A 72,089-nucleotide genomic window follows, 5' to 3' on the forward strand; every position below is an offset into this window, starting at 1 on the left:
CAAGGCAAAATCTAAGAGGTTCGAATGAAGTTCTAGGCTCAAAAGAAGAGTGAATTGCATCAAGTTGGAGGGAAAACAATTATAAAAGATTCCTTTGTGACTTCTATCAAGTAATATGGCAAGAACCTGGGTTTTCTAGCATCTCCACGGAAGGTTTTCTTTAAAAGGTCCCAGACTGAATGTCAAAGGCTGCCTCATGTCTTTCATCAGTGTTTTCCTGAGTCTATTAAAAAACTGTTTTTGAGCCTCTATATAAGTTTACAGTAATTCAGAAGCTGACCCTGACTTATGAATATTAAAGAAATTTGCTAGGTTTGGGAAGGGGACAAAGAGTAGAGTTCTAATTTAGTCTGATTCTGGCAATATTGAAATCATTTTAGGGAATGACAAATTAGACATTTTTAGCAGTGGAGAAGCCATAATTGAATTATTAACTGGTTTTCAATTGTTTGGTCTGCTCCATTTGTTCATTAAACAATAAATGCTCTGTGGCAGCAGCACTCCACATTCAGAAAGAATGTTTCTAATGAAATAAGCCTGTTACAACTCATTTCTTTAGGGATTCATGCATGAAAAATGAATCAAGTTTCAAAATTTAAAAGGGAACAGATGAGGCCAAGAAATGAAGAATTAGGATCATGACTCTCTAAATTCAGGACTGCATTTTTCACAGATCATTCGTTCTTTATCCACTTGGGAAGACATGAAATATCTCATGCCTGCCTCCATCTGAGAAGACTTCAAACACTGCCACCTTGCAGGTGGGCTCTATATTTCATGCCATGGCTGCTTTCTCTGTTCTTATGCACCTTCACATCCTACTCCCCACACTGCTAGCCAAAAAGCAAATGTCTACAGAAGAATTCCCAGTTATGTTAATGTTAATACTAATCTTGAAGGGGAAAAAAAGAGAGAAAACAAAGAAATGAAACAGAAGTAAATGCTTCTGTGAATTTCTTTCTGACCGATTACGTGACTTCTTTTGATTTCCCTGAAGTGGTGAAGGAAATTCAAGGGCAACACAAGTTTTGTCCAAATTGACTCTTTTGCAAAGACAGAAAACTCAGCTAAATTTAAGACAAATTTTATTCTTTGCTGTTTTAGGAGTTGCACTGTACTACATAACAGCCTATCACTGCTCACTTTAACATTTGGTTTTGCTCCTCAGCTCCTGAGGAATAAATCAATCACTTGTCTCAGTTCACGGCACATGACTGTCATTGGTTCCAATTGATTACTGAATATTTTAATATTGGTTGATTACATTTTTAATCCCACTAAATCTGAAGAGTAGAGTTGTTTCTAAGTCCCTTATACGGCTAGATCAAATAAGGGACATCTGCCCATCCCAGAAGGGAATGTCAATCTTCTCCTATCACAGGGTCTAGAAAATGTCTTCAGAAGAAGACTCAAGACTGGAAGTTCCCACTCAAAATGATGGGACTTGGTGGATCCTGATGTAATTGATGTGGGTGGGATCAGGCGGGGGTGAGTCTAATGTGTAGCTACTCCCTTAGGCAGAGACCGGAGCAGCACTACTTTTCTCAACCAGATCTTCCCAGGCTCTCTTGGGGCAGTATGTAGAGCAAGCCCCTTGCCTGGACTCTCCTCTGGTCCCTCACCCTTTAGGGTTCCCAGGTGCTTGCTCACACCTGCTATCAAAATAGCCCTCAACAGCCCCATAAACTGGAACCTAAGCTCTGTGCGGTTGAAGAGGTCAAGACAAGTGGGACCGGAGGTACAGGAATGGGATGGAAATAAAGAGAAAATAAAAATGAGTGAGGGAGGAAGTGACACAGGCATGTTCTGAACACATTTGGGGGTTCTTGGACAAGAGATTACTAGTGTTGCCTAAACACTGAAAATAATATCTACAGAATGGACCCCCTCTTTAATACACAATTTAAGTTCACTTAATTTTTTAGTGACTTATAAACAACACAGAGACTGAAGGGCTTTGTGCCAACTCCCTTATTCTCACCAACAGCAACACCCTCCCATGATACAGAAGAAAATGCTGAAAGTCAGGGGAATTCAGGAACATGATCAAGGCCACACTGTTACTCCTGCATAGAACCAGAATCAGAACCCAAGCTTACTCTGAATCCATTATCAGTCCAGCCACCCAAACTGAGCACCAGAATCATCACAGCAGCATTTCATAACAGGAATTCCTAGTCCCACCCCACACCTGCTAAGTCAGAATAGCCAAGGTCACGGTCCAAGAATCAGGGTTTTTCCAGCCTCTCAAGTGATACTCGGATGGGCACACTGAGGAACTGCTATTTATGATTCATGATTACAGATCATTACTGGTTGCCTGTACATGGCTTATTTGCACGACCAGATCGGAAACCTCTTTGAAGGGTCCATGCCTTCGCCGCCGCTGAGACCCCTTGTAGTATCCAGCACAGGACAGCACAGCACGGCCCCACTGCTGGGCACAGTGTACATGCCTAGTACCCATTTATTAAATGGATTTTTGTTCTGTGTTGAATTACATTTCAGTAATGTTTTCCCTATGTAAAAAAAAAAAAAATTACTGAGACGTCTTCATCTTCACCAAATACATGGCTGCACGGATTCCAGTAAGAACATTTTTATTTTTCCTTAAAAGAAAATACACTGCCTGACCACAGTTCTAAGGCTCTCTCTTTTCACAGCTTCTTGGGGGCAAACTCATTCACAGAGGGGATAGATTACCAGGCTTCTCTGATGATTGATCTCTTTTGCTTATCCTTCTCTCCTGAATATAAATAGGGTCATTATGTTAAGCTGGAATAAAATTATTTTTATGCCCTGACTCAAGGAGAACTTGTTTCCATTAATTTTTTTTCTAAGCAATAAAAATTTGTTATAAGATGATGGTTTGCACAATATATTACAAGATACCTCAGTTAGTCCAAATGACGTGCGCACCAAGATTCTTCCCTTTTCCCCAGGCTATTTTTACCAAGAACAAAACAGTTGTTTTGTGTTATTTTCATATCTCCTTGTTGCTTTGTTCTTGCTTTGGGATTGGTGCCCATTGACAGAGTCCTGGCCACATGATCCTGGTCTATTCCTGAGTGATAAGTACCCTGTATCCCTTAGGTTGCCGCTCAGTGGCCTTACTAGAAGCCAGGGCCTCCTAGTTCCAGGTAGCTCCAAGACCCAACAGCCTCCATGTGTCACAGTAGTGTGTGGTAAGTGGTATGCAGAGCTGGGCCAGCACCTATAGGTGGTTACCAAGACAGAAAAGTTTGTGGGGCTATAAGAAGATTCTTCTGGGGTCCTCATGGCAGAATACAAAGTACACAGCTTGGACCTAGAGTCAAAAGATATGTGTGATCCTCCCATAATGGCTAGCAACATCAGGAAGGGCGTGCAGATAAAATCTGTTAGTAGAACAATCATCTCTCTCTCAGCCTTTTGTGAACACAGCCAAAGTCCAAAGAATAGTGCAAAACTCTGTTATCTTTTCCTATCAGGACATGTCTTGGTTCAGCTGTCCCTTCTATTCCTTTTGCTTCTCCTGGGCCTTACCTTTAGTGTCCCACTTCCTCCTCCCAGTGCACCCTGTGGGTCAAGCCCTTAGCCTAGGGCAGACAGACAGGTTCCTGGCTCCAGCGCAGGTAGGTGAATGTGGATCCTTATGTTCTTCAGACTAGATCATTTGGAAAACAACAAACCCTTCTGCTTATACTGATCACCTCTTATACTGTAACTTAACGAGTGATTTTGCTAAAAGACTCTCACACCATCATCCGTGGTCAGAAGAGATCAGGGTGGCTATCATCTTAAACCATGGCACAAAAACAATTTTTGGTCCTTAGTCTCACCAATAGAGGTTTAAATGTAGCCGGTTATTTCCACTATGCCACACCTACTACTTTTAACAATATCATTATAATAACAACTAACATTTATTGAGTTAGTCCTTTATATTTTTAAGTCCTTTATATGTATAACCTCCAAAAAGAGGAATAAAATGACTTATCTGACACTATTTTATGTTGTAAAAACCATAAATTTCTCGGACTAAAGGTTATCACTGAGGATGAAATATATCCACTGTTTAGACAGAAAAGGTAGAAAAGTATAATAAGAGCATACAGAAAGGAAAGAAATAAGTGATTTTTTCAAAGAACTGTTGCATCAGATCATCAGTTTCTGAAACAACTTTACAACAAATCGTGATAACAATGATTTTGGCCATACTCCATCAATAGGTCAAAAAGGATTTTCCAGTAATTGCAAATTTCTCATTTTAACAATGTTCTGCATGATAGCTATCAATTTTAAGAAAAAGAGTATCAATACAAATGGTTTTTGAGTGCAAAACTGGATAAGCAAAATGTGTTGTGTTTATTTCATTAACTATTTAGTGTTATAAAGTGAATGTTTAATATCCTAGTAAACCCAAATGTTTTTGATCAACCCAAAATGATAAAATCATAATACATTCTTCAATTGACTGGTAGAATATTTTTATATTAAATAAAAGATTTTCTAAGACTCATGCTTTTTAAGCTCATTTATTTCACACTGTATCTTATGTCATATGCTGTGTGTCTTACTTTCGTTGCTGGAACTAATGCAGGTTCCCAATATTCTAACTACATAATTTCCTAGTGTAATTTAGCAAAGGCCACAAACCTGCCAGATTTCTTCCAAATCAATCAGCAGGGTACCAAAGGGGTTTTTTCATGAGAAACAAAGTAAACGAAGCTTATATAATTACATATAACTGTCCATCTCCTTTCTTTATCCTGCACTCTTATGGAAGCTCCTCTAGAGTAGAGTGATTTGCACAGAGCAGGAGCTTACTAAACATTAGTTGAATTAATTAGGCTTTCCCTTTCAACCTCCAACCCCACATAACCAGGTCCAATGCCATAACTACTGCTCATGTTTTCACCAGCAAACACTAGACAGCAACTAGCTCTGGGGCCCACCCATTGCTGTCCCTGGGGAAATAGAGTTAAATTCTAATCACCTGAGCAGAATCTGTCTTATTGAAAAGAGTAATCACCTGGTTCCCTTCAACACCTAAAACTCAATGAATTTCTCAGGCTTTCCCAGGCATCTGTAAAGGTGCATGAGGTGTCATGAACTTCACTGACACAGTGAACTTGTTCTGGTAGCAAAGCTCCTTCGGTAAGAACCTGTATGTACATAGTCAAGTTCTCTTGCGTTCTGTTGATTTTCCTCCCTGCTAGCCGCCCACCCTTAACCCCATTAAAGATGAAGTGTCCTACCATAAAAGGGGGCTGAGACAAGTTCACCCCTTTTTAGTTCCTATTCCCATGCCCACTTGCCTTGGAGTTGATCCCATCTTGCTGCAGAAAGTGGGCCCCAGGGATGGGTTCCCTGACCAGATCATCTGTTGCCTGAAGAAGTGCAGTTTCTCAGTTCCTAACCCTGTACACTCCCAGGAAAGTAAGAAGCTCAAGGTGTTAGCAGTTGCTCTCAGAAAAATAATTTCTTTAGTTTTGTTCCGAGTCCAGTTGGTTGAGTCGCTTTACAATCATGTTGTTTATTCTCTTAAGATCATCTATGTCTTTTCCTTCAGCTGTTAGTCTTCTTGACACATCATCCATCTTTTTTCCAGTTTGAACTTCAAAACAGAAAACAGACTGTGTTACATTGGTTTCCACTGTGTTCCACTGAAATTCATCAGAGCCCCGCACTGGTGCTCAGCGGATGCTGAAAGACACTCTTGGCAAATCCCCTGTTCCCGTATCCATGCATGCCAGAAGCCCAGGAGAGAAACCGGTGAAGACTGAAGTTGCCTAGCCAGTGAATTGTTTTTACAACCTCTTGGTGCCAGCCTAGGCTACCTTTGGCAACTTCACACCAATTATGGCTAAGAAAGACCTTGCTGTGAGCAACCAAAGGAAACTGTCAGCATGTTTGATTGTCCTCCTAGACGCGATTGCTATGCTGCTTTATTTTGAGACCCATTCTCAGAAAAAGGTTTTCACTCCTTATTTGAGAAATTACATTCTTTGGGTTCCAGCCTATTTTGACCTAAGTCTGCTTGTTCTGAATTACCAGCCCAAAATGAATGTGTAATCATTCCCCCTCAGACCACCCATTAGAATGGAAAAACAATATTTTCCAAATACACAAGACCTTTGGCAATAAGATACAGAATGGAACACTTTGAGGTTGCTTATCAGAGTTAAATTTTCTAAGATGGCTAGAGGAAGGATTTAAGGTAATAAACTTAATGTATCTAACACAGAGCAATTGTCCAATAAAAAGACACTCTTCTTTATTCACCTGATCTTTCTGTTTCTCATTTAATATGACTTTGTCCTCAATAAAAAACACTCAAGGCAAATATAAAATAAATGTTATTCATACAAGTGGAACATAGTGATGTTGATAAAGTACATAGTCTCTGATGTCAAGTGGAGTGTCCTTGAGCCCCAATTTGCCACTTACTAGCAACATGACCTTGGACACATTAATAGGTCTCTCTAAACCTCAGTTTCAGCATTCATAAAACCAAAATAATAATGGAATTGGCCGAGTGTGGTGGCTCACACCTGTAATCCCAGCACTTTGGGAGGCCAAGGCGGGAGGATCACCTGAAGTCAGGAGTTCGAGACCAGCCTGGCCAACATGGTGAAACCCCATCTCTACTAAAAGTACAAAAATTAGCTGGGCATGGTGGCTCACACCTGTAGTCCCAGCTACTTGGGAGGCCGAGGCAGGAGAATCACTTGAACCTGGGAGGTGACATTGCAGTGAGCTGAGATCACACCACTGCACTCCGGCCTGGGCAACAGAGTAAGATTTCATCTTAAAATAATAATAATAATAATGGATTCTACACTACAGAGTTGTTACAAGGTTGTGAACAAAGAGGTATCAAGGGCTTAGCACAGTGTCTGGGACAGAGTAATGACTCAATATATAGCATTTGGTATTTTTCCCTCAATCTTGCTACTTATCTCACAGAAAAAAAGAATTTGGCGCGGGGGGAAGGTGTTTACATGTCTGTAGACATACCTAAAATTTCCTAACAGTTTAACTTGGTTATTACCCCCAGGCGGGTGTGGTAGAATGACATGCCCAGCATTAATTTATGTTGGAGTAATGGTTCAGAATACTAGCCCATGTGCTCTTTCTGGCATTGCTGGTTCAGTAGCCAAGCCTCCCCTAACTGATCATCAGTTGCAAGTTTGCAACTATTGTAAAAATAGTTCACATGTAGGGGCCGGGCGCGGTGGCTCAAGCCTGTAATCCCAGCACTTTGGGAGGGAGCCGAGACGGCGGATCACGAGGTCAGGAGATCGAGACCATCCTGGACTAACATGGTGAAACCCGTCTCTACTAAAAATACAAATAAGTAGCCGGGCGACGTGGCGGGGCGGCCTGTAGTCCCAGTACTGGGAGGCTGAGGCAGGAGAATGGCGTGAACCCGGGAGGGGGAGCTTGCAGTGAGCTGAATCTGGCACTGCACTCCAGCCTGGGCGGCAGAGCGGACTCCGTCTCAAAAAAAAAAAAGAAAAAAAAAAAATAGTTCACATGTTAGCTTCTAAATGCAAAAGGGCATCAGCCAGGTGCAAGAGAAGCAATTAAACATGACCCCTCCCTCCCAGTCCCTTTTTCTCCAGAGGCTAAAGACCTTCAAGCTGCAAGGAGGGAGGAATTTTTGGGGGAGGAAATGGGATTGGAAGTGGTGAAAGGGTCATCATGAACTCTGCCCACCTGTCTCCTCTCATCGTCATCACCACCTCTGCCTCCTCTAATCCTGAATGAGATTAAATTAAGCCCTTCCAAAAGCTATAAAGCACTCAGGGGTGAAAGAAATGACAGTGCAGTACACCCAGGCAAAAAGGTATCAAAGATGACACCTTCCCTTAGGCTCCATCTACTCGTAAGTCATCTGGAAGAGAATCAAAATAATTCCAGATGAGAGGGGAAACTTCTGGGCTCCGTGGAAAGAGGCAATGCTCAGCACCCCTCCCACATCCAAGGTCCACAGCACCACAGGTGGACAGCACCCCTCCCACATCCAAGGCAGAGAGGGTGGCGGCGCTGGAGGCTTGAAGGATCCTTGACTGAGAAGCTGAGGTGGGGAAGTCTGAGTCACCACTCAAGGTCACAACATGCATGACCCAGGCCAGGAGCAGACAAAGCAGGTTATATTAGGAGCAGATTGCCTGAACATGATCAAACTGGAAAGAAGCCACATTTATACATCTCCAACACTGTCTCTGGGGCCTTAAACAAGCCCTCAAGTGCTTCTCATTGATGTCTAGGATGATATGCAAGTGAGAAAACGTGGGAGCGAGTTCAGTTCAAAGCCTCAATGTGACTATGTGTTATAGATCTGAATTTAGTGGAGAAATCTAGGCATTGGATAAAGTAAAGCTAGAATCAACCAGAATAAGTTGCCTTCCATTGGGCAGCTAGAGGCTCCAAGTGAGAAATTAAAGTGCTACAGAATTATTCAACATACACATTCATGGACTTCTGGCACTGTGGGCTTCTGCGGTGGGTTTGTGCCCAAGGGACCCTGTCCTCAGCCAGCAGGGTTCACTCGAGGCATTCCTTCTTTCAATGTAAGCACTGACCACCAGGAAGCATTGACTGGAGGGTGCAAACTCTGCAGGAGCAAAGTCAACCAGCTATGAATAAATGCATACAAGTAATAAAAAAGAAACCTGTGGTGGTACTTACCTATTAGAAATATCACGAAAAAAACCAGTGCCAGGCTGACAATCAGCACAATCAGCAGCCCCACAAAAAACAGACTCCGGCTTCCATTTCCTGAGTTTGTGCCAAGGACTGGGATTTTGTCCTCTAGAGCTAATACAAAACAAACAAAAAACAAGGACAAAAACTGCTCAGCATACAACTTGTCAGCAGAACTGAACAGTACCCCACTGTTAGACCATGAGTAATGGATACACCCAGTTTCTCTCTGACAAGCCTAGAAAGTGACTTCTGTTTTAGGAATGTCTTTGGGCAGAGAGAAATCTGTGAATTATTTACCTTCTTCTCTTGGTATTCAAGGAATAAGCAGGGTTAAGCTATCTCCTTAGACCTGTTTGGAAAGTTCTTTGAAGACTGTCTTAACACTGAAATAGCAGAACATGAATTTTTGTGTGTGGGGGGAGGGAATATAGATGTTAAAGGCTAAGAGTGATAGAAGTTCTATTACCCTTCCCCAAAGTAACCCAGGAGTAAAACAGAACTGGGTGTGGGACACCTATGCCGGGTGGAAGACTCAGTTGAATGCTCTGGGATATCTCCCTGGAAACTTCTTTTATTATAGGAATAATCAGTTAAGCCTACATCCATTTAAACAAAAACGGCCCTGACCTATTTTAGTTTCTTTTTTTTTTAATTTTATTTATTTATTTATTTTTATTTTACTTTAAGTTCTAGGGTACATGTGCAAAACGTGCAGGTTTGTTACGTATGTATACATGTGCCATGTTGGTCTGCTGCCCCCATTACCTTGTCGTTTACATTAGGTATATCTCCTAATGCTATCCCTCCCCTCTCCTTCCCCACAATAGGACCCGGTATGTGATGTTCCCCTTCCTGTGTCCAAGTGATCTCATTGTTCTCTTAAAACTGTCTTCTGGATGGATATGCTCTGGAAGCAAGGTTCTTTTAAATGCTTTGCAGTTGAACTAAGAATGCAGTTACATTTTATCAACAGCTTGGTTCACTCAAACCAAGAATTGTCTGCATTTAATCACCATTTTTGCAAGGTCTACTTGCCTAATAACACCCAGATTAAATTGAATAAGCAACACAGAAACCTGGGGTAGTGGAGATCATTGGATTACTTTTTGCATACTCTCCTACGCTGAATTGGTTCCACTCACTGTGCCACGTGATTATGGACAGATGGGTGGCTAATGTCCCATGCCTTATAAGTACATCCTATGCCATACCTTTCAGTCACTTTTGCTTCCTAATCAAAGCAACAGTGTAGGCTGATACCCAACTTCTACTTCTATTGAGACCGAATGCAATAAAAACAGTTGAAAATTTGAACTTATTAAAATGAAGAAAAAAGGAGGAACTTAGAAAGGATTTAGACAGGAAATGATAGATATAACATTGGGACAATAAGTTTAGAGTGTATATGAAACAAATGGCAAGTGAGCAATTAACACTGGTGTTTGAATGTCAGCGTTTAAGCTAGAAAAGATGGCGCTCAGAGTGATCTGACAGAGCTCATTTATAATATTTAGGAGGCAAGATACACATTTAATATTTAGCAGATGTTATTTTGCTTCCCCTACCCCCTTTTTCCAACCCTTAATTGCGCAATTTGTAACTTGTAAGTAGAAAATGCTCTGGTTTGCGCATTCTCTTGGCAAATCTGCTATAAAACAACACTCTGGTGGGAAGCAGTCCCCATCGGTAACCGAGCCATGGTCACTGGGAAAGGGATGAGCGAGCCTCCAGGAGTCCAGCTTTGCAGGCTCCACCCCTTTCCAGAGATCTGAGGCCCCAGGATCTCAGAATATTTGAAGTCAAGGGTTCAAATCTCGTGTTGGAGCCAAGAAAGCCCATAATCCTGTCAAGTGTTCAGAAAACAAAAGCAAAAATTCCCTGACAACAAATAACATTTCCAGTGCCAACCTCTTCCTAATGCCCACTCCACCCCCACCACATCCACACATCCAGTCAGCAGTGGCTATTTTTAGGTAGCCTAGAAGCTAGGAAGGACCGCTCTTGCCTTCCCCAGCACACATACGGAACAGATGCTGCGATCCGGCTGGACAGAGGTTTAATTTGTTTAAGTCATTTATGGAATCCACCACATAAAGCTTTCCATCTTCCTGAATGCCACAGGTACCAGTGTCCTGGGAAGAATGAGTCATTGTCCCTGGAAGAAAACACTGATGTTAAAAACAAGAGGTTGGGCTTGTGAACTCAACTTCACAAGAAGCACAGCCATCAGGAAGCCAGACGGGCCTATGAAGAACCACCCACAAATACTATTTTCAGCTAAGGGTCTAGAGAACTTGGCTTATCCAGAAACAAAAATTTCCTTCTGTGGACCACTTTGTAATCGTTCTTTTTGCTTTGCTTGCCAGGAAGCTCACAGTCAAATGTGTGGCCCAATTTTAAGAATTGTACATCTGTGTACACCCTGCTTCTCTGCAAATGCTCTTTTCTCCTCCTCAGATTTCTCAGTTCTGCCTATACTTTCCCTGGATCTGTTTTTTGTTTTGTAACTGATTTTTAAATTTTTCTCTTTTATTACATTGTTCATATTCTGGTGAGATGCCTCAAATCCTTTACGCAAGAAGACTAGGTACATAAAATTAAGCTAGTCAGCAGTGGCCATAAAACATTCTGAAAGAAGAGAATATTACCATGAACCATTCTAATTGCAGGAGGCTTTAATAGAAAATTGCAATTTTTATAGCTTCCCTCCATATGGCATATAAGTCCTTCCCTTCACACATTTCCTTTCGCCATAAGATGCTGACTGTGAGTCCCCAGGACAACAATCTTAGCAAACTTAGATGCTATAGAGAGAAACCCTGCTAGACTTCAGGACCTCCAAGATCTCTTCCACCTGGGTTTCCCTTAGATTGAGGTCACTTATGTAATAAATAGCTTGAGGTTTATTAAATATTAAAAGTAATATTCTCTAATGACAGCACAACTGCAAGCAACACTGAAAAGCCTGGTGAGTTTAAAAGGTTTACATGGAGATGTATCTCTAGCACAACAGACAACTTGTGGCCATTTAATTGTGTGAAAAGAAGGCTCTAGGAAGACAAATTTCAATTACTATAAAAGCTTTTCCTTTCATGGTTATCGAGTCTAATCATGCTAGAGGACTTTTCGATCTAGAAATGGTGTTAGATGTGCTTTAGCCCCCATCCTTTCTGCAAATGAGGAAATGGAAGCTCGGCGAGGTAAATGCCCAGGATCACACATTTGCCTGGTAGCAGAGCTGGAATCAGGCCTTTTGTTCAGCGTTCACTGAGTCTTGCTTTGTGCTACTTTTCTTGTCTATATCCCTTCCTAATCCTGCCTCAAGACCCAGCTCAAACATCACTTCCCCTAAGAAGACAGAACAAACCTGTCTTTCCTTTGCCTTTGTTGGATTCTTTACATTCTTCTATCAGAACATCTATAGTATTTTATTGCACTTATTTGCTTACATCTTTGATATCCCCCGATAGACTGAAAACTCCTTAGAGTAGGGACCAATCCTATTCTTCAAATTCCCAGTGCCAGGTTTAGAAGTTGGTGACCTGTAATCCCAGCACTTTGGGAGGCCGAGATGGGCGGATCACGAGGTCAGGAGATCAAGACCATCCTGGCTAACACGGTGAAACCCCGTCTCTACTAAAAAATACGAAAACTAGCCGGGCGAGGTGGCGGGCACCTGTAGTCCCAGCTACTCGGGAGGCTGAGGCAGGAGAATGGCGTAAACCCGGAAGGCGGAGCTTGCAGTGAGCTGAGATCCGGCCACTGCACTCCAGCCTGGGCCACAGAGCGAGACTCCGTCTCAAAAAAAAAAAAAAAGAAGTTGGTGACTTACGTTAAGATGGAACACCTGAAATGTTTATTTAGGATTTAAATCTCACCATTTTCAAAAGAATTGGAAGCAGTTAATAATAAGTACATGAACAGAAATAAGATTGAGGATAAAAATCCTCATGTAATGTCTATCTGGACTCTATAAAGTCAATGCGATAAATATGGTGCCTGTGCATATTTGACAACACACTGTGTACTTCCTGTTATTGCAAAAATTTCCTTTAAAACTCAACTACAGAATGAAGAGAAATATAGAGTTGGGAGAAACCAAATTCAGAAAAAAAAAAGTATACACCTAAAGAAGATATGGGGGAAAAAGTATCAGACATTTACTGAGCAACTTAAACTATAGTCTAAAATATTAAACAAACAAGAAAAACAAAAACAAAACAAAACAAACAAACAAAAAAAAACAGCAGTTTCCCAGTAATACCTAAAACTACTGGTACTTGTGAAAAATATGCTACCAGAACCCTAGCTAAGAAAGTGAGCTCAAAAAGTCGTGAACTAAAATATTTTTTAGAATTAAAGCTAAAAAAGTATGTTTCACTTATCCTGAAATTTTAATTAATAAGAACAAACAATTCCCTGAGTTTTCAGATAAGATACTACCATAGCACTTTATTGATATTACTGAATTCCAAATATACTTCATAGAGCATTCCTATGACTTGATATGACAATTTTAAAAAATTAAAAAGCAGCAGCAAATAGAGTGAAAGAGCTTTAGAATCTTATCCTTTTGCAGATAAATCCAAGGCCCCAAAATATTCACTCACGCATAGTCACAGATTTTAAAACAATTCTTTTAGATGTGTTTTATATTTTATCATTTATTTATACTAATATTTGACGAAACAGTAATATTTGACCAGGAAAAAAAGTTTTATGTGCCACATCACAGGGCCATTGTTCCACACACAGCTTCTATTTTAGGTGTGGTAACTGAAGCGTGGTTCATTTTTGGATCTCTGACTTAATAGCCTTGAGCCTTAGCTTCCCCTTCAGGAATGTATCTGCTGTTGCTTAAGTTTCATACTGAGGCTTAATTAATGTTTACAAAATAGAGACCTAGCTAAAAAATCACAGCCACAAAAACTGACTTTAAGAGTACAGCTAATAAAATCTCCAAATTACTGGCCTTGCTATCTACTCAAAAGGTGACTCCAAAAAAACTAAGACAGCAACCTAGTGAGCCATGATGTGCTCTGAAAGAAAATGTCTTCTTTAGAGTGAAGTCACAATGTAAATATATGCTATTCCAATATTTTTTTTAATGAACCGCAACATGCAAGTGGAAAAATAAAGAAGTAGCACAGAAAACTGAGCTGGGTGCTGTTCCAGGGCTCCAAGAGCCTGCAAATGACTTGCAAATGACTCATGAGTCTGCTAGTAAATGGATACAAGGTCACATGGCCCTAAAACCAGGCCCCACAGCTGTTTGACACCCAGTAGTTGCTATCTTTGGCATCTCCAAATGAGGGCATCTAGGAACAACCAGCAAGCCTGGAGAAGCCAGTGTTACTAGCTATTCTTCATCACACTAACTTGACCCTCCTTTTCAACAGCAGTGTGTAAATTTCTTATTCACCAAGATTGGCTAAAGCAGAATCCCCTTAACAGAACCCTTTCTTATACTTTGACTGGAAACATGTAAGTAATTTCATTTTCCTCTGGTTTAGATCACTGCTAACAGTTGATTTTTTTGTCATTTAAGAATTATTTTGCTATTTACAAATAAATATTCCGACAAATAAAGATAATTGTCTATGAAAAATTGCCTTGTGCTTTATTTTTTAACCACAGGTGCTTGGTATCAAACCATAGAAATAACTCACACCAGTATTGCTTGCCACAAAATCAGAATAGTTATAATAGGGCATAATTCAAAGCTAATAAGCAGTTTTATTGAATAAGTCATGGTAATTTGTTCTTTAATTTCATTTACGAGTCAATGCCTCTTCATGTTCAGGAAGTAATTTTTAAAATCAAGTCTAAATCATTTCTATCAAATTTGAAAAACACAGCACATGCAACAAAACTTCCCAGACTCAATAATACTAATTCAGTCTCAGTAGAGTAATAGCATGCAAGTTACTTACAAAATGTGAGCTTTGACTGCTAGGTTACCAGAAAACAAAACAAACAAACAAAACTAATTGTTCAGAAGCAACTACAACAAAACGTTTCTACAAATTCTGTAGTTCTCTCTTTGCCTTTCTTCAGCATACAGGTGCTCCTATGAGGCCCATAAGCCCCAGCATGAAACTGTTGGTCTATATTTAGTCTTAATTTAGCCAAGCAGTGTAAGATTCCAAATCCTGACTTTTCCATAATGTCTAAGATTTTAGTAAACATATTACTAAAACTATGCTTTAAAAAGAAAACAACAAAAAAACACCATGCTCTGATTTAGTTGGTAACTGATGAGGTTTTTATTGAACTGAAGTTACCGTCCTTATTTGGCTGAAGCAACTGTGTAAGCTGACACCACCTTTCCAGCACTCCCGCTATGGTATGTTTCCATATATAAATATCCTGTAGCAGGCAGAAGCTGCCATTATGATGACTGACTTGCAAACACTCCAGACAAACCAGAGAACTGCAATAAACAGGGACAGAATATGATTATGACATCAATAACAAGGATGATGGCAGGTCAGAGGCCTAGTGCTTCCAGTAGCTACAAAAAGCGATTGTGAGTGGGCAATTTCATGGCTACAGACCCACCGCAGGTGAAGGAAGTACTCCATCTCATCAGCTGCCTTTCCTTTACAAAGGCTTTATTCTGTGAGTGTTTGCACATCCTCCTTTCTCAGGAATATCAAACTTCCATTTATGTGGTTCCCTCACATACATGCCAAGGAGCTTCTGCCCTCTGCTGTACATAAAAGATGCTACAGTGATGAGGAGACCAACTATCCCAGCGGGATACTAACAGTGAGGTTGTACACAGCTGTGCAATCCTTTATCATCCTCACTTTCATTGCCATGGCTTGACGGACATTATTCATCTTTGAAACACTTTTCGTGTCAGTGAGAAAACGTGTTCCACAAAATTTTCTTTGAGTTGGAGTCTTGCTCTGTCACCTAGGCGGAGTGCAGGGGCATGATCCCAGCTTACTGCGACCTCTGCCTCTGGATTCTCCTGCCTCAGCCTCCCGAGTAGCTGGGATTACAGGCATGTGTCACCATGCCCGGCTAATTTTTTTTATTTTTAGTAGAGATGGGGTTTCACCATGTTGGTCAGGCTAGTCTTGAACTCCTGACTTCAAGTGATCCACCCACCTCAGCCTCCCAAAGTTCTGGGATTACAAGCATGAGCCACCACGCCCAGCCCAAAATTTTCTTTACACCTATATCCCATACGGACCTCACTCTGCTTTGGGGGGAAGAGGAATGTCATTTTTTCCCCCCTTCACGCTACCTAGTCTAAGAGGGAATGTCATTTTCTCAAGCCTCATCTGTACCCAAAGACCAATTCTTGGAGGAAGACAATATAACTAGTAACTTTTCTCAGAAACGTATGTTAAAAATCTATGTCATATTTCTCTGAATAATCAAAATGTTCATGTTAGCTCTTATCATGCTGATTTTAAGAAATCTCCTAACTACCTGATCTGCCTTAAGCCAGCTATCCTTCGAAGATATAATAGAAGTAACTGCCTCATTTTGGGGCATTTACTACTTTTCCTCTCTCCTGTAATCTTCTAACTTTGTGGAATATTAACCTCCTCTGAAGGGGGAAGAAAATGGAGACTAAGGAATTTAACTGTTGAGGGATACACTGATTGCAAGTGGCAGAGATGAGATGTAAACCCAAACCTCCCATTCAAGTTTGAATTCAACTATACACCAGTGAGGGGGATAAGGCTGCCTCTAGACCAGTTAGACTTCTGGAGAGCCACTTAAGAACAAAGCAAGACAACCGACTTCATTTTAACTATAATGTACCTGCAAGGCCACCTTTAAGAAGAGTTTTGGGGCCAAGCGCGGTGGCTCACGCCTGTAATCCCAGAACTTTGGGAGGCTGAGGCAGGCAGATTACCTGAGGTCGGGAGTTAGAGACCAGCCTGACCAACATGGAGAAACCCCGTCTCTACTAAAAATACAAAATTAGCTGGGTTTGGTGGCACTTGCCTGTAATCCCAGCTACTCAGGAGGCTAAGGCAGGAGATTATACCATTGGACTCCAGCCTGGGCAACAAGAATGAAACTTCATCTCAAAAAAAAAGTTTTGGGTCACAAAAAGAAATATTCTCATGTGAAGTGTCTAATCTAGGGACATTCTCAAGCATTTGCTTTTTCTTTCATATATTACATCTCAGGTATCTAAATTCACTCCCAGGAAATTTAGTACCCATCAAAGAGGAGTCACAGACAATGAATACTTCAAAATGCTTGAGCCTCAAAATAATGAAAGTAGGCAAAATTAATCAAGAATCAAGCAATGGGCCGGGCGCGGTGGCTCAAGCCTGTAATCCCAGCACTTTGGGAGGCCGAGACGGGCGGATCATGAGGTCAGGAGATCGAGACCATCCTGGCTAACACGGTGAAACCCCGTCTCTACTAAAAGTACAAAAAACTAGCCAGGCGTGGTGGCGGGCGCCTGTAGTCCCAGCTACTCAGGAGGCTGAGGCAGGAGAATGGCGGGAACCCGGGAGGCGGAGCTTGCAGTGAGCTGAGATCCGGCCACTTGCACTCCAGCCTGGGCGACAGAGCAAGACTCCGTCTCTAAAAAAAAAAAAAAAAAAAAAGAATCAAGCAATGAACAACTAGTCTATCACACAGCATTTTTCTACATTCAAAAAAACACAAGCATTCTTACACACTCAACACCCAGCCACCCTTGTCTAGCAGTTACCACAAGTTTCATAAAGTCACCTGCATATAAATTCAACACGCAGATTAACACTCTATACCTTCTTCCTCCCAAAAGCCCAGTAAAAAAGCAGGAGTACAAATTACAAAACCAGAAAAATTAAAATAGGAAGAAACAATATGGAAGAGCTCAACAAATGTATTGAACATGGTAAGAAGAGTGGTAATCTGCCTTAGCAGGGCTATCACAGATGAGTGGCAGTGGGACTGACTCTGCAGAATTCAGGGAGGCCTAGGATTTAGAGGCAAGAGTGAAGTGTGGAGCTACACAGAGACAAGTAATTTAATGCTAGCCAAAAATAAAATGCAGTACAAATTGGAAAATTGCCTTAGAGAAATATCCCAGACAGAAAAAAAAAAAAAAAAAAAATACAGCCTAAGATTCAATTTGGGAGCTCCACTATGTCATGGTGTTCCAGAACAAAGAAAATGAGGAGGAAGGGGAGAGATCAAGAACTTAATATTTTCCAGGTTGCCAAGCCCATCAAAGAACAGTATCATGCAATTTTAGAACGCTAGAAACAAAGAGATTCTGAGAAAACAAAGAAAAAAAAATAAAAACTGCATCAGATGTCCCAAGATTTTGCAAATTAGAATAGAGCAATGCCTTCAAAATTCTGGATTTGATTACACTTGTCAAAACTTCCAAAAATTCCAAATTTGATTTTCCACCTAGAATTTCTTATACCATGCAAACCATCTTTCAGAAATATGAAGTCACTAAATGACTGACTGATCTCTCACGCACTCATTCCCAAGTAACTACTGAAAGAAGTGTTCCATGTTAACAAAGAAGTAAATTAAGACATGGGATCCAGAAAATGAGGGATCCAATTCAAGAGAAAGAAAAACAAATCCTCACGAGAGTGCTGTCTCTGGAAAACTGCTGTACAACTGGATTAGAGAAATTAGTCTAGATTGAAACAAGTACAGAATAAAGAAAAGTTGTGACAAATTTATTTGGGACTGTTTGGGAAGAATCAATGATGTGCATAAAAAGCCAAAAAATAAGACAATTAACTCCAAGATAAAATGTTGTATGAGAATGAAAATGTAAGCACATTAAACTAGTTTATGAGTGAACATACAAGTATGATCACAGTTATGCAAACAAGTACATGATCTAATCAAAATATTAGAAGGATGTGAAAGGATAAAAGAAATTTTCACCTGTCTTAATAGTAAGTTGACAAATGCCTAAAAAATAAATGGCTGTATAATCATATTATTTAGAAAACTAAAACCAAAAACTGAAGGCTGAAAAAACCGAGTCAGAAAAAACTGAAGGCTGAGTATCTCCTGGGATGGGACTGAGGAATGGGAAAGGATGGAGCAAGGGGCTTTCCGTATTAGCCTTGAAGTACCATTAAACTATGTTCAGGCTGGGTACGGTGGCTCATGCCTGTAATCCCAACATTTTGGGAGACCAAGACAGGTGGATCACTTAAGGTCCGGAGTTCGAGACCAGCCTGGCCAACATGGTGAAACCCCATCACGACCAAAAATATAAATTAGCCAGGTGTGGGGAAACACCTGTAATCCCAGCAACTCAGGAAGCAGTGTATACAGTGAGCCAAGATTGCGCTACTGCACTCCAGCCTGGGCAGCAGAGTGAGACTCTGTCTCAAAAACCAACAAAAACCTATGTTCATGTAACAGTTCGATAAAAATTCATTTTTATTTATAATTACATATACATACATATATGCAATTGAATATTTAGAAGAAACTATACCATTTGCAATCTCTTTTCCATGGTTCTAACCTACTTGGAATATAACCAAGTGACAGCATACAAACAAGTTCTAGATTCTAAACCTGTTTTCCACTGTACTGTAACTGGGGGATGGAACTCAGTAACAGTGACTCCATACGACAGCAAATGATTTTCACCTAGAGGGAGCACCAGACTTCCAAGAGTTGTTGGATGTTGGAGAGGAACATTAGTTTGGAAAAAAGATCTTAAATGATTTTGATACTTCTCCCTACAGTGTATACGCTTCCCTACCCCTCACTGTGACCTACAGCAAGAGTATCAAAGAAACAAGTCTATGGATTTGAAATGGCACATTGCTTGCATTAGGTATTTCAATCTAAAGTTTATTAAATGTGAATGTGCTGTCAAAATGCTTTTCACAAAATGAAAGAAATATACCTCATGGGCAAACCAGCAGCAATATTCTTTTACCGTCTTGCTTTTGAGACAAGTTCTCACTCTTGTCACCCGGGCTGCAGCGCTGTGGCACAATCGCGGCTCACTGCAGCTTTGACCTCCTGGGCTCAAGTTACCCTCTTGCCTCAGCATCCAAGTAGATAAAAGAGTACAGGCACACACCACCACACTCACTTTTCAAATTTCTGGTAGAGACAAGGTTTCGCTGTTGCCCAGGCTGGTCTGAAACTGGGCTCACGCCATCCTCCCGCCTCAGCCTCCAAGTGCTGATTACAGGCATGAGCCACTGCACGTTGCCAAGCAGCAAGATTCTCGAAAGTCAGAAACCTTAATCCCAATTACGTATTGCTACATTCTTTTCATCTACTTTAATGTTCGCAAATATACACATAAAGTTTTGTCTCCCTGCCCACCTGGCCTAGTCATTATGGACTCTGTACCTCAAAGCCATAAATAATGTTTCTTCTATTAGAAGAGAAGCACTTTCGGTGTGAAAAAAATCTTTATTTCAAAGTAAAATGCACAAAGTCTCATACAGCAGATAAAATCAGTGTTACTGCTCTCAGACATTAAGGTTAGCAACCTTTCTGGCATAAGCTAATTCATCATGAACTACCAATAGCTGAACTGAATGGCTTTTAAGTACAACTGTAAGGTCTCATGGCATAATTCCTTTTGTTGATGCCAGTGACAGGATTTGAAAAGCTACACTCCATTAAAAATTAAAAATACGGCAGCTTTTCCAGGGAACTAGATCCCAAAATTGTATCCAGAACTCTTGTCTAAGATATTAAGTTAAATATCTTGTATGTATATATCATTATAGTAAATCAGTATTTTTGACAACCACAGTGTAAGAAATTAAACTTTGGCTAATAGTTTTCCCCATCATGAAATCAAAGTTTTTTGCTGTCTTCGTGAATAAATTATGACCAATTATGACATTACAAACACTTTATACATGTTTACTGATTTACAGAGAATATTTAATAATCAGAACTCACCAGTTTCAATACTGTACATTAAATTATAAGCAATATAACTCCTACTACAAAAGTTATCTAAGTTAATCCAAGATAAAAACCATCTCTAGAGTTTAAATACATTGAAATAGAAAAAAAATAGAAATTAGAAAATAGGCTTCAAGTTCTGAAAATCTAGAAGAATTCTCCAACATCTGCTCTCTTATCTCGACATTTGCTTCTAGCTTTGGTTCGAGCTTTGAAGGCTGCAGAGTTATATAAATGCTGAAATGAAGAAAAGGAAAAACATGCATCAGTAAGATTTAAGATATTCATATAAAACTGAAAAAGGGTAAAAGTCACAAAGAAATGAACTAATTTGAACCTATAAACCTTTAAATGTTTATAAAATACACACAAAGAATGAAGGAGAAAAATAAAGAGTTAATGGGGGCCAGGTGAGGTGGCTCACACCTGTAATCCCAGCACTCTGGGAGGCCAAGGTGGGTGGATCACGAGGTCAGGAGATCAAGACCATCCTGGCTAACATGGTGAATCCCCGTTTCTACTAAAAATACAAAAAATTAGCCGGGCGTGGTGGCACAAGCCTGTAGTCCCAACTACTCGGGAATCTGAGGCAGGAGAATTGTTTGAACCCGGGAGGCAAAGGTGGCAGTGAGCCGAGATCACACCACTGCACTCCAGCCTGGGAGACAGAACTACAGTTCGTCTCAAAAAAAAAAAACCAAAAAAAGAGTTAATGGCTATTCCATATTCAGAAAAGCACTAATCAACTTGCAAAACACCAAGAAAATAAGACAATTTCAAAAAACAACAGTGAAATAAGAACATCAACATTTAGTTTCATCCAAGAAAAGACAAATCATGACTAATGTGGAAAATAGTCCTGCTTGGCTGTCAATTAAAAAAAACAAGGAAAAAAGTGATGAGGTGCCATTTTAATACCAATTAAATTTTTTAAATTATAAAACGTGAAGGTGTCAAATCTTTGTGTAACAACTACGTGCCTTCATTCATTGCTAGAGACAATTTAAATATTGTCTCCAATATTAGAGTAACTTTGGAAGGTAATCTGGCAATACATTATGCAGGGGATTTCTTAAAAAAAATTATTCTAAAGAGAAAAGTATGTAAAAATATTAATGTTTCTTACAAAACTTAAAATGCCATACAAGAAACAACTATGTGGATATAAAACTGATAAAATATGCAGGTTCTATAACATGTAATTAAACACTTCACACCCACCAGAATGGCTATAATTAAAATAATTATTAGTGAGGATGTGGAGAAACTGGCATCTTTCTCCACTGCTGATGGGAATGTAAACTGGTGCAGCAGCTATGGAAAAGACTTTGGTGGTTTCTGAGAAAGTTAAATGTAAAACTATCATCTGAACCAGCACAATTCCACTCCTAGGTAATACCTCCCAAAATTGCAAACAGCCTTTCAAAAAAAAAATTTTGTATGTGAATGTTCAGAGCAACACTATTCACAATGGCCAAAAGATGCAAACAGCCCAAATGTCCATCAACTGTTACAATGGATAAACAAAATGTGATATATATCCATACAATGGAATATTATTCTGCCACAAAAAAGAATAAAGCTCTCTGATTCATGCTACAACATGAACTTCCAAAGCATTATGATAAATGAAAAAAGTCAGACACAAAAGGTTGCATGCTATACAATTCCATTTATATGAAATCTCCAGAAAAAGTAAATCCACAGAGACAGAGAGCAGATAAGTGGCTGCCAGTTGCGGCGGGTAGCAGAAGGGAAGTGACTGCTAATGAAGAGAGGGTTTTCTTTTGAGGTGATAATGTTTTGGAACTAGAGTTGCACAACTTCATGAATGTAATAAGTACCACTGAACTGTATACTTTAAAATAGTCTGTTATGTGAATTTCATCTCAACACAAAATAATATATACAAATTAAGGATTTCTGAAATGTAGGTTCGTGGTGGTGGCTCATGCCTGTAATCCCAGCACTTTGGGAGGCCAAAGTGGGTGGATCACCTGAGGTCAGGAGTTCGAGACTAGCCTAGCCAACATGGCAAAATCCCATCTCTACTAAAAATACAAAAATTAGCTGGTTGTGGTAGTGCACACCTGTAATCCCAGCTATTCAGGAGGCTGAGGCAGGAGAATCGCTTGAACATAGGAGGCAGAGGTTGCAGTGAGCTGAGATTGCAACAAAGCAAGATCCTGTCTCCAAAAAAAAAAAAAAAAAAACCAAGAAATGTTAAGTAAAAATGATACTAATTACTATTTAATGCTACAAACCCTCTTAAGTTTCCTCATTTGTAAAATGAGTCTGGTACTTCACTTAGTAGGCTATTATCTGATATAAAAGGGCTATGTAAATCCTTATTCTTGAACATAAAACTCCATAGAATAAAAGAAACAAAATATGAACATCATTCCTATATTAAGATAGGATTATATGTAAAATATATATATACATATTACATTTTAATGTGTTGTCAAAATATGTTTCATAAAATGAAAGAAATATACCTCATGGGCAAACAAGCTGCAATATTATTTACTCTGTTTTCCTTTTGAGACAAGGTCTCACTCCTGTCACCCAGACTGACATATATATGTATGTGTGTGTACATATACAAGTGTATTATGTGTGTGTATATATTTATACACATGTGTGTGCGTATATATATATATATATATATACATGCGCCCCCCCACTCTAAATGCTTTCTGTATTTTTAGTACAGCTGTTCTATATGAAACATCATGAAAAACTAAAACTCCCAATATAGGCAGACACAGGTAACTTGGTGAAACCAGACAGAATCAAAGCTTTGGTGCACTTAGTTTTATTAAAAATAAAAACAAAACCTACCCTTTCAAAACGAGAAATCTTCATCGTTTTAAGTGTTGCAGCATCAAGCATCACTGGGGGTCCAAGTTCAAATACATTTCGAAGGAATTCATTTGACTTATGTGAAAGAAAAGGGGGTATAGCTCAGTATTAAACATTATAGCTCTTTTTCACCAGATAGAGTGACTCTGATTCAAACAGAAGTTATGTGGAACCTACAGATACAAATTTAGATCACTTATTTTCTGTTTCTCAATATGAGAGCAAATTGTTTTCAATGCCTTGAATCCAAGAAAGCTATGTCAAGCTATTTGCTTTCATACAGACATCGGTGACAGCCCACCCAACTTTAACAATACAAAGAAAAAAAAAGGAACAGCTTCAGATTTATTCAAGTCTACTTTCAAAAATAAGTTTACTGTTTTCTAACATGTGGAAGCACTCTGGATACCTAATTCATTTCAAAAGCCAATTAAGTGAGCTACATTCAAGACTGCTCCCTACTTTAAAAGCAAATATGTAGAAAGGATGAGACTTACCTGTAAGTGGTACTGCATCCCTGATCCAAGAACCTCCTTAAAGGTGTCATAGGTGTGTTTTTTTACCCAGCAATCAATATACATGCGTTCAGGACCAAATTTAATGGTTTCTGTTGGAAAATCCCGTTCCTAGCCAATGGAAGAACCAAAATTACCACAGGCACTAAAAAGGCCCAAAGGGATCTTATGTAAACACAATTTCTAAACAGCCATATACGCTGAGATAAATGAACAATATGGCTTAAACTGATACTGTCATACCTGAGATGTAGACAAACTATTGCTATCCTGTATGTAAGGGTATAGAATTGGTCTAATTTTGATAAACTTGAAGGCTCAACTGAGTTTCAATAACTATTAAGGCAAAAAACCACATTGTTGAGAACACCTTTAAATTTCAACATGTCTCAACAAACTTAAAAAAAGGTCAGGTGTTTTTAATGGCCTAGGATGGGAAAGGGAAGAAAGTTGCAAACAGTCAGGAAAACACAATGGCACCACAAACGGGGTGGTGAAATGATGAGCAGCAGGGATCCAGGGAAGAAAGTGAGGGTAAATAGGGTTAACTGACCAAGCAAAAAGGAAAGGTCCAGCAACCAGAGGGCTCCAAGAGGTTCAGGCTAGGTTTATAAGAAAATAAGAGGTAACACTAGAATCTAAGATTTAGTAACGGAACAATTCTGTCAGAAGACCATTTCAAAGGTATAACCAAGGGAGTGCAGCCCAAATGACACGGAAATAAAAGTTAGATGGATAAAGAAAAGTCAGCTGGAATAGTGGCAGAACTTGTTAAGAAAACTGGTTACTTAATTCTTTGGTAAATCATGACTATGTCAGAGCAACCAAGAAGGAAGAAGCTGACTGCCACAGGGAGAGGAGAAAGGAGACAGAACTTGAAGGACAAAACCACTCCACCTGCCTTCCAGACATCTACCTCAGCCCCTTCTCACTCAGCAGACAAAGTATATAATGTAATAGAAAAGACCATCAACTCTAGACAACACAGACAGGCAATTTGCGGGCTTGTGATTTCATCAAGTAACTTAACCTTGTTGAGTCTGTTCCTTTGCCCGTAAAATGGGGCCATCTTTACCTACACTGCATGAGGGTTATTACAGGTGTAAAAGAGGACATGCATGTGAGGCAAACACAGTGACCATCTGGTGCATAACATCAGCTCAAAAATAAATAAGTAACAGCACAGTTATCTTATTTTAACCTTGTTTATTTCAGAAAACATTAAGGCACCACGAAAGAACTATTTCCCACCAACCCTCTATAAAGTCATCAGCATCCTTACCTATTATTGTCTCTCCTGGTGGTAACAGAGATAGACTTCTGTCCCTCCACAATTCAAGGTTAATCCCAATCTTTTACATATATAGTCAATCCTCCATATCTGGTTGGTTCTGCATCATGGATTCAACCAACCATGGATTGAAAATATTCAGGGCCAGGCGCGGTGGCTCAAGCCTGTAATCCCAGCACTTTGGGAGGCCGAGACGGGTGGATCACAAGGTCAGGAGATCGAGACCATCCTGGCTAACACAGTGAAACCCCGTCTCTACTAAAAATTACAAAAAACTAGCCGGGCGAGGTGGCGGGCGCCTGTAGTCCCAGCTACTCGGGAGGCTGAGGCAGGAGAATGGCGGGAACCCGGGAGGCGGAGCTTGCAGTGAGCTGAGATCCGGCCACTGCACTCCAGCCCGGGCGACAGAGCGAGACTCCGTCTCAAAAAAAAAAAAAAAAAGAAAAAAAAGAAAATATTCAGAAAAAAATTGCAACTACACTGAACACGTACAGACTATTCTTTCTTTTCACTATTCCCTAAACAATAAAGTATAACAACTATTTACAGAGCACCTACATTGTATTAAGTATTATAAGTAATCTACAGATGATTTAAAGTATACGTGCATAGGTTATATGCAAATACTACACCATTTTATATCAGGGACTTGAATACTCAAATTTTGGTATCTGAGGGGGATCCTGGCACCAATGCCTCATGGATACTAAGAAACAGACTACATTTTCAGATGCTCCTTTCTCTACTGGTTCCTTCTCCATAAATTGTCTCTATTATCTAGAACAAAACAAAACAACAAACCTTCCCGCAATCCACCACTACATTCCAACTATCAACTCTCTTCCCCTTCCCATTACAGCCAAGGTTTTTAAAATAGTCAAGGCATACTATCTTCACTTAATCACTTCTCACTTTTCAATCCACTTCAATCTGGCTTTTCCCTCATCAGTCCACTGAAGCTGCTCTTATAAAGGTCACTAAGGACCTAATCGACAGACCTAAGTGAAACGGTTACTCTCTCACTTGACCTATCTGTATATAGGATTGGGCCACGCTCAAAGAGCACAGAACAGTGGGTTCAAATTTCAGCTCTGCTACTTAACTATTCTTTATTCCTTTGGTCCCCATTTCTCCTTTAAAAGGAGACAATTCTATTGCTTAAGAGGTATAATGAAATGAAATAAGAAAACTATGGCAAAACACCTAAAATATTAAGTGCTCACTGATTTGAGGAATGCATGAGCCTCAAGAAAGGTTTTAAATGAAAAGAAATGGTGTGGCAGCCACTACGACACCTAAGATGTTTACATCTCCTTTGTGGCAGTTGAGCAACTTTCATTTAAAAGACCCATCTGAGAAGCTGGGTACTCCAGAAAAAGTTAAGTTCCAGTGAAAAGAAAAAGAGAAACAACCCTTAGCAAGGTTCTGAGGACAGGACTTTCTCAGGCAGGTGCATCGAAGCAGAGGCTGGACAGACAAGGGAGATCCTGAGATGAAGAAAAGAAGGTGGGCAGGTAGATCACTATGGGATAGGAATGGCTTCCATTTAACAGTGTCTGAGGAATACGCAACAAGGGGCTGTTAATACCGGTGTAGGCTGAAATGTCACTTGTGTCTTCCTCTGAATAATCAGTACTGAGTGCTATGGTTGGCCCAGTTTGAGGGCCAGTAGAGACTCTTACAATCTACTACTCAAAGGTGACGCATCAGGGCAGAAAACTTGAAATCAGGTCCATCCAGAAAATCTAGGACATGTCATCATATTTTTGAAGACTATAGTATCTCAAAAAAAAATCTAAATATAGGAATAGTTTATAGTTACTTAAAGAAAATGGCTTACTTTAGAGATACTGCCACACTAATTGTAAGACTAATTTTAATTCTTAATATGGATACTTGCTCTAGTTAGGTGTTTTGTTTTTTAGACTATAATATCCAGAGTAAATATAAAATACTACTATAATGTGATAAGTCAGCATTAACCAAAGTATTTAAATCCCAAAGGATCTAATTTGTATCCTAGATTTTACTTTTCTAAAAATAGATTAAAATTAAGAAAGTAGGGTACATGTAAGAATTCACTGGAACATATTAAAACTGGATCTGGTGTGGGGTCGCACTATCTCCAGTTTAAATTCTCATTTTAAATTTTCACACACACATCAAGTTGAATGACATTTTGAAGATACTCTTAAAATAACTGCTATATCAAATAGCAATAATCCAAGAAACACACCCTTTAAATCCAAAAAATATTTACCTGGGTTACCAAAAACAATTATTAAAGTTTTCAGTTTTCTCCAGTGAGACTATCTTTTGTCTTATAGTTCATTTTAGCCATGCATTCTAAACCAATTTATTTGTCATATAGATTGAAACAGGTTTGAGAATTATAAAAGAAATTCAAGCATCAGATAATGATTTTAAGTGGCCTTGTTAAAATGCTGGGTTTTGTTATTTCAGTTTTTAGCCTCCAGCTTTCCTAGAAAGATCATGAAGACGACCTCTGGCACGGTGGCTCACACCTGTAATCCCAGCACTTCAGAAGGCCGAAGCGGGTGGATCACGAGGTCAGGAGTTCAAGACCAGCCTGGCCAAGATGGTGAAACCCCGTGTCTACTAAAAATACAAAAAATTAGCCGGGCGTGGTGGTGGGCACCTGTAATCCCAGCTACTCAGAAGGCTGAGGCAAAGAATTACTTGAACCCGGGAGGCGGAGGTTGCAGTGAGCTGAGATCGTGCCACTGCACTCTAGCCTGGGCAACAGAGCGAGACTCCATCTCAAATAAATAAATAAATAAATAAACAAACAAAAGACAATGAAGCTGGGTTGGAGTCTAAGGGATAGGCAATAACTTACTAAATTCACAAAAAATACTGTACACTAAGAATGTATATGCTAAGCACCACTGTTTAAATGACAAATACACCAAGGTCAAACACATTTCTATCACTATGAGTCTTCTGATTTAAAAGAAAAAAAAAAACTAAAATAAAGTATCTTTATACATCAGCATTAATTTTCCTTTGAAAAAAACAAAAGTCTTCACTTACATTGTTAAAAACCTGCTAGGCTGTAAAATGAGATATTATTTTCAAAGGTGAAATTCAATCAACAAAACGGCCCAATTGTCAAGTTCAGCCTGAAACAATCCAATTTCAAAATGAGAAGCTATTACAGCATTTAAGAAGCCTACCTCCACTGCCCTCAGGACATCTCTGAAAACTGACCGCTGCTTTCTCTTGTCCACTTTGGCCCGATGTTTATTTCCATCTGTTGCCAAGGCCCTAAGCATTTGCGTCAAGGACTCCATGTCTTCATAAAAAAAGTCCTGGTCAAGAAAAGCAATTTTGTTTCCTTTATTGTTTTTCTTTTCTGACCTCATATAGAGCTAACAAAGAACAGTCTACCTTTGGAAAATATCCAGTTGCATAGGGCAATGTAAATCTTCATGGTGTTTGGGGACTAGGCACACATAAACACATATTTTCATGAAATAATCGAACCCAGAAATGCTGACTACAAGATGATGTACTGCAGCAAAACAATTAACATTTCTCTTCCAAGTACATGCATCCAACAAACACTTCTTGTGTTCCCACCATATATGAGACATTACTGGGATTTCAAAATCCTGTGAGAGACAGATACACCAATATAGCTTCCACCCTTGGCTTCCCAATCCCCAAACCAAATATTCACAGAATTCCAATTATTCTTATCCCAAAGGCATAAAGCTACTAGTAGTGCTTTTAAAGTACCTACCTTCTAATTTACTGCCATATTTCAAATAAGCAATAAAGCACATAATTCAGGTGATTAAATTATTTAAGGCAAGAACAAGTTTTAATCCCTTTCTGGGGCACAGCTGAAAAATGTATTGAAATTTGCTGTGACCTCAAGCAGATTACGGGCTTCCTTGTCACAGTTAACGTGGCTATGCATTTAAGAAGTCTCTTTTATTTGTGGTGTTTTTATTCCCTAACTCCATTTTACAACCACACTAAAACTAAAAAATGAGTCAAACTTATTTAGCTGATCAAAACTAGAACAGATAACTTCTTACTAAGAAGCCAGGAGATGGGCAATCTCCAGTTCTAGTTTATTCATACATGTTTAACATTTATTGCATTAGAGGTTAAGAATCATTTAACTTATTCAATTAAAATAACAGCTCTTCTGGACCTTCTTGGTTTCTTTTAATGTCTAAAATGAAAAGGATTATTACACTGGTGAAAAATAAGCTTGAAATTAATGTGACGGATATTCTAGCTTTTAAGTACATAAATATCTTCTTGTCATATTTCCAATTACATATTCTTAACTATTCCAACAAATGTTTTCCTCTAATGTTCCAATTCAACCTCCTATATCTAAGTTAGAAACAATACCCATTAATAAGATGCAAAGTGGGTATTAAAATAGACCAAACTGTGTTTAAATTCCAAAGAATCAGCTTGCATCATAACAAGATGGGAATAATTTTATTTATAAAAAACAAGTACATTTCAGGGACTAGCAGTCTCCTACTCATTTTATTGGCTACTTGTTCTTTTACAGTATTCTAAATATATGTGTGTGTATATCTGTATATGTAAAGGGTTTTTTAATTTGTATAGAAGAATAAATCAAAATTTAAGAAAATTCTATACATTATTTTAATTTGTTCTACGAAGTGAGAATCACTGCCAGTGATTATCAACTGGGGATGTTCTTATTTCCCACTGGACATCTGACTACATCTGAGACATTTTTGGTTGTCACAACTAGGAGAGGGGGGTGCTATCGGCACCTAGTGGGAGAGAGGCCAAGGATGCTGCAAAATATCTTTCAACGCACAAGACAGCCCCCACCCCTACAACAACAAAATATAATCCAGCCCAAAATATCAATAGTGCATGCTGCGGCTGAAAAACTCCACTGTAATATAATCTTAGCAATGGATAAAACCCAATCAAGTTTAGTTTGTGAATCACCAAGTTCAATATCCTATTAAAACTTGAAAAATTAAATGCTAAGTATTTTAGAAAAAAGGCTCTAGAGAGTACTTGGGCATTAAAAAGAAAAAAAAAAGGAAGGAAGGAAATAAAATGTAACATGTAACTAAGAACAGGCCATAAACAGCTTTCAAAAGCCTATTAATTGGAGTTTAGGATAATTATATAATAGAGCTGTACCACTCTGGGGCAAATAAAAAATGAGCTCCCAGAGACATAAATAAATTATCTTAATATTCTCTTATCAATAATAAAAAAAAATAGCAGTCATTACTACACAACAGGGTCAAAAATCCTAGATTAGAATCTCAAATCTACTACTCTCCACACTAAGTTTTATAAATTACAAATCTATCTTATCATCTGAAAAAAAGATAATATCCACCCTCTCCAACAATGGTTGTAAGCATTAAAAAGACATAAAAATAAAATCCCCAATAAATTCTGAAGCATTAACTATTATATCGATATTCTAGATTTGGAGGCATATAGAACTCACATTTTTAAAAAAAATCTGTGTAGCAATCACAACTATATGAGGCAGTTTAATATCATACCTAAGACACAGGTTTTGCAGTCAGAACATCTAGGTTTGAATCACAAGCATCCGCCACGTAGATCTGTACAACCTGACAGAACTACATTAGCAATCTCAGGCTCCTCTTATGTAACAGTTATCACCACCCACATCTCATAGGTTTATTATAAGGAACTATTAGAAATATATAAAACAGGCCGGGCGCGGTGGCTCAAGCCTGTAATCCCAGCACTTTGGGAGGCCGAGACGGGCGGATCACGAGGTCAGGAGATCGAGACCATCCTGGCTAATACGGTGAAACCCTGTCTCTACTTAAAATACAAAAAACTAGCCGGGCGACGAGGCGGGCGCCTGTAGTCCCAGCTACTTGGGAGGCTGAGACAGGAGAATGGCGTAAACCCGGGAGGCGGAGCTTGCAGTGAGCTGAGATCCGGCCACTGCACTCCAGCCTGGGTGGCAGAGCAAGACTCCGTCTCAAAAAAAAAAAAAAAAAAAAAAAAAAAAAAAAAAAAGAAATATATAAAACATAGGACATAAACATCCATTAAGTTATAGATCTTACTGTTATAAATAGCCTGTTTGAATCTAACACAATATAAATACAACAAACTGGTCAGCCGAAGATAATTATTTCAAAGCAAAATAAGTTACCAATTAAATGGTTTCAAAAGTTGAATGGAATTAGGATGAAATGAAATCAAAGAAAATTTCTGCAAAAGTTCAGGCAGACAGGGTGAGATGCTTAAGGTCACAAAAACTAACCATTCCCCAAACTATTATTTCTATACAGAAGTCACTGGAACACTCATTATAAACAAAATAAGCTGGGTCTTGGATAGCTAAGTATTAAGAAATCAAAATCATACAAAAGCCTAATATTAAAATAATACTTGAGGCCAGATAGTGGCTCTATATCTATAATCCCAACACTTTGGAAGGAGGAGGGAGGATTGCTTGAGGCCAGAAGTCTGAGGTTGCAGTGAGGTATGATCCTGCCACTGCACTCCAGCCTGGGCAACAGAGTGAGACCCTGTCTTTAAAAGGACTTATTTATTTCAATTCCTACTCATCAAGGCAGAATATCTTTGTCAAGGTATGGGGATATTTTTACACAGGGTCAGTTATTATACAAACAAGGGCAAAAAACAAGAAGAATGCTAAGTTGCTGCTTCCAAAGTATAAAATCTAGGTGATTTCAGATTTGGCTCCCAGGAGTATATTTGGTCTTTTATTATCTTTTTTTCTCTCTATGCTATAGCACTTCCTCTGTCCGCCCAGCTGGGGAATGGAATGGGTGAGACTTGGAAAAGGTCTAACTAGATTTTGTTAAATTTTCCCAAGCTGGGATTGCACCAGCAATGGCTCCCAAGATCTTAATTCTGCCCACCAAATAATGTCTCTCTTATATTAAGTTACTCTCAAGTTCCCAAAAGGCCACTAGCAGACTACTGCCAAACGCAATACTCAATTCAACCAACATTCCAAGTAACAGCTACCACTTATACTGTACCTATCATGTGTTCTCAACAACTCTATGAGGTTGTGACTAATAATTTCTCCATTTAATGATAAGGACACTGAGGCATAGAGAAGTTGCCCAATATTATCCAACTAGTAAGAGAGAAAGAGATCTAAAGGTAGGCAGAACAGCTCCAGAGTCTACTATTATCTAATTGGTTATATGGCAAACATCCATTAATCTAGAACTCTCACAAAGGAGTAATAATTACTAATTTCAACTTTGAACAGTTTATTATTGTTATTTAACTAACTCATTCATTAAAATCCAACCTATAAGTTAGCTCTTCGAAAGTTTTTTTCTAAGTCTCTCAGGCAGAATTCGTCACATCACTAGATTTCAAAGTTAATAACATCAGAAAGTGAGTTAGCAAAAGGACTTGAATAATTCAAAACTCATTTGCTGTATGAACCCTATTTCAAATCTGTCCATGTTTTTCACTAACACCCTAGATTTCATTTTTGAACACCCTATAACTATCTCCCAACCAGCACCCACATATAAAAGCTTATTTAAAAAAAAAAAAAAAAAGCAAATAAAACACTAGGTTCTATTTTGTAACCCAGTTCATTTTGCCCTTGGACAAAATTCAAGTCAAATGAAGTATGTCTGGATGAGTTCTCCTGGTTATCTTGTGTAATTTATTAAGTTAGAGAAAAGATATGTCGGTTTGTATGTGTGTATGTACATATATATGTATGTGTCTATACATATAATGTTTATACAAACTTAAATTCAACACGTATAATTAAAACTACATTATGACTTCATTTTAAAAATGCATTTCCAAGGAAAAAAATGAAAAGAAACTGCCATTTCTGGCCAGTAGAAGAATGTTAAGTTTAAAAATTGGGACATCTGGTTTCCATGCCTTGAGGTTAAGAAGGTATCAACTAGCTCAGTAAAATTAAATTAATTGCTAAATTTGAGTCCAATTTCTCACATAAGGAGAATTATTACCTACTGACAACATTAACTTACTTTCCATTCCTACCTACTATCCCTCCAACAAAAGGAGTGTAGGGGAGGAGAGAGTCCCTTCACACACAAAAATTTTAAGACTGTAAACTTTCTTCAATACAGGCCTAGAATGGAATGTGAATGACTATACACGGCAGAACTGTATTAATCCTGTTTGGGACTGTTCACTGTTAAATAACTTCTTTAAATGCAAAAAAGTTTCATTCTGAAAATATACTCTTTCTCCTTAAATTAAAAAGCAGCTAGTAAGTAATTCAAGGTTGGCAATAATATCTACTATTTAGTTACCCATTTCCCAAATGTTTAGTTTTCTTATTGGATCCTTCACAGATTCAGTGTGAAGGCAGTCAAACCTGCTTCTCATTTCTAAATATCAGCACAGTATCTGAATCACGTATCTTAAGAATAAATTCTCCCTTCCAATGGTAAGATTTGAGGCATTCCTTTATCTTAGCAATCCTTAAAATAGAGATGACAAACTAAGGCTACCAAATGACCCAGTTTGCCCAAATTAAAGGATTTCCTGGAACATAAGATGGTAAGCACTAAACCAATGGGTACAAAGCAAACTGGGTCGGCTGATCAAACTATCACAAACTCAAATCCCTTCGAGAGCCAAGCCATGGTAACTAACATCCGTGAGTGAACAAGTGAATGGGTAACTGCAAAGCACATGTCCCAGTCTAATGAGCAGTGTTTCTTTCCATCTTTGGCTTAGAGAAGTTACTGAACCCATCTCATCCCAAACCTATGATGACTTAATATTTTATTCATTTGTTTGATATTAATTATGAAGTATCACACGCCTTCACTAGCTTGATATATCGGGTATCTGAGAAATCCAAGCAGTTCCATACAGATTACACTAGAAAAAACTCTCCATGAGCATCCCTAAACTGCAGTTCTACAGACAGCAGAAATTAAGTATAATGAACCACAGTCAAACACTGCTCTACCAACCCCTACTGGTTTCCGCTCTCTAAAGTATTATACCACCACTGCCAAGAAGCAGGGAAATAAATCACTGGGTTCTCAAGCTGGCCACGTTCCAAAGTTATTGTCCAATTCTCAATTGCAAGGTAATGATGGAACAATGGGCCTTGTGACACAAGCTTTTTCCTCTGGCCAGTTAGATACTTACACTCTCTATTCCTCTGGCCAATTCAAACAGAAGTGCCAAAGATTCACCAGCAGCTATTCTCATGTTTACATCATCACAAGAGAGGAGGCTTGGAAGCTTATGGAAATGCCTAAAAAACAGTTAGTCATTACTATGTGAATACAACCAATTATGTCCACTAAATGTTGCTTTTATAAAACATGAAACTAAAAATACATACATCTCAAGCTTTTTCTTCACTTCATTGATTGGGCATATGGTCAGCAGTAGTGTCCATGCAAGAAGCGAGCTGATATGAAGCACTGTATTAGGGGTGCTGCAAATAACAGTAGTGTCTTTCTCTTTGAGATAGGACTTAGTGAAGATATTTTCAAAACATTCCAGAGTTGAGTATAGTTCCTAACACATAATAATATGAAGTAAGATAACCACCTTAAATTAGAAATAACCACAGATAACTAGAATCAAAGGTTTTTACTTACAGTAATGTCATCTGTGGCAATAAAACAGCAAACACCAAAGCAAGTTGCACACTAAAAAAAAATATATATATATATAGATATTAATGATTTTATTTCTTATTAATTCTACATCTTCCTGCTTTTATAATTCAACGTGAAAATGTTCTCAGCAACATGATATATTAGGCCCCAAGCATTGTATATAAAAGAGGTAAGGAGAGAAAGAATACTGAACTAAGATCAAAGGAAGTGCATTTCAGTTCAAGCTCTGCTACCAAATTCACAGCATGACTTTAACAAAGTGATTCTGTTCTTCTTCGGTCTTCTATTGATCCATAAAATCAAAAGCATGCAAAAGAATTACATAATTTCTAAAACAATTGCAGCTCCATAATCTATGATTTAAATTACTGAATTAATTTTATGAGTCTATGTCAGTAAAGCATTCTGAAAGGGTGAACTATCCCCTCGTTTCCTTTCTGTATGCTTTACAGGTGCTTACTGGATCATTTCAAACTTCAACTGTAATTCAAAGATAGAAAGCTCAGACATATGAGATAAAGAAGCCTGCCCTCTCTATTAAAAAGCCTTTAAAACACATTACAATTCCACTGGTTTTTTAGCTGTTATAACTATATTCTTTTGTCCTTATGAAGACTCTACTATGAAAACTTCTAAAAGAAATCAGCTTCCAAGAAATAAGCACACAGGAGCAGAAATTTCATAAAACGTAAATAGCTGTCTTCAAACTTCCCACCCAATTAATTAATTAATCCCATTAATTCAAATTTCACTTATTCTGGATTACGCTGAAAAAAGGCTGGGAATCATATAATTGCCTTTTGTTTGCGGAGGGGAAGGGCTAAACAAAAGTGAGCACACTATATGATTAGAAAGGTAAAGCTTATCGAATAAAACACTTAGAACACAACACTTACACAAGCCATCTACCTGCAACATAAACAGAAGCCTTCAATTCTCAGAAAATTTGTTTTAACAAATTAATNATTAATCTGTATAAAAACAGAATTGGTAATCTGAGATTTTATTATTCTCCATTTCCCCTTTCTCCACATTTTGTTACTAAAATTCCCTCATATTGTTCCAAGTATTATTAAAGCTTTAAGTCTTTAAAGTCACCATTGGCATCAGGCCCAGGTTTCAGTCAGTTCTGTTCCGGTACTATGAGGATATCTGTGATATTAATCTGCTTGGTGTCACTATTTTATTTTCATTATATTATCCTGGTAAAAACTGAACACTGTTAAAATTTAAAAGTAGCCGAAGCATTAAAGGAAATTTTCAATCCATAATCCCTTCTGCTAAGTAAGCAGCAGAAGCAAGGCTACATGGTTCCTTTTGATGACTCTAAGAAAAACAGCCAATTAAAAACTAGAACTGGCTGGGTGTGGTGGCTCACACCTATAATCTCAACACTTTTGAGAGACTAAGGCAGGGGGATCACTCAAGCCCAGGAGCTCAAGGCCAGCCTGGGCAATACAGCAAGACCCATCTCTACAAAAAATTTAAAGTGAGCCAGACATGGTGGCACATGCCTATAGTCCCAGCTGCTCAGGAGGCTGAGGCAGGAGGATAACCTGAGCCCAGCAGGTGGAGGCTGCAGTGAGCCATGATTGTGCTACTGCACTCCAACCTGGGTAGGAGAGTGAGACCCTGTCAAAAAAAAAACAAAAAAAAAAACCCTAGGATTGCCTCAATTTAATAAGGATTCCACCTGCTAAAAGGGAGACTAACGTTTTTTAAAATTCACAGCAACTCGGAAGTGTGAAAAGAAAATGCCTTTAAATGAACAAAAAACTCGCATACAATCAAAATTAAGTGACTGCTCCAAAAATCTACCCAGCAGAGTGTCTTCTGTCATTCTAGTACGAAATTATACCCATAGTTCCACATGATTTAAAAGTTGCATATATTCACCCAAAAAGAAGAAAAGAAAAAGTTAAGTAGCAAAAGCTAATTAAATATTTCAGGATTATTAACTACTGGAGGGCACGGAGATTACTATGAAGTTGCCAAACTCCAATTTCTTTGCCTCCAGGGCAAACAGCTAGACTATTCCCAGCTTCCACATGGCTGGTAAGCCAAGGAACTAGATGCAAAAGTGACATGCTCTGTCTGAGTCTGTCACCTAGCTAACGTGGCTGCCATATGGAGAGAACCTAGAGGTGGGTGGAGCTGCAATGGAGGCCTGGGGTTCCAGCCAATTTGCATTGGGTGGTGATGATAAGAAGAAGAAATACATTTTTACCAAGCTACTTAGACAAAGATTAATGTCACTTAAGTAATACCAATAAGGAAGCTGATTTGGATAATCAATATTAAAAGTATTAAAATGTTTCAAGCTTAAACTGATTCACTTGTTTAAAAAAACAGTTTAGGATCACATGTTATTTTTCCAAATCCACTAAGACCACATCAGACGTTTCTGCGACAAAGTAAAACATGTCCATATGATCATTTGTATCACTTACTGCCACACTAAAAACAAAATATAAAACCCCCAAAACCCAAAATCTAAAGTCAAGTGTTACAAGAGGTAAACATCCAACAATCAGAGAATGAAAGCTTTCTCAAACCCCAAAATTGGAAGACTATTTCGCAAGTCAGAATTTCAGAGTTTCCTATGTCTACCCAAATCCATAAATATAAAATTAGCAGCAGTGTCTGGCTTCGTCTCCTAGGCTACAGTTCGGTGGCATGATCATAGCTCACTGCTGCCTCAAACTCCTGGACTTACAAGATCCTCTCTCTTGCCTCAGCCTCCTGAGTAGCCGGTATGGTACTATAGGCGCACCATGTCTGGTTATCATGAATAGACAGATGTACAAATGTAAATATCTTATACTTACAGTTTGCCTAGCGTGGATACTAGCCGACCCATCACAAATGATTTTCTTTAGGATTGGTCCAAGAGTTTTCAAAATCTCTTCACTTTCAATGCCAGGGCCCAGCTGAATACAAAGAACAGATGCTAATGCTGCAGCTGCGCGTTGCTCATCACTCTTACCTATAAAAGCAGCCAAGATGCAATCACGATAGTCTTTTCAGTAGACTCACTTACTAAGACAGTAATTTCCCAAATTTGATCAATGACAAAATAGCATTTACCATTTTTGAAACCCCATGCTCCAGGCTTTGATGCAAGTTACAAACTTAGGCTAAAGAGCTCAAACTATAGAGACAGACAGACCTCAGTCAAATCCTAGATTCCACTTAGTAGCCAAACGATCATCGATTAATTACTCTTATTCTCTAGGGTTCCTCATCTGTAAAATGGAGATTAATATCTATCTTAAGGGAGTATTTTAACAGTTCAACTAAATGTGTTTCAAGCCAATTTCTGTCTTCAAACTCCTTAATGTACTCATATAAACAGTGCTCAAATTGCCCTTGAATTAATCTCCTAAGTATTTCAGGTGTACACAGTCCATCAGGTAAACCTTCAGGGTTTCCCCACCAACATTTTTTTAAAATAAATACGGGATTAAAAATAACTCTTTAAGACCATAAAAAATACATTTATTAACTTTTTTTTTCTTTTTTTGAGACAGGGTCTCACTCTGTCACTCAAACTGGAATGCAGTGGTGCAAAAAATACACTTATATAAAGGTAAATATAACTTAACTCTTGAGAACTGTATATACCACAGGTGAGGTGTGGGGCAAATACTAACCTTAAACTATTACCTGATAAATTAAAAATGTAAAAAATATGCAAGCTAAAATGGAATTTTTAAAGGTCATCTAGTCCAACAACCATTATAGCATACAATTTGAATGTAAAACACCTTTAATAGAGCCATTGTGTTATCTTTAAAAAGTTGGGTCTGCTATCAACTATACCAATAACAAGATATATAAGCTTAGATCCATCTCAGTTTTCCTAGGCCTTTCTTTATTCTATTCAATGGAAGAGGTGAATTTGATCAAAGGTTTCACTTACAACAAAATTTTTTACTCTCAGGTAAAATGAGAAAAATAAGAATATAAAGCTTAGTTCATTCAATTTTTTAAAAGTGCATTTCTACATTTTTGGTGCTAGAATATTTTGCTAATAAAATAATGATAGTGGAAGATAATTATTTTCATAATGTTCTTACTTGGCTAAGTTGGCAGACACCAAATCTTGTTTTGTTTTATTTGTTATAATAGAAACCAAGTATTGTTTTGTTGCCCAAGTGGTCTCCAACTCCTGGCTTCCAGCGACCCTCCCACCTCCGTCTCCCAAAGTGCCAGAATTGCAGAGGTGAACCATCATGCCTGGTCACAAGTCTTTTTAAATTTGGTGGTCCTAAATCTGATAAGTCTGGTAACACTGGACTTTAAGGTCTGACAACATTATCTTTAAGATCTCTCTTTGGTCTTAAAAGTTCTATCACTGTAACAACTTGAATTCCAGAATTTCTATTACAAAGTTCTAGAATTCAAGTATTCCAAGGGATATCCTGAAAATGATGTAATTTACAGGTATAATCAATGTTTTATATAAGTGCGAGGGAAAATGAGCTAGATGTCTGACACACTTTCAAGCTTTTCTGGTAACAAGAGAAAGACCATCACCTCTACTGATACAAAAAAGGATGATGACAATCTACCCCAATCCTTCTTAGTTTCAAGCTTTTTTTTTTTTTTTTACGTAAAACAAAAGTTCTAACAAGTCTCATTTTGAACTATAACAAGATGGTGTACTCCTTAACTATTAGAAAATTTTAAGAGTGGACCAGTGTTACAGTGCTATTACTGAATGTTACCAAAAAGAAGATAACATACTTCTTATTAGTTCTATGTCTGTGACTCAAAAATAAGGGCATTACCTTTTTTCAGGCAGCGTTCAATGCTATCAGTTAAAGTCATTCTTCTTTCCAGAATAAATTCATACAGCATTTTTGAAGCCAGTGCATTTTTAATACCTTCAAGAGCTGCTTGCCTTGTCTTTGCACTATTTAACACCCAATGTAAGAGAAAGAAGATCCAGTTGGAGTATATAATAAATAACTTTTTAAAATCTTATTTCCTTCTAAACTTTATCTATGTATAGATTTTTTAAATCTAATTCTCATCAAGTTCTAACCATTTGTCAATAATATAATTTAATTTCTATCTATGACTCACCTTATTACACAAAACACTTAAGGCCGCTTTACATCATGGCATTTTTTTTAGTTTGATTGCCACAACTTTAAATGCCTACATAATATTTTATCGTTTCAATGTATGAGTATAGTTTCAATGTATTATTTTCCTATATTACATATTTTAAGTAAATTTACACTTTTAAAAAACTATAAACGTCTAGAATTGCATCTTCAGGGCTTTTAATTCTATTAAGGTCAGTTCTGAAGCTATAGTGAAGAAAACAATCTAGCTTTGACATTTTTTCATATCATAACAACATTAGTGGACAAGCAGCTTAAAGCAAGTTTTCATTATCATTTCTAGTTGAAGATTAACTTTTAATTCAACAAATTCATTTATATTATAATCAAATAGAGTTATGTATGTGCTGTTATGCTAGAACAATTACTAATCTGACTCAATCTAAACTCTAATGGCATGTTACCACACACATTAAAGTCCAATGGAACAAGAAACATGATCCAAAGTAAACAAATTAACCTTCTGGAAAAATAGATTGCTATTATCTGAGAGCTGCACAAATTATATATATGTAAGGTAGCTGATTAGAATCACACAGAATAATCCTTTCTCTTAGCTTTTGACTAAGATCAAGCGTAGAATCACACAAAATGAGTTTCCAGTATTGCCTACCTCTTATCCAGGGTCAGGTCAATTAATCCTTTCAACTTGTACTCTAGGTCTTCTTGAGTTCCTTCCTCATCAAGGACTTCTGGTCCTAAGAAATAATATAAACTAGCCATCATAATGTCAAAGAAAAAAAGGGAACAATAGTATACCTTAGCTACAAGAATTCCTCCACCTGAAACATTTTATCTAAAGTCACAAATTTAAATTTAAAACTCATACCATCTTCAGCAAAACTGGAAGGATCACTATAACCACTGCAATGGCTCATTGTTTCAATTGATGCATCTTCATCACTAAAAGGTTGAACATTTCGATGCTGGCCACCTATTAGGTAAAAGAGGAAAGAGATAAGTTATTTTATTGGCATATATCTAAATATTTAACTTTGGAATTTTTAAGTTTACTTAAGAGAAATCCAGTAATAAAACCACAGACTCATATAAAAAGAGATAATTTTATCACAAGTGAACATACTTAAATATTCTTAAACTAAGTCAGTTCACCTAATACGTATTTCAAAGCACCAATGATATATCAACTATACGCATCAGTCCTCTAACAAGAGGCATTCTTTTTTTTTTTTTTCGGTCCCTGTCGCCCAGGCTGGAGTGCAGTGGTGCGATCTTGGTTCACTGCAACCTCCACCTCCCGGGTTCAGGCAATTCTCCTGCCCCAGCCTCCTAAGAAGCTGGGATTACAGGCAAATTTTTTGTGTATTTTTAGTAGAGACAGGGTTTCACCATGTTGGTCAGGCTGGTCTCGAACTCCTGACCTCATGAACCACCCACGTGATCCACCCACCTCGGCCTCCAAAATGCTGAGATTACAGGTGTGAGTCACTGCACCCCCAGCTGAGGCACTCATTTTTTTATGACACCAAAACTGATAGGAAGGTGGGCGGTGGCTCCTGCCTGCAATCCTAGCACTTTGGGAGGCCTAGGAAGGTGGATCACCTGAGGTCAGGAATTTGAGACCTGCCTGGCCAACATGGTGAAACACCGTCTCTACTAAGAATACAAAAATTAGCCCAGCGTGGTGGTGCATGCCTATAGTCCCAGCAACTCGCGAGGCTGAGGCAGAAGAATCGCTTGAGCCCAGGAGGCAGACGCTGCAGTGAGCCGAGATGGTGCCACTGCACTCCAGCCTGGGCAACAGGCCAAGACCTTGTCTCAAAAAAAACTGATATGAAGATGAAAAAATTATTTCCAGACCATGATTTCAAATCATGAAGACAATGAAAACAGATCCAGAAATAGAGTGTTGTATCATAGATAATCATAAGAGTAAGACAAATACATTTTCCAATGAGAATGGCTGGGCTTAGCAAACATGAACTGGTGAATAGGTTTTTAGGTTACACATGTCTTATGTTAAGGGGAATTAAGGAGTTAAGACAGGGTAGTTTTAAAGACAACTTAAAGTGAAAGAAGAAAAAAAGGCTTAAAATAGAAGTTTTGGTATTTGATATAGTATAAAAGCCTATCAGATAAACTACCTTTAAGGGAAAGGTTCTATACAATGTGCAAGAGTTTAAAAGTACCAATGCTGGCTGGGCGAGGTGGCTCACACATATAATCCCAGCACTTTGGAAGGCTTAGGCTGGCAGATCACCTGAGGTCAGGAGTTCGAGACCAGCCTGGCCAACATGGCAAAACTCAGTCTCTACTAAAAATACAAAAATTAGCTGGGCCTGGTGGCAGGCGCCTGTAATCCCAGCTATTTGGGAGGCTGAGGCAGGAGAATCGCTTGAATCCAGGCGGCACAGATTGCAGTGAGCCAAGATAGCACTATTGCACTCCCTGCCTGGGCGACAAGAGTGAAACTCTGTCTCAAAAAAAAAAAAAAAGTACCAATGCTGTTACTAAAAAAAATAAAATCTTTTTAAAAACTACCATCTTTCCTTCAACTTCATTAACTTCAGGAATAAATACACAGTCACTTAGGGATTTTGCATTAATAAAAGGCCTGCCAAGTCATGCACTACAATCAGCACTGAGTTAAGTCCCAAATTCTGCCCTAAAAGTGACAGTGAGTCACCTGATTAACCTCTGAACCTAATTCCCTTTCAGTAAAATCAAAGTTCCTAGTTCCTATGTTCAAACGTCTCCACCCTAAGGGTTTTGTTTTTTTTTTTTAATGCTCCAAATTTAAGCCTGTTACTGTTGGGCTGGATTTTTTTTTTTAAAGGAGTTATCTTTTTTTAAAATCAAAACAGAGAATTTAGCAGATTTTTAAATTAACACAGCAAGCAAGTGGCCTTCAGATTTGCTTGCGTGGTGCCAAAGTAGTAAACCATAAAGATTAAGTAATGAAGCCAAAATCTCAAAATCTCTTAGAGTGCTTAGGACAGGAATAAACAAAGACCTATGACATCATACTCTATTTCTGGATCTATCTTCCTCGTGTTTATGACTGAAGTCATGGCAATAGATGAGTGTCATCTGATTAATTTTATTAACATTTATTCACAAGTCAATTCACAGTTTTTCTTTTTCATAGCCTATTTCTGAGAGTATTCCTCCTATGCAGCTCTTACTCTGGTCCCTTAACTCATCAGTATTAATGATTTCTAAGATTTGAGGGAAAGAAAAAAAATACACACATACAAATATCAAGAAAAAAAAACCCTGTATGAATGTCTGATATCTAGGTCAAACTCACCCACGCTGTGAGCCTAAGTACCGTGAAAGAGACGGCACTCTAGGTACATAAATTATTTCTAGAGGGCTAACAAGGTTTTGTTCTTTCTTGAAAACATTCTCTTTAAATTAAGTGCTATGACATACCTGTATAAAAGAAGTCAATTTTATTACCTTCCTAAAACTCTCCACTAACATAAAAAATAGTTTAAATGGAAAAGTCATTAAAGTAATAATGACAATTTGGTTATATAGTGGAGACCTCATTTGAATCCCATTTCTTCTAGATGTCATTTAAAAATACCAATTAGGTAAGTGGCTTGTAAGTAAGCAAAAGTTTGTGTAATTTTCCATCTCTTCTACTCAACTATTATTTATTAATTGTTTATTAAAGACGTAAAACATTCACATGGGACCAAGTTAAAGTTTCAAAAAGTAAATCTCACCCCATCCCTTTCCCCAGTTCCACTTCTGAGAGGCAACCACAGTTAACAAGTTCTAGCACATACTTCCAAAGATATTCAAAGCATGTATTGTGTTATAAATTAATCAAAGAATAATTTTCCATTTGTTTACATATGCTAAAATTCAGTGGCGAAATGGATCTTTTCTACTAAAATAGTGAAAAGGTAGCAGCAATAAAGTTGATGAAAGGTCACAAAAGAGCCTTGAGGCAAAATTTAAAAGGCAATCCCCGCACAGCCACCAGAGGCCTGCATAGGTACTGTAAGCACAAAAAGGGAAGGAGGCTTGCCCAGAAACTTTAGACGGGAATAAAGGTTTGTGCGTGATCTAGGCCATTACTAATATCATTACAACTTTCAAACTTTAGCTTTCAAACTTTTCCATTTCATCAACAAAAGGGTAAAAGAATAAAATAAATATCTTCTAGAAAGAATTAAAATGTTTGATTCAGATGAGGAAAAGCTGAAACACAGTGGTAAGAAATATCCTCAGACCAGGCACTGTCCCAGCATCGTGGGAGGCTGAGGCAGGAGGATCCCTGGGGACGAGGGACTTGTGACCAGCCTGGCCAACATAGACCTTGTCTCTACAAAAAATGTAAAAAATAGCCAGGAATGGTGTCACATGCCCATAGTCCTAGCTACAGAAGGCTGAGGTGGGAGAATTGCTTGAGACCAGGAGTTAAGACGTTGCAGTGAGCTATGATCACACCACAGTGCACTCCAGTCTAGGCGACACAGACAGACTCCCTTCCCCTTAAAAAAAAAAAAAGTATCCTCAATTCAAGTAAAGCAACCAGAGGCCACAATAAACTAATTACATATTTTACATCTTGATAAAGAATGAATTTCATCAACATGGAGAGCATTCAAAATAAAGAGGCACCTAAAAAAATGGAAAAGATTGCTGTTTTAAGAATCCCTCCCTATGGTCAAGTATTAAATGTTTAATACATGATCACGAGTTTTGAGCTTTCTAAATGCCAGTTTCCAAAACCTTTACCAACATAACCCGCATATTTACTTTTCTTGTGAACAAAGGCATATCGTTCTGAGTGGCAGCGTGGCAGAGTGACAACTGTGTTCAAAAATACCTAACGGCTAATAGTTCCAGTGCGATAACGTCGGAGAATACTCCAATATTTAACTCCTGTTTAAATTTCTAAATAAAATATTACCCAGGTTATTTAATACTCGATTTGAGTTTATTGGGGTCTCTCCTAGAAGGGCCTTCCAATTCCAATTGGAATCCTTTTTCTTAACCATATGGTAAGTAGAAAACCATAAATTCAGTTACGCACCTACCCATCCCACCCAGGAAAAACTTCAACTTCGTAGCGAGGGCACAATAACCTCAACTTTTAGCCAACTGTAACCTAAGCTCCCCAACACCCTGCCTCTCTGGGGCTCACTGCAGAGAACATATAGAATGCAGCACAAAGGAGAACGCGTTTCTTTCCCCCGTGAGCAGGAGGTCGCCTCGGGTGACCGCAGAGGTGCTAGAGGTTCGGGGCTTCTGCAGGTGCCAGTTAGGGGCAGGAGCACAGCCTAGGGGGCAGAAAGTGGTCCCCCCGCCTCCGAGGCCTCCGCCTGGCCAGGTGGACAGGCGGGACGGAAAACTTCCCCGAAGCCTCTCCGTCACCCCGGGCCCACAGCGCAAGGCCCACGCCGCGTGACGCAAGAGCCCGTCCAAACCTGCCGGACGTTTGGCATCCCAGGAGCTCCATACTGGAGCCGGGGCTCAAAGGCGGCCAGTGACGGCATGGACCCAACTCCCTGTTCTTCCCCACCCGTGGTCAGGGAGAGATCGGGAGAGATCGCCGCACAGAAAGGAACTGAGAATAGTTCCTTTCCCGCCCAGCTCCCGGTCAGCCCCTGTTCCCACACACTCTCAGGCCCATGGACCCATTCCTCCCCGCCCCCACAGCCGGTGCCCAAGAGTCCGGTTCGCACGCCACATCTAAATCGCGCGAGGAGCGGCTCCCAGGGCACGCTGGGAATTGTAGTTCAGTGGCCAAACCACACACCCTGGAAACGCAAACGTGTAGCGCAGAGAAAGAACTACAACTCCCACCGTGCCCAAGAATGGGAGACTCGCCAGCCCGGCCGGCAACCGGGATGCCGGCGGCGGGGATACCCCCTTACCTGCTGTCGCCGCCGTCGCTGCAGCTGCTCCTGAGCCGCCGCCGCCAGCACTGCCACCGCGGTGGGGAGTGTTCCGCTTCTTGTTCTTCGGCATCGTGGGACGCCCGGTGCCGCCTAGAGTCGGAGCTTAGCGAGGATCAGCCGATGGAGCTGCACTTTTTACTCGTGCGTCTGTGCGGCGGGCAGCTGAGAGGCGAGTCTTCGGCTAACAACAGAGGCGAGAAACGGCGGGGGTAAGAGTGGGCGGTGGCGGCAGCAGAAATCCCCGTGAAGACCTGTGATCGGAAACGATACATGTTTCTCTCTAGCGCGGGAGCTAAGGCGGGGCAGGCGAGGCCTCGACGCCTTAAGTAGCAAGACCGCCGCCTGACGTCACCATATGGGCGGGACTTGAGCTCTCCCCAGCCAATCCCTGTACACCTCCCCGCTAGACTCCTCCTTCGGGCGGGGCGCGGATCCTGCCTACAAATCCCATGCGGCCAGTCTTCCGTCCGCGCCCAGGGAGCCTGTCTTCGTGGCCTCACTGAATTCTGGGAAACGTAGTAAGGCTGGGGCCGAGGCCTCCTTCCAGCCCTCTCTTCCCTACGGGCTTTTCTGCCCACTTCCTTTTCTCCTGGTGACCCCACCCCTGCCTCCGCTCGGCCCCCGCCTTGGAACTGGGTGAGGTAGGCACCGGCGATGTGCAAGTGGGGCGAGTACGCCCGATGACGGGAGTCGGCTTCTAGCTGGCAGCTATGCAATCACCTTTGCTTCTCTTTCTCCGGAGGCTGGTGTTCTCCTTCACCTTTCCCCTACTTCCCTGCGGCACCTGCCAGGCACACAGCCCTACCTCTCCTGGGGAACATTTCCATGGTTTTAGTTTTAACTAGTTCCATGAACTAGTTCAGCCATCATCAGTACTGTACCTGTAATTGGACCATGGTTCAGGGTTATGTGCCCCCACCAACCCCCCAAAAAAGGGATGCTTTCGTCTACTTAGTTGTGGAGTTCGTGTATATCTCAGATTCTAGACTAGGAATATATGGCAATTCAGCGTTGTGGGTTTCTATACAAGAATGTGTCCCTTGATAATACTACCTGCCAGTTGGGAGGTCAATTGAGGATAAGAGTTTCTGAGAACTTCACAGCTGGTAAAACAAACATAAGTTATACATATCAATAATCGCAGTTTTGGTTTTTTTCTCAAGACTCTCCTAGATCTCTGACTTCCTTGTTAGGACATTTGTCAAGTATTTAGAGCCTGTTATTAGGTTCATATACTATGCTTATGACAGATCAAAGTCCCTGACTCACCTCAATGTAGGTGAGTCATCTGCCACTCCACCGCTCAGCTGAGCTGTATTCTTCTATTTTCAATTGCCTGTAGCACATTTCCACCAGAATGTTCCACTTGTACCTCAACCCCACATCTCTGAAACAAATACTGTATTTCCTTCTTCCTGTCTTCCCTTTGTTCACTGTACTATTTATTATCCTCCCGTATGTTAAATTCCAAAACTCAAATTCACAGTCTTTTTTCTCTTTGATACCACCCCCCCCCACACACACACACACACACAAAGCAATTAGTTTTAAAGTAACACTCTTAAATTCCTGTCCTATTCTGTGATCACATGTGACCTCAGTTCATGCCTGGGCATTTTAAGCGACCTCCCAGTCTTTTCTTCCATGTTTCATGCACAGTAATGCTGCCAGATTTATTTGTGTATCCTCTGTTTTACTAATCCACCTGCTTTAATAGTTGCTCAAAAACATTCCATGGTTCCCATGACTAATTTTTAAATGCCAACCCTCTTAGCCTGGCCCTCACTCCCTTTCTAGCCTCATCTTTCACTGCTTCCTCATACAGTCCTTGTTCTTCAGCCAAACGGGATGCTTTTCATTTCCAATACACAGCTCTGTTCTCCTACCTCCATTTCCTCATTCATATTCTTTCCTCTTCTTGTAATGCCTTTCCTCCCATCTTCACCTTAAGAAATTTTATCCGCCTTTCAAGAGGTAGCTCATGCTGCCACCTTCCTGAAGCCTCCAGCCAGAATTGTTTCTTCCTCCTCACAACTCTTTAACACTCATCCTAATAATGCCCTAATGGCACTTACTACCTCCCCACAGGGCCTACTCAAAGATGCTAAAACGGGCAACATTTCAGGGTTGCTTTTACTTTGTTTAATCCTGAAGCAGCCAGTAAACTGCACAGAGCACAGAAACCAGATACAGAGGCAGGTTGCCGGGGAGGAAGCAGCTCGCACTGACTCCTTGTATCTAGAGGCACACTGCAACTCAGTGACAGGGCCTACACAGAATGAGATGTCTCAGAATTGTAGACTCAATAACTTTAATAACCCTAGGCTCTTCACCATCCAGAAACAACTTGTACTATACATAAGGCAACAGTTTTACCACTCTGGAGGCACATCACCTAGGCCTAAGGTCCAGGTTCGAGCCCTGGAAATGTGTGCTTTGCATTTGGGGCAGGGGCTTTTTTTCCAAATCCTTTCACATCCACTTAGTTTTTCTTGGGCAGGCCTGGCCATGGCCCACCACATCATATACATACTTGTTTTACATTTATTTGTGAACACATGTGTCATCTCATGAAATTATCAGCTTTCCAAGAACAAAAATCTTTTTTTATTTTAATTTGTTTTTTTTCTTTTTTCTTACTTTTCTTTCTTTTTTTTTTTTTAAATTTGTAGACCCAAGAACTTGAAAAAATCTTGGTTTCATCATTTCTGTATCCCTCATGGCACAAAAAGAAGTGTTACATTTGAAATTGAAATTATAGTCAGTGTATATATAGTTAAATGAACATTTAAGAAATAATTGTTGACTAGATTTTTCTGGATCAAGGAAAGGCAGAAATGTATCACTACATACATACATTCTGGATCAAGGAAAGGGAGAAACTACTTATCACTACAAACGTGAAGTATAGCCTTCAGTATAATGAATTCTGAGAGATATTGTACTTTTGATAAAATTACCTTACTACAGTTTTACTTCTACAGTTTAGCTCTAGACCAATGCAAATATCACAAAGATTTAGCCCAACTCCTCATGGGACAGTGGTCTTCAGCTCCACATACTGTTTTGCATCATGTTTAAAGAAATTAGGAGACTCCAAACATCAAGTCACTAAATGATTACAAATACCAGAAAGGAAGGGGAAGCAAGAAAGGGAACAGGAAAAGGGGCTTTCTCCAGATTTTGCCTTTTTCTTCAGGAAAGATACGCTCACTAGAAACTTCCACCTACATGTTGACCAGAACTGTGTCACAAGATGATCCCTAGCTGCAAAGAAGTTTAAAACACAAGTCTTTTTGGTTGGGCTCATTGGCAAACAAAATTGAGGTTCTATTGTTAAGAATGAAGGGGAAACCATGGATATAAGGTAGACAAATAGCAATGTCTGCCTCATGTACCAGTAGGCAAAATTCTCTCATGCTGTAGTAAAAAAATATCACGTATTTGTTACCAATATGACAATATGTGCTACCTCAACATTTAAGTCATTGTAAAATATATTCTCTTATAAAACAACTTAGTTTAACATTTCATCGAACAGAAATCACCATCAGGGTACGTATACTCAAATATTGCAAAAATAAATTTTACATTAATCAGAATTTAGGGGCACACTCGAGAAAAGTTCTAAGTTCTCACGGAGTCTGTGCGTTGATGACTTTGATTCAAGAACAAGTAATAGAGATAAGATTCATATTCATACCTTCCTTGAAGGCATAAACATGAAAGGTTTTCTTTGAATGACTTTAGTCGTGGCCTCCTTGGGATTCTCTGCATGGCACTGAGCAGAAATAATGCCTCCCAGATCCTCCATGTAGGGCTTGTCAGAATCCATTTCTTGCCTATATCTCCCAAATCACTTCTCTCATCACCTAACAGTCCCTTTCCTAATGCCATATCAAACTCTTAGCAGGTCTCTGAGCTCACCACTCTCAAGCGTCCAGACCTCACCTAGGTTTGGCACCTGCCTCTCTCCGTATTGCATCTCCTGCCCCTCTTTTCACCCACTGCACTTCAGCCACGCTGGTCTTTCCCAACTCAAAAACACAAAGTTCATTCCCTGCTTAAGACTTTTGCAACAGCTCTTCCCACTGCCTGAATGATCAGCCGGAGCTTCCCACAGTTGCCATTCAGATCTGAGCTTAAATGACACCTACCTGAAGAGGCCTTCCCACTCTCCCACTCTTCCACTCTCCATTCTAAGGTCACATCCTCACCCTACCTACCACCAGCACCTCCACCCTGCTTATATTCTCCCAAAGTACATCTCACTACTTAATATTTTTTTGGCCCAATCATTTTTGTCTCTCCTACTAGAATGTTAGAATTACAAGGAAGGAGATCCTGTCTGTTTTATTCACTGTTGTATCTTCAGTACTGGAACAGTACATGGCACTTAGATATTCAATTAGTATTTACTGAATGTTTATACCACTCCTGAGAAGAATAAGTGTAAGCAAAAGAAGGCGAAGCTGGCCGTCCTGAAATACTGTAAGGTGGATGAGAATGGCAACATAAGTCACCTTCATCTAGAGTGCTCTTCAGATAAATGTCGTGCTGGAGTGTTTATGGCCAGCCACTTTGGCAGACATTATTGTGACAAATGTCTCACTTATTGCTTCAGCAAACCAGAAGACAGTTACTTGTATATGAGTTAATAAAAGACATGAACTAACAAAACACATTTACTGAATGGATAAATGTATTAATAATTAAATGTCCCTCCTCTGCCTAGAACATCCTTCTCTACGATCTCCCCATCATCCTTTAAGTGACTGATCCTGGGCCGCTAATCCTGGGCCCCCCAACTTGTCTGATTTAAATGTCTTTCTTTTTTGTTCCTGTAGTGCCTTCTTTAGACTAGAGTTAATTATATGTATTGTAGTGTTTTATTTTACTTCTTTTTTTCAATATATATTGTAGTTCTTGATTACTTGTCTGTTTTCCCCTCAGACACAAGCTACAAGCTACATGTGGCCAAAGCCCAGTTTTGTCACTTCTGAAACACACATGTAGCACCTTTGTGCAAATTAGAAGCAGAACACCAAGCCTGATGAGTGTTTATGGGCTGGAATCCAGTCACCAGTCTCCCTCCAGCAGGGAACAACCTATACATCTGTACATAGTGGCCCAGTAGACAATAACTGTATATGTTTAATTAAATGAGGGAGTCAATTTCCTCTGTATTTTAGCAGTTTTCTTAAAAGCAAAGGAACTAATGTGGGGAAAAGGATGAGGCTAACATTTATTGGAAGTCCACACTGCCACTGTTCTAGACTGTTTTCACACCTCTCATGTAATCCTTACAGCAACCCTACACAGAAAAGATTCGTTTTACCATTTCGTGGATGAAAAAATGAGCTCAGAGAGGTTTTGCAACTTCCCCAAGGTCGTACCAATGGTAAACAGTGAGTCTGTGATGAAAACCTAGGTCTAATTGATTCCAAGTTTGCCCGTGGCTTGCTTTGGCCATATGGGAACCTGACTGCTTGTTCCCAGGAGTCATGGGTTTTCTTGTTTGCTTTTTTATAATTTCAACTTTTATCTTAGATTCAGGGTATACATGTACAGGTTTGTTACATGGTTATATTGCATGATGTTGAGGTTTGGGATATGAATGATCCCGTCACCTACGTAGTGAGCATAGTACCCAGTAGTTTTTCAACTCTTTCCGCCTCCATCCCTTCCACCTCTGGTAGTCCCCAGTGTCACTGTTGCCATTTTAATGTCCAGAGTCATGGGTTTTATTTGCAATCCTGCGAAAAAGGCCCGTTGAAGCTAAATCTTGCCTTCTTCCCCCTTTTCTTAGAGTCTCTTCACCCCTAGTATCAGTATACTGGGGACATTCAATTGTTGACTGCCTGGTGATTGTTTGCCAGTGTAAGTTTTTTCTGATATTTATAAAGCTTTAGCAGAACTTTATTATTAAATAGTAATGTTATTCCATCAAATAATTTTTTACATGGATTATCACTTGTTATGTTTTAGATTGCATTGTTTTCTTAATATGTTTGCAATTTTTGTGTTATTGCCAAGAATGGTGATAATACAGCATGCTAAATTTGAGATCCCTGTTTGCTAAGAAATGATACAGTGGGCAAATTTAGTTAGAACTTTTCAAGGCTGTGGATATATTTTGTTTGCTTTTTTCTTTTTGTTGTGTAGAAGACACTTCTATGTGGTTTTCAGTTTTGAAATTACATACACTTTCTCTAATGAAATTTCTGACAAAAGACAGTAAATGTTTAATTGTCTTCTAAAACTGGGATGTTGCTTATCTCATAATACTGCAGTATTATCAATAATAAAATATGAGACTGTGTTAGCAGGGTACTGTGAGCCATAAGTACCATGATACACACAGCCAAACTAGGATAGTTATGACGCATTGTGTTGAAAGAACTTTTTATGGCAACAGCATAAGTAGGAATTATCTTTTTGTTGAACATAAAGATATCATTGGACTTTTCCATTTGGATATCCTGACTCTTCATACCAAACATAACTAAAATCAACTTGTTCTTTACCAAACCTCTCTACATTCTACAACCAGTTTTGTTTTTTTTGTCTGTTTGTTTTTGTTTTTGTTTTTTTGTTGGGGAAGGTGTTCGCTTTGGGGTTTTTTTTTTTTTGAAACAGTTTTGCTCTTGTCGCCCAAGCTAGAGTGCCATAGTGCAATCTCAGTTCACTGCAACCTCCACCTCCCAGGTTCAAGCAATTCTCCTGCCAAAGCCTCCCCGAGGGATTACAGGCATTCACCACCATGCCCAGCTAATTCATGTATTTTTAGTAAAGATGGGGTTCACCATGTTGGCCAGGCTGGTCTCGAACTCCTGACCTCAAGTCATCCACCCACCTCAACTCCCAAAGTGCTGGGATTACAGGCATGAGCCACCACACCCGGCCGTTTTGGGGGGGGGGGTGCTATTTTTGAGATGGGTCTCCCTCTGTCATCCAGGCTGGAGTACAGTGGTACCATCACAGCTCACTGCAGCCTTGACCTCCTGGGCTCAAGCAATCCTCCCATCTCAGCCTCCTGAGTAGCTGGGATACAGATGCATGCCACCACACCCACCTAATTTACTTATTTATTTTTGTAGAAATGGGGTCTTGCTGTGTTGTGTTGCCTAGGCTGGTCTCGAACTCCTGTGCTCAAGCAGTCCTCCCACCTCAGCCTCCCAAAGTGCTGGGATTACAGGCATGAACCACCACACCCAGTCTACAACCAGTTCTTGTTCCCAGCTTTCTCTGTGTGGTAGTACTAATCTTACCGCCAACAACCAGAGAATCTTACGTAGTTGAAAATTTCTTAAGGGGTGACCTACTTCACACTCCTGCCTCATCTAGGAAACCGTTGACAACATGATTAAGATCCAAGGCTCTAACTCAGTATTACAGGGTTCAAATCCTGGCCATACTATTTGCAATGGATTCTTGAGCAAGTAACTTCACTCTTCCATGCCTTGGTTTCAATGTGGTTAATGATAGAACCTATTTCATGTGGCTGGAATGAGGAATACATGAAACAATACATGTAAAGCACTTAGCCCAGTACTCAGCACATAGTAAACAATTAATGTTAGCCATGAATATTAGTAAGCAGATATTTATCCATTTTTTCTTAAACTCTGCCAGTGCTAGAACTCACACAACTCTTCAGGGCAGCTCATTCTAACAGTGGATATTTGTCATTTTTAGAAAAGTCTCAATTCCTTCAACAGACATTCCTCAGGTGTTCACTATATATCAAGCATGTTCTAGAGCATGAGAACAAAGGGATGACTGAAAACAGTGTTTGTCCTCAGAAAGTCCCTAGTCTAGCAACAGAACTCAGTGCCAGGTGGCCTGTGGCTGTCCGTCCCTCTCAGCCCATTTGGAAGTGACTCTTGTTTCTCTCATGACAGATCAGCTTTCACTACCCACCCCCAGGGACATGACCAAGGAGGTTCCTCCTCTCTACCCCTAAGCAGCGAGTCCATAGGCTCCCTAGAGTGTTCAGTCATCTCTTCTGGGGCAAGTCACCTAGCCGCAGTGAACCTCCATTTCCTTATCTCGAAATGGGAGTCAATAATCCCTGCCCTATTGATGTCACTGGATTATCATAAAAATGACATCATTATGTAAAGGTCTTTGTAACCTCCCAAGTACTCTATAATGATGAGATACTACTTATATTAAACCAAAGAAAGAAATGACTCTCCTAAAGATGGCATTTTAGACATCAGTAAGCAAGGGAAGATCTTTTGGTTGGGAGCTGATAAAGTGGTTAAGAGGAGAAATTTACTAAGCCCCAGATCAGACTTATAAGGACAAGACTAGACTAGACTGAGTCAACCACGCCTCCAGCATTGCTCCTAAAAATCTTATTGGAGGCCATATATTGTGCTGGAGGATCACCAAGGTTTAGGTCCAGACAGACAGAACTAGAGTCAAAATGCCTTATCAACCACTTACTAGTTTGATGACTGTGTGCAAGTTCCTTAATCTAAGCTATATGAATGAGGAGTATATGAAACAGTACATGTTAGCCATTAATATTAGTAAGCAGATATTTATCCGTTTTTTTTCTTAAACTCTGCAAGTGCTAGGAATCACACAACTCTTCAGGGCTGCTAGTTTCAACACTGGATAGTCATAATTTTTAGAAAAGTCTCAGTTCCTTCAACAAACATTTCTCAGGTGTCCACTATATACCAAGCATGTTCTAGAGCATGAGAACAAAGGAATGCCTGAAAATAGAGTATTTGGCCTCATAAAGTTCCTAGTCTAGCACAGGAGCTCAGCATCATTTGTAAATCAGATTCTCTCTCCTTGGAATTCAGAATTAGAACTGAGAGACACTCGAAGAGTCTGGACTGTCTTCTGAGCAGAGAATAAAAAGTAGCTATCATCTGCCCACCACAGACATGAAAAAATAAGAAAGAAAGTTTGCAGAGAGGAGAGAATGAAACAGGAATATAGAGAGAAGCAGAGAAAGAAATGGATCTTCCCATCTAGTCATGAGCTTCCACTTCCAGGTAGGCAGAACTGCCAGAGACTCAACTGAATTCCTGCCTTAGGCTTCCAGGGGACACCCTGAACTTTTTTGTTTTGGTTTGGTTTGGTTTTTTTGAGATGGTGTCTTGCCTCTCACCCAGACTGGAGTATAGTGGTGCGATCACAGCTCACTGCAGTCAGGTGACCCTCCCACCACAGCCTCCAAACCCACTGGGACTACAGGTGTGCACCACCATGCCTGGCTAATTTTTGTTTTTTGAGATAGGATCTCACTCTGTTGCCCAGGCTGGAGTGCAGTGGCACGGTCTTGGCTCACTGCAACCTCTGTCCCCCAGGTTTAAACAATTCTCCTACCTCAGCCTCTCAAGTAGCTGGGATTACAGGCATGCACCACCATGTCCAGCTAATTTTTGTATTTTTCGTGGAGACAGGGTTTCACCATGTTGGCCAGGATGGTCTCAGATCTCTTGACCTCGTGATCCGCCCACCTTGGCCTCCCGAAGTGTCGGGATTACAGGTGTGAGCCACCCCACCTGGCCTAATTTTTGTATTTTTTGTAGAGTCGGGGTTTTGCCGGGTTTCCAAGGCTGGTCTAGAACTCCTGGACTCACACAGTCTGCCCACCTTGGCCTCCCAAAGTACTAGGATTACAGGGGTGAGCCATTGCACCCAGCCTGAACTTTTAAAATAAACTGTTTCTTATGCTTAAGTTAGGTCCAGTCAGTTTTTATTTCTTGCAAGCTGGGACAGTTCACAGTTTCTCCTTAGCACCCCTCTGTTTTCTTGATTAGTGTCTCTTGGAGTTCCAGAAAACTGTCCAGGCATTTGCAAGTGGGATTTTAAAAGCCTATCTTTTACACTCAGATGAAAGGCAGTAGGAAGTAGGAACAGATTCTCCAACACTTTGGAGGCATGTTAGCACCTTTCTAAATTATGGAAGAGTGAACTGCCAAATTTCATTCATCATTACTGATAATTATTGTGAACCAATCCAGCCAAAAGAATTCTGAACAGACACTTTAAAAACCTATGCCAAATTAAATTGACTGTACCAGGCTTATCACATTGAAATATTTATTTTAAATAGTCTTAAAATTATAATTATGTTAATTGTTTTATTAAAATCAAGAGAGAAAACTAACCATTTATCAAACTGCTGAGACTGCTAAAAGGTTATATAAATAAGACACACTTAGTAAATATTTTCATTCCATTCAAGAAAGGCTTTTGTGGCCGAGTACCATGGCTCACACCTGTAATCCCAGCATTTTGGGAGGCCAAGGCAGACAGATCACTTGAGGTCAGGAGTTCGAGACTAGCCTAGCCAACACTGTGAAACCCCATCTCTACTAAAAATACAAAATGAGCTTGGTGTGGTGGTGAACGCCTGGAGTCCCAGCTACTCTGGAGGCTGAGGAAGGAGAATTGCTTGAACCCAGGAGGCAGAGGTTGCAGTGAGCCGAGATTGCACCACTGCACTCTAGCCTAAGCAACAGAGCAAGACTCCATCTCAAAAAAAAAGAAAGAAAGAAAGTCTTTTGAAATTAATTTGTTGCAGACATCATTGATTTCCTGCTGCAGATCCATCTTACTCTCTTCGTTATTCTTAGAACCCCAATTTTGTTCAGATATCCAACCTCCTTCAAGTGGCCATGTGCTTCAGGGGAAGGCTAGACCTACCCCAGCTCCAGAGGTTGGGTCATAATTGATTCCTCTTATAAATGGTTTATTCTTGGGCACAGAACACAGCTCTAGCCAGTGAGGTGTAAGAGTTGAGGGCTTGAGGGAAATATTTCGCCTTCCCAAGAGAAATACAAATGAACAGATGGTCTTATCTTTTTCTGGGTGTTGTCATTTGTGACCATAAAGGCAAACAAAGCTAACACCAAGAATAGCAGAAGAGAAGGGTAAAAGAACATACATGAGGTTTTTGAGTCACCGAATTAACCAACAGGCACCACCTACTATCCCCTACCCCTAGACCACTTATGTGATCATAATAAATGCCTTTAATATTTAAAACAATTTAAACTTGAGATTTCTGTGGCTTGGGGCTGAAAAGCATCTTAACTGGTACTGTTATATCTAACAATCTCTTTAAAATGATGGTACCATTTGGCAATTTCTAACAGTCTTATATGCATTCAGAAATAAGTAAAATAATCGTGCAACTATCCCCTACTTCCCTTAAAAGTCCCATATGTTCCAAGAAAGAAAATGTCTTTGAAATCTTCACTCTTGTCACCTGCTGTTTTGTACATACAATGTACCAACATAGGACCCTTCCCACTTCATTCCGCCTCCACAGAATTCTGTCCAGGGACACTCTGTTAAAACTGTATTTGGAGAATTTCCTTCCTTCTATGCCCACTATTATTGTGTATGACTGCTTTTTTGGGCTTTTTTCACTCTCTTGTTCTTCTCCATCTTTGGTTTCTGAATTAAGAGTTTTCATTTCCCTTAGTGGTCCTTAATAGGGTTGTTTGTTACTGTTGTTGTTGTTGTTGTTGTTGTCAATTGGCATCAGAACTTGTTTTAACCGAAACATCTTTCAACAGGAGGAATCCATTTTTCTGTCAATGTATCCCAGGTGGCTAACTTTCATTATGCTCAGGTCGATGATTCGTGAATGGTAGTTTTCCTTCTAAACAAGCGTTGCCATGATGGGTGAGTAATGGTACGTTTGCTATATTCCAAAGACTGAGGGAATAAAACAGATTCCACCCACATGATAATAAGGTTAATTTGACTTGACATATATAGATTAAAGGTTTTTTATTTGTTGGCTTGATTTCCATAGCCTAGACTTTTTTGGCTAAGGAGGTATCTCCTAGTCCCAAGTTATTTCTATTCATGCATCCATTCAAACAAATTTGCCTTTGTCTCCAGGTTCTGTTTCTTATGATAAATTTTTAGAAACCGCAGGCTGATCAAGAAACTCTCAAAATAGGAAGTGAACCAACAACATTTATACTTATAGCTCTTTATGTGCTTGAGGCAACATTCAGGAATATTCTTTCCCTACCCTTGTTCTCTCAAACTCTACCTCTTTACCTTAATCTACCTCTCTCCTCACCCTCTGTATTTTTCTCCTCAAAGGTATGCATAGTGCTTCCGTGCCATTTTCACAGCCCTATGCGCTAGAAAACCTGCCTACACGTTTGCTTTTAAATGAGGTAGTACACTTTGCCAGCTTCACTATTTTCTTTCTTGAGCTATTATTCCTTTTTTACCCAAAAATTTGGCCCCATTTTTTATGAAATCAGTAGTTATGATTTGACACTTAGAGAGATACAAGCAATTAAGTAATGTATTCTTTTGAAGTTCTTCAAAGATGACATTCATTCAATAAAATCCCTAGCTGTGATATTTATCCCAAACTCCAGAACCGCATATCCAATTACTGTCTTCTTCATTTTCTATCCCACAGACTGGTCAAATTTAGCAAATGAAACATGTATCCACTCTACTACCCCACTCTTACCTGTTTCTTCTTTGGCATTATGCATCATGGTTAATGGCTCTACTATCCATCTCAATATGCAAACCAGAAACCTAACCTCATTCAGCATGCTAAACCATTTCACATCTAAAATATGTCTACACCCTGTCCTTTCCTCTCCTTCCCACTGATATTACCAAGTATTACTTAGCCTCTTAGTTCACTGTCCCACCTCTAGTTATGCCCTGCTCTAAGCTAACAGAATGATCTTCCTTATCCCATCCCTCATCCCATTACCATCTCCATGAAGACTTTCCAGCCCCCACTTTCATCCCTGCAGAATGGATTGCCTTATCTAGTGTGGCCCCTAGTGCTGTGGAGGGATTTCCATTATGGGGAAGTAACATAGCCCTTAGTGGTTACAAGGTACATTTTCTGAAGACAGAACATTAGCATTTGAATCCTGGCTTTACCACTTACCAGCTGCAAGTTACCAAATCTCTGTTCCTCAGTTTCCTCTTCTATAAAATAGCACTAATCAATAGTACTTCTTGGGGTCGATGGGAGAATTAAGTAAGATGATACATGCTGGCACTTAGCGCATGCCTGGCACATGGTATTGATATACACCCAATAAGTTATCATCATCATCATCGTTATTATAGAAAATCTACGACTTTCACTGCACTAACTTGTTTATATTTTTCTTTACTAGGCTTTGAGTTCCTTGTACCTAATTCATCTTTGTAACCCAGCACCTAGCACTGGCCTGAAAAGTAGGAGACACTCCATACGTATTTTTTGATTGAATCATCAGGTTACTGCTTGGCTCATAACTCCTCACTGGCTCCTGATTGCCTGCGGAATAAGATTCATACTTTTTCAGCTTGGGCAACATAGTGAGACTCCATCTCTACAAAAACATTACAAAATTAGCTGGGCATTAGCTGGGTCACACACCTGTTGTCCCAACTACTTGGGAGGCTGTGGTGAGAGGATTGTTTGGGCTCTAGAGGTTGAGAGAGACCCTGTCTCAAAACAAAACAAAACAAAACAAAACACTGTACTCTTTAGCCTGATTTATGCACCTATTCAGCTTAATCTTCTCCTATACTCTAAGCAAGATCACTTGCAGTTGCCTGGACATTTCCTTCAACCAGGAATGTCTTTCCAAGCCCTTTCCCCAAACTTGGTGAACATTTTTTTATATATAAGTCCTTAATCAAGTATCTTTTCCTTTAAAATCATTCCTGACCCTTTTATAGGTGGCCAGCAAGTCTAGAAACATAGGCACATACATAATAAATGGTTTGTTGGTTTTATACTATAATATACAATGAAATAATATATTTGCATTGCCTGATTTCATGGCCACCCTGTAGCTAGAACTGATCCCTCCTCCTCCTTCACGCCATTAGCCCCTTTTATGAAACACTGATTAGCTGGGACAGAATATAGCACACAGAGGTTCTGCTTTATTCATCTTTGTATCTCAATCACCCAGCCCCATGATTGGCACAGACAGGCACTCAACAAATATTTGTTGAATTAATAAAATGTAAGTAAATATTTATGGATCATCGTTGAATAGGCCAAGAAAAACTGCCACCCATTTAATCATTGATAGTGAATATCCCTAATCCCCCTACATTCATTTTCATCACTGCTGCTCTGGGTATTCAATGAAGCAAAATACTTGGCATGTGCCTTGGTGACCTCATTTTGCATTTGTTGCATTCAGCTTTCATTCATGGTTAAAACATGTTTCTTGAACAAATATTTTCATTTTTAAAAAAGGAAAATTTTAAGGAAAAGTATCTGCTTTAATCAGTCAACATTATTTGAAATTCTTTTTCTTTAAGAAGAAAAATATTCAGCCCAGCACGGTGGCTCACGCCTGTAATCATAGCACTTTGAGAGGCCAAGGTGGGCAGATACCTGGGGTCAGGAGTTCAAGACCAGCCTGGCCAACATGGTGAAACCCCGTCCCTACTAAAAATACAAAAATTAGCCAGACGTGGTGGCGCATGCCTGTAATCCCAGCTACTCGGGAGACTGAGGCAAGAGAATCACTTGAAACCAGGAGGCAGAAGTTGCAGTGAGCTGAGATCATGCCATTGCACTCCAGTCTGGGCAACAGAGAAAGACTCCATCTCAAAAAACAAAAAACAAACAAACAAAATATCGATAGAGTAATAGGCATATAAAATATTTCAAAATTAATGATATAATGAAGTATGAATGTTGAATGTTCATTTCAGTAAGAGCCAATTAAAACCTGACCAGATAAAAATATTTCTGTTAAGGTCAACTTGAATTTATACTGGCTGTTGGAGCTCATGTATGTGGTTGCAGTCAGACCATGTGGTGTTTTCTACAAGCACAGGCGCGCACACACACACTCACACACACACACCTGTAGCAGATTCCTGTGGCTCAGTTTTGGACTGGCAGAATCCAAGTCAGTCTCTTCTTAGCAAATTCTCCAGTGAAATAATATTCCTTAAAGATGACATTCAGCTAGAAAAATAAATGTTTAACGTGACGGTTTCATGACATAGTCTGTGAAATTGAAGACAGCCCCTGGCTAATGATGATACCCACGTTGTCAGATCCATGTTTTGCAGTCAAACACTAACTGATCTAATAAGGGAACCATTTAGAGGTTCTCTCTGCTTTAATAATGACTCATTGTCCTGGGAATCTTCACTCTCTATGAGAATAAGCCCTGGAGTGGCTCACAATTTAATGGTCACTATGACAACTCTGAAGCTTTCAGAGATGCTCTGGTTCTGTCGGCGGGTGGTTATGTGTTGATCTGATTTTGAAGGAGTGTTGCAGTGGAGAGGTAATACCGCCATCACTTATTGAAATCTAAAGTAAAATTATTGCCATCCAATAAAATATTACTCTGTTCACCATTAATCCAACCTATAAAAGGCATCTTGCAATATGAGCCGTAATGTTTAGTCATGGCACAATAGTATCCAGGCTAGGAGTGCCGAGTTGGCATTTGAAACCTCTCAGAAGAAGTTGTTAAATGATATAGGGTGATCAAAAAAATAATTGAACACTTCCAAAATATATTTGTCAGTAACCAGGTAATTCAGAATCATGTATGAGCCAAAGTATGAGTGACCTTTTCAAGGTCTATGGAAAGTGTTAGGTTGTGATCATGTTTATATTAATATTTGTACGTGTTCAATTCTTTTTTAATCTTTCTGTACAATAGTATGAGTGTGATATTAGTATATAATCTGAGATCCAAACATCCCACAAAATGGGATTTAGTTGGTCTTTGAAACCCCTGAAGTTACGTGCAAAAATATTGTGTAGTTGAAAGTTAAAATTACTTAATTTTATCCCATATTATAATTTGTCTTTATGTAATAACATGGAATCGATAAAAATTTTCATTAACAAATTTTACGATGATGTAATTACTTAATTGCTAAGTTAATCTTTAATTTAGAGTTTAATAAACTTCTACAGTTTTTAAAGTACATAGTAGACATATTAAAAATGTGTTATCATATTAAGTACAGTTTATAACCTTGGCTGTTGTGGCACCATTATCATCACTCCTGCTGTGGGACCCAGGGCCATTCCTAGCCCATAGAAAAATCTTTCTAATTCATACAGATTTTAAGAAGTCTCCTAAATGCCCTTCTTTTGGTGGGAATGAGTCAGTCCTGCAGTGAGAAGCATTGTTTAGTATGTAGACTTGATTTCAAACTCTTTTCATGCTCTCAGCTTGGTACCTATGTTCAGTGCACAAAATAAGCAACTATACACAGCAGCCCCACTGGGACCTCAATGAAAATGGGAATAGACTATGACTCTTCAATACTTTTACTAATTAAAATACCTCAAACAGAGAGCAAGACATGCTCATCAATTAAAAAAATAAGACACTCAGCCAGGCACAGTAGCTCACACCTGTAATCCTAGCACTTTGGGAGGCCAAAGCAGGCTAATCACTTTGAGCTCAGGAGTTCAAGACCAGCCTGGGCAACATGGTGAAACCCTGTCTCTAAAAAAAGAAATACAAAAATTACCCAGGCATGGTGGCTCATGCCTGTGGTCCCAGCTACTCGGGAGGCTGAAGTGGGAGGATAGCTTGAGCTGGGAAGTGGATGTTGCAGTGAGCCAAGATCACGCCACTGCACTCCAGCCTGGGTGGCCGAGCGAGACTCTGTCTCAAAAAAAGAAACTATATTTAGTTGTGAAACTGCTTTTACAAAAATTATAACTGAGAAAATTACGACAGCGAAAGATATCACCTAACTGACTCCATCTTGCTTCTAACCTCCAAGCTGTCCTAGTTAATTCCTGGGGGTAGGCAGAACTAACTTTGGGAGGAACTTAGTTTATAGTTTAACTTTGAAACAAAGGATGATAACAGCCCTTTCCCAAAACAAACCCCCTTTCTGCCTGGGGACTAGATTGCCCTTGCAGGATTAACACATTAGCCACATGATTAGAAATTATGGTTTAGGAGTATGCAGCTGGAGGCTGCAAGATTCTGAACCTCCCCAAATTGCTCCTGGAGATAACAACACTGTTGTAAAACCTAAAAGCAGTGCTTGAGGCATTTTGCAGACCCTCAGTGGATCAGTACTCAGTGGATTAGCTGGCATCACCCAGATGGATAAACTGGCTCATCTGGTCTTCTGGCCCCACCCAGGAAATGATTCAGCACAGGAGGACAGCTTCGACTCCCTGTGATTTCATCTGTGACCCAACCAATCAGCAAACCCCACTTTCCAACCCACTACCCACCAAACTGTCCTTAAAAATGCTGATGCCTGAGTTTCTGGGGAGACTGATTTGAGTAATAATAAAACTCCAGTCTCCTGTACAGCTGGCTCTGCATGAATTAAACTCTTTCTCTATTCCAATTCCCCTGTCTTGATAAATCGGCTCTGTCTGGATGGCAGGCAAGGAGAACCCATTTGGAGGTTACAGTTGATTCTATGATCCACATGTTTTAACAGTTTAATATCTCTGAAATTGAAAGGTCTTACAGTGCCATATCCATTCTGACAATCAGTAAATTGTATATAATGAATATATTCATTGAGAAAAAAAGATTAAAGAAATGAAATAATCCTTCTGTTTATATTGTGTTTTCCTCAGAATAATAGGTCATTTCCTACTTGGAAGATGATACGGTATAGGTCTACCAGAGTATTTTCCCTTGTCCTCTGTTTTCAAAGACTCCTTAGACTAAAATAATCCCTCTTCAACCCCAAAGCAGTTTGTTTACACTCTTGTGACCTTATATTCTGCTTTGCACTGTAAGTGTATTTTACTTTTCTCACCTGCTAAACCATAAGCTCCTACAGTGCTTGGCCTTTCGACTTTTCTCTTCATTACGCCATTGGCCAGCAGTGTGACCACATGGAAGCATTACAGACTCTGAAGCCAGGGTGATGTGTGTCCAGATCTAAGCCTTGCTGTCTACTAGCTTAGTGATCTTAGGCAAGTTATTTAATCTCTGAGAGTCCCAGTTCCTCATTTGTAAAATGGGAATAGTCATACTTAATCCATGGAATTGGTTCAAAGGTTTAAAAATGAGCCAAGTTGTAAAGGATTGGCACTTGGCAGGTTCTTTGTAACTGATTATCACTTTTTCAGGGACAGCATAAATTTTGGAATCAGATTCAGATCCTGGCTTGGTCACTTGATATGTCTCTAACTACAAGTTACTTCTCTAAGTCTCAGCTCTAAGTGCCATGAAGGTCAAGATCTTGTCTGTGGTGTTTACTGTTGTCTCCTTAGTATCTAACACAGATCCTGACACATGGTTGTTGAATGAACCAATACATGAATGAAAAATGAAGATAATTTCTTACCACACTATTGTGAGAATTCTAAAAAATGTACACTCTCTACCACTTACAGTTAAAATGCCCACTACACAGTAGGCCACAATAACTGATTTTTGATGCTCAAAACAAATGAATATAAGAAAATAGGATACATAAAGTCCCTGGGCATTCATGCCTCTATATTTACCATGTAATTATAGGAGTAGGCAATAAGAGGACGTGGCTAAATGGCTGGCCTGATGACTAATATCTTCTAGTATTAAATTGTGTTCATACCGCCAACACAACACTATTAAAGGCAGCAAGAATCACTTGTTTGTTTAGTAAATATGTATCGAGCACATAGGATGTGGAGGATGCCAAAATGGATGAAATATTTATGAACAAGTACATCTATGTCAAGGACAGCATGTGGAGATGCTTGCTTTCTAAGAATTGAGGCCTCAGATGACTGGGGTTTCCATTATAAAGAAGATTCCAAAAAGATCATAATGAATAGACAGAATGCTTGGTAGCCCCTTTCTTTAATTCAAATACTACTTTCATAATGGTGACATTTCTGCTTCCACTCATTTAGGCAGAAAGAGTAATCCCAATGACCTTTGGTCATCAATGTAGATAGTAGAGAAACAGATTATGGAGGTTAGGACAAGGGAGTTTCCTACTGCCCTGGATATTTCCCTCCCAGTATTGCAATAGGATGGGAAGGAGGACTGCATAGATGTGAGGAATAGGTGGCGGGATGGTGAACTGCAGTTGTGAGTCTAAAGATAAATGATCACACCACACTTCATCCAGAACCTGGCTTCTAGGTGATTTCACCTAAAATATTCCAAACTGATGCATGTCATGCTTGTTCTCCAACATAGATAAGAGAGTAGATGCTGTAGGTAGTAGTAAAGTCCTATTTCTCAAGAGGAGAAAAAGTCCTGAACCGTTATGCTGAATTATCAAATTTGAATTTTGTTACCACATATTTATATATTGAGACCAATCAATCTTAATTCAATATATATAATATGACATATAGTTAAAACAATAGTATATGTTTTCATATAATAATTTCTAGCCAAAAGAGCTAGACAGTAACCTCCTAGCCTAGCCTTAAGCTTCCTTAGCTCCCTTTGTGCCCTGTAAAGCACTAATAGTATAAGTAGCTTTCTGGACATAACAGGAAACACAGGATACTGGTAGTAACAGCAATATAGCTTGAAAAATAATAAGCAGAAAACGTTCTAGGATCAAGGACACATGAAGAAAAGAAGGTGAAAGGGAGGGGAGGAGAAGGATGAGGCAAGAAAGAAGAAGAAAGGAAAGAAAGAATAAGTTCCATTCATCTCAAGGAGTAATTATGTAAAACCTTGAGCCAGAGGAGCTCTGAGGAATGGTCCTTCCACCCTCACTGGCCTTTGGGGAGCCTCTGTATCACTTAGCTGGGGAACATGGTGCTGACCTATATGAAACTCGACGCTGGGAGAATCTTCTACATCAGGCCCCAGGCTGTATGAGTACCCCAAGCCACTTCTGGTAGGGTAGCAAGCCGCAATAGGTGATCCTTCTGGCTCCCTAAAGGGAGGGCTAAAGTCTAGTCCACCCACTTGGTCAATCCCAAAATGAACAGAACAGAAAGGGGATGAACAGTAGTTAGGAATAAACGTGTGTGGAAGGGAAGCAGGGAATTATTCCCATTCCTGGACATGGGCTCATGAAGGTTTATTTTGGGTAGGCCAGATGTGAAAGACTTCTCTATTTTCTAGTGTTCCCAAGGCAACAAAAATCAGGACTCATGTCATTTGTGATGAAAAGGAAGTTTAGACTTTTACCAGGTTCTCCTTCCTAGGTACTTCTGAAAATCCCCAAGGAATGCTCACCTGTTCCACACATCTGCCCTCGCTACTGCTTGTCCCCTCAGCTAGGAGCAAAGAGCTAGACTGCTGCTCCAGTCTTCAGCAGACCACCCCTGGCCATCTCAGAACCACCTTCCAGGTTGCCACCAGGCTTCCCTGGCTGCTGTATTCCCAGTACCGACACACACCCATCCCTGAATCCCCGAAGTACCACAACAATCAGGAGGCTTGGGATAACAGAAAGGAATTATGATACAGAAAACAGCATTTTCCTAAAAAGGAATCGGGCTCCCAAATCCTTCACCTGCCTCAGGTTGCATCTTTTCTACGTTGCTGATTACAATTTTTTGCTATGCTTGGCTCCTAACTCCCTCTGTGGAATGATAGTGGGCAGCTCCAAGTCCTTTTATCCAAAAGAAGCCCTTGGGGCTCTGCAGGTGCTGTAAACCCCACCACACCTCTGATTTGTATCTGCCAACATGGAACAGATGTGGAGAGGATGAAGAAGTAGGAAGAAGTTGAGAAGAAGGGAGATGAGAAAGATCTGACTGAAACAGCAGCACTATGCTCTATGGCTCAGAAGTGTCTTCTAATAGCAACATTCTATATTTTATTATATAACAACTTTTCTCATGAGTTATCCTCTTATAAGAAAAACTGAGGGACTATCAATAGAAAACTTCACCAAGCTGCAATTTTTGTAACATGACGTTGCAGAGTATGTTCTTTTTTTAGGAAGGTGCTAGGCCTGCCTTATCCCAAAAGAAAAAAGAACATGGTAAGACTGCCTTGTTTATTGAGATTACTAAAATATTAAATTGATATCATGAGTCCAATTTTAGTGTGTCTAAGTGAGAATCTGTTGAAGCAGACGGGACATTATGGGAAGAAATCTTAGAAAGTAAAAATTAGATTTTTCATACACAGAGTAGCAGCTGCTTAGATAGCAGGAAAATCCTTAGAAGCCATTTATCAGGCGGCAGTGCGGTGAACAACAATGAAGACAACTCTTCTTTCAGATGAGAGAATGGTCCAACACACCTCTGTGACTGCAGATGACAGCATGCTGTGTTCCAGATATTGGAACTATCAAATAACTGATGTTCAAGGGTTTATACTTCTGAATGAACATTCTAGACTGCAAATTGCCTTTGACTTAACGTGACCAAAAGCAGAATTCTGAAGTGTAATCACATGCTGGATGTGCCCAATGACTATGATACAGAGTGATGTGTGCATATGCCAGTGGTTTCTATAGGTACAAGACGTGCCAAACACAACTGAATAGACAGGTCTGAGATTAGGCAAGTTCTTTAAAGTACAAAAAGCCACAATTGGGATAAAAACAATGCAAGAATATGGGTGATAAACAAGAAAGTACAATGGAGTAATTGCAACTAAGGGTAGATAGGTCCAAGAACCAAAGATTTCAAACATTTGTAAATGATTTCCCTGCTTTTGGACAGACAGGTCAAAGTTACTTTTCTGAACTATAAAGATATGTTGGGAGATGAATTTTAGAGGAAGTAAAGGGCCACCCCAAAGTAAAACTGTCAAGTTGATAAAGTCTGTTGTCATGATGACAATAGCTTTTGAGAAGAGGATTGACATGATGTCAATGTTTTGTTTTTAGGAAGATTAATCTACTGGTAATAAGATGACTTGAAAGGGGACGGGCAGGGTGGATTCAGGTTTTGTGTGTCTGAAGCTAATACCAGCTTTAAAAGGGTAGGGGCTCTGTTTAAGGAAAATAATACAGATTCAAGTATACAAAGTTGCTAGAGCCCTTCCCAGAACCTTTGAATGGCTTCATGCAAGGAAGGGAGTCTGAAGGTTAAGTTTGCTTTCCTTCAATATAAACCACCTCATAAGCAGATGATAACTAAGTCACTAACGCTCTTACCCTCATCTTGCCAGCCACGCAAGTGAGAACCCCAGGAGTCATCTTTTATCCTTCATCTTATTTCCTCTTCAGTCACCAAGCCATGCCCATTTAATTTCCTAAATATTTCTCAAGTTCATTTATTTCTTCATTCTTAATGCCAGTACCTTAGATCTACCTGTTGCTGCCTCTTAACTACTCCATTGCAAATAGCTTTTCCAAACTGGTTCCCTGTTTCCACCCTGCTTACCTCCTAGAGACCTATCCTTCACCCAGCAACCCAGAATACTCTACCTGTGGGTAGGTCTGATAATCTCACACTTCTGGTTAATACTCTTCATTAAAGCTTCATCAGGAGAAGGTCCAAGCCTCCACAGCATTATAAGCAAAGCGTGTGTGATCTCGAACCCCTTTGTCAGCTCAGCTCTTGCTTTGCACTTCTCACATGTCAACACAATACTGCATTTCTGGCAAATGCCTTGAAAGTTTTTACATCTGGACTTTTGGTTCCTGACTGATCTCTTGGCTGATAATTATCTCCCTTTTCCCTCATCCCTCCTCCTTCCAAACTCTCTTTACCGGGCTCACCTTTTCCTGGGGATCTTCATAGAGACCCACCCCTCTGCTCCAATCAAGCTAGTGACGTGCCCTCCTCTGTAATGCCACATACAGTGCTCCATCAAGGCACTCAGCACCCTGTGTTAAAAGGACCTGTTTATAGCTGCCTTTCCCTCTCCTCTCCAGTCTGTGATCTCCTTGGGAACAGGAGCCACATCTGATGCATTTTTATATCCCCAGCACTTCGCAGAATGTGGGTCTCACTAGATATTTTTGAATGAGTGAACAAATTAATGATGAGATCGAGCACTACATGAGTTATTCTCTGTGATAGAGTATAGAAAGATAAGAGATAGTTCTGGGGTATGTCTAAGCTTGTGAGTAGGAGAAAGAAAAGAAATCAATTAAACACAGGAGACAGAATAATTAGTAAAAGGGATCAATAGCTATCGTTTATGTTGTTTTTCTATTTATCATCAAGTTAAGTTTATACAATGATGCATATTACTTTTTAAAAATGAAATAAAGGAGTTTATTAGGGTAATTTAATTGCTAAGCTACTGAGACAAAAGGACCACAAAATAGAATGATGAAAATGTAGTGTAAATGTAATTCTCTCACATGTAAAAGTCCAGTGGTGATCAGTTTAGGACTGGCAGAGGAGCATTGCTGTCCTCAACATGCTAGCCCTGCCACCTTAACAGCAAGTGCTTCTACTATGGTTCGAATGAGTCCCCCAAAGTTCATGTGTTGGAAACTTAATCCCCAATGCAACAGGATTGTGGGGTGTGGCCTAATTGGAGGTGTTTAGGTCATGAGGGCTCTGCCCTAATAAATGGATTTATGTTATTATCTTGAGAGTCAGTTTGTTATGAAAGTAAATTCAACCCCCTCTTGCCTTCTCTTGCACACTCTTTTGCCTTGTGATGCCTTCTGTCATGTTTGCAAACCAAAAGTATCTGAGACAGGTCTCGTTCAATTTAGAAAGCTTATTTTGCCAAGGTTAAGGACACACCTGTGTCACAGCCTCAGGAGGTTCTGACAACATGTACCCAAAGTGATTGGGGTACAGCTTGGTTTTATACATTTTAGGGAGACATGAGACATAAATCAGTGCATGTGAGATATACATTGGTTCAGTCCAGAAAGGCGTGACAACTCAGAGCGGGGGGCCTCTAGGTCATTGGTAAATTTAAAGGTTTTAAGGCAGTGGGTTGGAGGAGTTATTATCAATAGAAAGAAATGACTGGGTTACAATAAGAAGCTGTGGAGACTAAGGTTTTATCATGCAGATGATGCCTCCAGGTAGCAGGCTTCAGGGAGAATAGATTGTAAATAGATTGTAAATTCTTATCAGACTCAAAGAGTCTGTTCTATCAGTAATTACAAAAAGGATGAGGGCATAATGTGACATGTCTGGATCCCACTTCCCATCATGGCCTCAACTAATTTTTCAGGTTAACTTTGGAATCCCCTTGGCCAAGAGGAGGGGTCCATTCAGATGGTTGGCAGGACTTATAATTGTATTTTTGGTTTACATGATGCGGCAAGAAGGCCCTCACAAGATGCGGCCCCTCATTCTTGGATTTACCAGTCTCTGGAACTATAAGCCAAATAAACTTCTAATGTTTATAAGTTACTACCCATTCTGTGCTATTCTGTTATAGCAGCACGAAACAGACTAAAAGCTTCCAACCAGTGGTGAGAACAAAAGACGAGTGACAGGACAAGTAGTCAGCTTAAGGGAAGGCATAAGTTGCCCCCACTCCTGGCCAAGTGCCCATTCTCAACTGCAAGGGAGACTGGGGAATGTAGTTTCTAGCTAAGTCTCCACAGCTAAAATATGAGACAAGTTCATTTTTATTTTTATTTTTTTAAGGACAGGTTTCACCCTGTCACCCATGCTGGAGGGCAGTAGTGTAATCATAACTCACTGTAGCCTTGAACTCCAGGCTCAAGTGTCCTCCCACCTCAGTCTCCCAAGTAGCTGGGATTACAGGAGTGAACCACCACACCTGGCTGAAAGTTTTATGCATGAAAGGAAGGAGAGAGGAATACCAAAGACAAGTGGGCTGCTGTAAAGTCTTTTGTTTCTACAAAATGAGAAAGAAAAAGAATGTTTTAGCAAAAGCCAGATTTCATGGGATTAAGAGTTTTGGGGCAGCGAACAAATGAAGATGAAAAAGTGCAGATATTTATTCAGATTTAACAGTAAACAGAGAAAATAGGATGATGACAAGAAATAACTAGAGTAATAGGTGGTGGTGTTTTTGTTTGTTTTGTTTTTCTTGAAGGTGTAGTGCCCGAGTGTATTAGTCAGGGTTCTCCAGAGAGACAGAACTAATAGGATATATGAAAGGGGATATATTAGGGGGATTTGACTCATATGATCACAGAGGTAGAGAAGTCCCACAATAGGCCGCCTATCAGCTGGAGAACCAGAGAGCTGGTAGTGTGACTCAGTCCAAATCCAGAACCCTTAAAACCAGGGAAGCCAACAGTGCAACCCTTAGTCCAAGGTCAAAGGTCCAACAGCCCCTGAGAAGCCTCTGATGCAAGTTGTAGAGTCCAAAAGCCAAATAACCTAGAATTGGATGTCCAAGGGCAGGAGGAGAAAAGGTGTCCTGCTCCAGAAGGGAGAGAGAGAGAATCTCCCCTCCTTCTACCTGTTTGTGCTAGCTAGGACCCCAGCCCACACTGGATGATGCCCACCCGCATTGAGGGCAGATCTTCCTCATTCAGTCCAGTGACTCCCAAATCAATCATCTCTGGAAAACCTCAAAAACTCAGAAGGGATGCCTTACCAGCCATCTACACATGCCTCCATTCGGTCAAGTTGGCACCTAAAATTCACCATCACACTGAGTATGTTTGAAGATGTCAGTGAAGAGAAAGATAAAAAACTGACATTTGGCTGGGCATGGTGCCACAGCTATAATCCCAGCTACTTGGGAGGCTGAGGCAGGAAGACTGCCTGAGCCCAGGAGTTTGAGGCTGCAGTGAGCTAAAATCATGCCAACACTGCACTCCGGCCTGGGCAACAGAGTGAGATGCTCTCTCAAAAAAACAAAACAAAACAAAACAAAACCTGACAATCACCCAAGTGCTGTAGAATACATATTCTTTTCATCAGTACATGGAGCATTCTCCAGAATCGACCACATCTTAGACCACAGGACAAATGTCAATACATTCAAAAAGGTAGAAGTCATATCTCATATCTTTTCTGACCACAAAGGAATAAAATGAGAAATCAATAAAACAAGAGGAACCTCAGAAAATACAGAAGGACATGAATATTAAACAACATGCTCGTGAACTACCAATGGGTCAATGAAGAAATTAAGAATTAAAAAATTTTTTTAAACAGGCTGGGCATGGTGGCTCAGGCCTGCAATCCCAGCACTTTAGGAGGCTGAGGTGGGTGGATCACCTGAGGTCAGGAGTTCGAGACCAGCCTGGCCAACATGGTGAAACCCCATCTCTACTAAAATACAAAATTAGCTGGCGTGGTGGCAGGCGCTTGTAATCCCAGCTACTTGGGAGGCTGAGGCAGAAGAATTGCTTGAACCTGGGAGGTGGAGGTTGCA

At 39.7% G+C, this 72,089-nt stretch overlaps 2 protein-coding genes across 5 annotated transcripts; both read right to left on the minus strand.

The window, feature by feature from the left end:
• Nucleotides 1-4,501: 4,501 nt before the first annotated feature.
• LSMEM1 (leucine rich single-pass membrane protein 1) lies at nt 4,502-14,973 on the minus strand. 2 transcript variants are annotated; one of them, XM_017878663.1, is made up of 4 exons: nt 14,631-14,973; nt 10,721-10,852; nt 8,680-8,808; nt 4,502-5,599 (listed from the first exon to the last, which is right to left on the minus strand). In XM_017878663.1, the coding sequence occupies exons 2-4, from the start codon at nt 10,845-10,847 to the stop codon at nt 5,469-5,471; spliced, it is 387 nt and encodes a 128-aa protein (XP_017734152.1). In that variant the 5' UTR covers nt 10,848-10,852; nt 14,631-14,973; the 3' UTR covers nt 4,502-5,468. The 2 variants fall into 2 exon arrangements, with proteins under 2 accessions (XP_017734152.1, XP_017734153.1); XM_017878664.1 differs by lacking the exon at nt 14,631-14,973 and having other exon boundaries at nt 10,721-11,057.
• A 4,101-nt stretch (nt 14,974-19,074) lies between these two features.
• Nucleotides 19,075-46,265, minus strand: IFRD1 (interferon related developmental regulator 1). Of its 3 annotated transcripts, XM_017878660.1 has the most exons (12): nt 45,916-46,265; nt 40,887-40,991; nt 40,671-40,755; nt 39,716-39,840; nt 37,751-37,908; nt 34,902-34,952; nt 34,640-34,818; nt 34,441-34,549; nt 28,461-28,595; nt 23,955-24,083; nt 23,437-23,532; nt 19,075-20,829 (listed from the first exon to the last, which is right to left on the minus strand). In XM_017878660.1, exons 1-12 carry the CDS (start codon nt 46,007-46,009, stop codon nt 20,740-20,742), a joined length of 1,356 nt encoding a protein of 451 aa, XP_017734149.1. In that variant the 5' UTR covers nt 46,010-46,265; the 3' UTR covers nt 19,075-20,739. The 3 variants fall into 3 exon arrangements, with proteins under 3 accessions (XP_017734149.1, XP_017734150.1, XP_017734151.1); XM_017878661.1 differs by lacking the exons at nt 34,441-34,549; nt 34,640-34,818 and having other exon boundaries at nt 20,070-20,829; XM_017878662.1 differs by lacking the exons at nt 34,441-34,549; nt 34,640-34,818; nt 34,902-34,952 and having other exon boundaries at nt 20,070-20,829.
• Between the last annotated feature and the right edge of the window lie 25,824 nt (nt 46,266-72,089).

Source organism: Rhinopithecus bieti, unplaced genomic scaffold (assembly GCF_001698545.2).
Source record: "Rhinopithecus bieti isolate Rb0 unplaced genomic scaffold, ASM169854v2 scaffold_10712, whole genome shotgun sequence".
NCBI lineage: Eukaryota > Metazoa > Chordata > Mammalia > Primates > Cercopithecidae > Rhinopithecus > Rhinopithecus bieti.

Bases quoted from the DNA above. Each gene is read 5' to 3' on its own strand.
- LSMEM1 (XM_017878663.1), bottom strand. From the start codon at position 10,847: ATGACTCATTCTTCCCAGGACACTGGTACCTGTGGCATTCAGGAAGAT. The intron at 8,809-10,720 runs GTATGTGTGCTG...GTTTTGTATTAG, and splicing joins CGGATCGCAGCATCTGTTCC to CTCTAGAGGACAAAATCCCA. The intron at 5,600-8,679 runs GTAAGTACCACC...TCTGTTTTGAAG, and splicing joins TTTCGTGATATTTCTAATAG to TTCAAACTGGAAAAAAGATG.
- IFRD1 (XM_017878660.1), bottom strand. From the start codon at position 46,009: ATGCCGAAGAACAAGAAGCGGAACACTCCCCACCGCGGTGGCAGTGCT. The intron at 34,550-34,639 runs GTATGTATTTTT...ACTGTTTTTTAG, and splicing joins GTGAAGAAAAAGCTTGAGAT to GCATTTCCATAAGCTTCCAA. The intron at 24,084-28,460 runs GTAGGCTTCTTA...TCCATTGGCTAG, and splicing joins ATGTCCTGAGGGCAGTGGAG to GAACGGGATTTTCCAACAGA.